Source organism: Gopherus evgoodei, chromosome 4, assembly GCF_007399415.2.
Source record: "Gopherus evgoodei ecotype Sinaloan lineage chromosome 4, rGopEvg1_v1.p, whole genome shotgun sequence".
Classification (NCBI taxonomy): domain Eukaryota; kingdom Metazoa; phylum Chordata; order Testudines; family Testudinidae; genus Gopherus; species Gopherus evgoodei.
Window position 1 is genome coordinate 130,733,117 of NC_044325.1, and position 71,398 is coordinate 130,804,514.

At 49.7% G+C, this 71,398-nt stretch overlaps 1 protein-coding gene across 1 annotated transcript; it reads right to left on the bottom strand.

Annotated features, from left to right (window-relative positions):
* Window positions 1–879: 879 nt before the first annotated feature.
* LMOD1 (leiomodin 1) lies at window positions 880–59,478 on the bottom strand. Its single transcript, XM_030561063.1, has 3 exons — window positions 59,061–59,478; window positions 3,570–5,051; window positions 880–2,513 (listed from the first exon to the last, which is right to left on the bottom strand). Exons 1-3 carry the CDS (start codon window positions 59,319–59,321, stop codon window positions 2,487–2,489), a joined length of 1,770 nt encoding a protein of 589 aa, XP_030416923.1. The 5' UTR covers window positions 59,322–59,478; the 3' UTR covers window positions 880–2,486.
* Between the last annotated feature and the right edge of the window lie 11,920 nt (window positions 59,479–71,398).

The window sequence follows — 71,398 nt, forward strand, 5'->3', positions numbered from 1 at the left end:
GGAGGAGCAGGGACAGGGTGTGCTTGGGAGTAGGGGCAGAACTGGGAGGGAAGAGACAGGGCGGGGGTAGGAGTGGAGTGGGGGCAGGGTCTGGGACAGATAAGGGGTTGAGCACCCCCCAGGGCAAGGAAGAAGCCAGTGCCTGTGGAGCCAGGTGCTATGTTGTGACATTGAGCAGTGGGGAAGTTCCCCTCATGCTGATGCGTTATCACTCCTCAGTTCATCTCACCCAGGCTCAAGAGGGCCACAGGTCAGCAGCACGTCAACAGCCCCCTGCTTTCTCATCGTTGGCCATCTGACGGGGCTCTGAGAACAGCCTGAGCCTGGGACAGTGATCCACTAGGGCCCTGCCCTGTGCTTTGGCAAGAACTGCTCAGCAGGGAATTGCCCTCCCCCCCCAAGAAAGCAGTTCTCAGGGCCCCCTCTCCCCGACAATGGTGGCTGAGGGTACCTGGTCTACTGTGAAAATGACACAGTATTTGGCCAATTGGGATGTAAAGGCATGCAAAGCGATGAGGCCAGAGAATGGGCATGGATAGGTGGGCATGGGGCACACAAGAGCAGACCCCAGGGTGTGATTCCCTAGACCCCCCTACTACACCGAGGCAGACCTCCCAGTTCCTCACGCGCAGCCCCCCCTGCTCCTCTGACACAGACCCTCCCCCCACTCCTCAGGGGCAGCCCCGTCCTGCTCCTCTGACACAGACCCTGCCCCCGCTCCTCAGGTGCTGCCCCCCCTCTGCTCCTCTGACACAGACCCTCCCCCTGCTCCTCAGGCACAGCCCCCCCCCCTCCTCTGACACAGACCACCCTCCTCCCGCTCCTTAGGCCCAGCCCCCCCTCTGCTCCTCTGGCACCACTGCCTTCCCCCCGAGCCACTGGGCCAGACCTCCCTGCTCTCTCTACTGGCGCAGACTCCCCTGCTTCTGCCCCACCAGCACAGGACCTACCCTTCTGCTCCCCCACCCAGCACATGCCCCACCCTTCTCTGTTCCACTGACAGACACCCCCCTCCACTGGCACACAGGCCCCTCATCCTCACACACTTATTCACTCCACACTGAGTGGTGCACAACAAGCAACTCTCATCATTAACTCTGAGCTATTTCTTCCAGAGCATTAGGGGCCATTGGAAAGCAGCACTGCATCTGCAGCTGTTCCTGTGCTAAGGCCGCGAAAATCTCCTGGGAGTTCAGAGCCTCCTTGGAAAGTTACAGTCTGTGAAACCAATAGCGAGACAAATCCAGTTGCCTGCACCCCCGAGAAAAGCAGAGCATGCGCCAGCCAGGCTGGGCTGCCCCTGAGGTACATGTGCTGGTGCCACCTCTGAACCTGCCCTCCATTGTGCTCTGCTGAAGGGCAGGTGTGTAGGGAGCACGCACAGCCCCATGGCCATTGACAAAGCTGAGCTAGAGCACACACATGTCACACGCAAAGTGAGGGCTCTGGGCATGCTGGGCTACAGCCTGCAGGCCAAGTACATCCTTCCCAGTGCCTCCCTCAAGGACAGCTGGCTCTGAAAACCAGGAGCAGTGTTCTCTCAGCAAAAACCCTGCTTTCTGCTCGCCAGTCCCAAAGCCCCGTCCCATGCGTGTCCAGCACTAAGGGCAGCAGCACAGTGACAGCAGGATCCGTCGTGTAAAGCATGGCACTAGACAGTGGCTGCACTGAGCCCTGAAGATACTGGGGGGAGGTGACATCTCTGGGCCAGCCCTCTGCACATTTCAGTTATTTCTTTGCATAAAATATCAGCATTAGGTGTATCTCCCCAGCCCCCCCAACACATTCAGCCAATACTAACTGTCGGTGGCAGTCAGCATCTCTCCCCTTGCACCGTACGCTCTCTTTTCCTTTTCAGGGCACTGGAGATCCTAAACCCGCAGAGAGGTGGCAATTCATTTCTGCCCCAAGCATTCTCCTGAGTTTGGCTCTGCATCACTCTAGACAATGTCCCGCTGCCAGTTTTGCCCAACAGCCTCCAAGCCAAGAGCAAAGCAAGGCTCTTTGGGGTGCAGGTTGCTGTCCGTGTGCTGTTCTGTATTGGCAGAGCTACGCAGTTCTGGAGATGTGGACCCAGACATTCAGGGACATCCATCCTGCATCTGCTGCACTTGGTAACTACTCACGCTCCAAACTCTGTCAGCAGGAACAGGAACAAACATGCTTCTCCCCTTCTTGCAACCCTGCCCCCATCTTGCATTGGCACGTCGCACGCTGGTGCTGGCTAAAAGAAAGAGCTTTAAGATTTTTTAAATTGCAAAAATGAATACCAGGTCTGCCGCACACCATCCAATGACCCCAGGGCCCTTCTCAGGGCTGCCCCCCTCAGTTGAACCCCACAGAGAACACTGCTCCTCCAGCTCTGGGGCAGGCAGGTGGCCACTGCAGAGTCCCCAAGGACTGGTCATGTAAACAGTCATAAGAAAGGCTAACATCCTATTTTCTGCCACAGGTCTCATCCATGCGGGAGATCCAGCTTCCATGTTCTATTGCAATAGTTTTGGGACCTCCACCTGCCAAGATAAAAGGGTTGGTTACCCTTCGGCACAGGACTGGAACCAGGGGGTTACTGAAATGGGTTGGGCTTGTTTATTTTTAAATGAATTGAGTGTGAGCCAGGTGTTGTATTAGTAGCCATGGGGAGTAACTCTCTCTTCAGTGGGCAGGCAGCAGCTAAGGGCTCTTTTCCCTGTCCCAGCTCGAGAGGGTCGAGGGGAGTTCAGTCTCCATGGTCCATTCAGTCTGTGCCTCTCACTGATGCCAGAAAACCAGTTGCAATATGGGCAACTCAGGTGGGGCCTGCAATTCCCCAAGCCACTGCTGAGAGACAGAGCACCCCATTACTATTCACCTGAGTCACCAGCCTTCACACTTGACACTACAGGAGATCTCTGTCCTCACATTGAGCCAGACAGAGCCTGTTGTGTATCACCTGGGTTTAGACACCGGCACTGAGCTGAGATGGCGAAAAAGACAGATGTTCACCCCACTAACACCTGGCTCAGCTGAGTCCCATGGCACATGCCCAGTTATCTGTGGCTGGGTTATTGAGGGAGAAGTTGTAGAAAATCCTCAACCTCAGAGTGTAGAAACGCCCCAGAGTCACCACTGTCGGCTGGTGACTCACAGGAAATTTCAGGCTATTAAACTCATCTGAAGCCAATTCTTGGTCCCCCAGCAACTAGCCATTGACTTAAATGGGTGAGACCAGAATTTGGCTGCTGAAAAGAATATAGAAAAACTGCTCAGGAGCCTTCAGCCAGTTGCTTTGGGGTTAGCAGGCTTTGCTGAGGCAAATGGCGAGAGGATCTAGGGAACTGACTAACGTGCCAGAATTCTATTCCAGAGGTTGTTTCTGGTTGGCTAGCACACAGAGGCTCTCCAAAGAAGGTTAGCCTCCCTTTATTCAGTATTCAGGTGACATGAACGTGGTGTCCAAAGGTGCTTGGACTCAAACGCTGGAGGGGGCGGGGGGGCTGTCGGAATCTAAAGCTAGACCTGAAATCTTGGGTCACCCAATGAACCAGGTAATGTTCTGTGGAGATCCCAGCTCCTTGTCCCTCACTTGCCTTCTTTAGCTGTTTGACATTGCTGGATCGAATGGCCGCCAACAGCTGGTCCCTTGAGTTCTTCTCCTGAGCGGGAAGTGCCTTCTCCACCATCTTCCTCTGGGTGGCTGGAGAGAGAGAATTCCTTATATTTTCATTGATCAGGGGTGGGGCTAGTGGAGGTGGGGGTGGGGGAGGTGCAGCCGGAGGCCCACCCTTCTTAGGAGAACTTTTAGGGGAAGACCACGGGGAAGATTTTGGGGATGACTGTGGCGAAGGCTTGGGGGACGCCTTTAGCAAGCCGCCTGCCTTTGGCACCTCTAGCAGGTCCTTCTTCTCACTACGTTCCTGAACCTGCTTCTGTTCCTGCAGGCGTTTCTGCCTTTGCTTGTCCATGTTCCTACTCAGCAGGTTTGTGACTGTCATGCGGGGACCTGCCAGTTCAAAATGATAGCCCAGCTTCAGGAGGGTGGTATTCTCCTTCAACAGCTTGGCTATCTCCATCTCTGTCTTTCCCCCGCAGATGTGTCTCTGGTTATGGAAACGCAGCTCTGTCAGGGTGTTGTTCTGCAGCAGGGCACGGAAGATGGCCAGGATCCCTTTACCTGTGATGTGGTTAGAGTCCAGATTGATGCTGGTTAGTGTCTTGTTTGACTTCAACATAATGGCGATGGCAAATGCGACATGGTCATCAGCACGGGTATTGGCCAGTGAAAACACTTTGACCACGGTATTAAATTCCAAGGCCTCTGTGAAGCGCACCAGGATTTCACTGGTGATGCAGTCAGAGTTATTGACATTGACTTCCGTCATCTCTGGATCATTATTCTTCACTCTTTCTAAGGGCTCATCAAAGATACTGGAAGCTGCTTCTTCCTCTTCCTTGGTCAGGCTTGGGGCGCTATCCACAGTTTTTGAGGAGCTGTTTTCTGGGATCTGTTTAGGCTCTGTCTCTGGTGCTGGAGGAGCCTTTTCCTCAGTGACACCTTTGGAGTCTGTAAGTGATTTCTCCTTACCATCAACCTTTGAGTATTTCTTTAAAGCTGAACACCTTTCTTCTTCTTTACTCTCCTTTTCTCTCTTTTCTTCTCCTTTTCTATTCCTTCCTAGCTCTTTCTTTGGTGCTGCATTCTTCTCTTCTTCCTTTCTGTCCTTTCCTAGCTCTTTCTTTGGTGCTGCATTCTTCTCTTCTTCCTTTCTGTCCTTTCCAAGCTCTTTCTTTGGTGCTGCGCTCTTCTCTTCTTCCTTTCTGTCCTTTCCTATGAGTTTTTTGTCAATGGCCTTGTCTTTGTTCTTGGGGGCCTTTTCTCCTTTGGGTTTTTCATTGCATTTACTCTCTAATTCTTCCTTCCCTTTGTAACTTGTTTTTTGAGCACATTCTCCTTTGTTACATTCTTTTCCCAGATCGAAGTCTCGTTTCCTGACAAGGTCTTGGGAACGAGCTTCCTTGCCCTTTCCTTCCAGGTTCCTGGGGTCTCTCTTCCTCTCTGCTGGCGTCCCTTCCTAATGAGAAAGAAAATCAGAGAAAGAAACAACAAACCATTAGATACAACTCTGTGATGTTATCTGATTAAAATATGACCAGATATTTCATTGTTGCAACCACTGTTATATATTTGCAGCAAATATAGTACAAAGATTGTCTAGTGAGGTGTCTATGAAAAGGTTATGATTTGCTGGTTATGATTATGTTATCTGTATGCATGTATCATTTTTGTATGTGAAGTTATAAGTATTGGCTCTATACTTGGATTTCAATGTTTGTTCCTGGGGGAACGCCCACAAAGTAATTAGCCTGCACATCTTGGAGGGACTATTCAAACTGAGTAACCCAACGAAAGAACATTTAACTGACAATGGACCATGGGAGATACTCAATGGAATGTCCTGCTGTGACTAGGCGAAATGCACGGACATGTGACTTTCCTGTGTAACCCCAAACTCCATCTTGTTGCTGTGATTTTCCACAGTAAAAACAATGAAATGCCCTCCACATGGCAAAAGCTATAAAAGGCCTGGAAACACCTCAATTTGGTCTTCAGTCCTGCTTCTTACCTCTGGAGGAGCTTTGCTACAAACTGAAGCTCTGAACAATGGACTGAATGACTCATCCAAGCTGTGGATATACTCCAGAAACTTGATTTGAACCTGCAGTTTATTCCATCACTGCTACAAGCCTGAGCCAAAAATGTTGCCATTACTGTATGTAATTGATTCCATTTAACCAATTTTAACTCTCACCTTCCTTCCTTTCTCTTTCTTTCTTTTTATAAATAAACCTTTAGATTTTAGTTAATAAGAATTGGCTGTAGCATATATTTGGGTAAGGTCTGAAACATTCATTAACCCGGGAGGTAATGTGTCTGATCCTTTGGGATTGGTAGAACATTTTCTTTTATATGATGAAATATGATTTACAGAAATTTTCATCATATTTGACATGGATACCTGTATGGAGGCCTGAGGCTGGATCACTTTAAGGGAACTGTGTTGTTAGGACTTCTGAGTAACCAGTGAGGTAATAAAGAAGTTGTTTTATGCTGGCTTGGTAAATCTAGGTATTGGAATATCCACCAGCTTTATGGGGATTGTCTGCCCCATTCTTTGCAGTTCACCCTAGTTGAGTGACCACAGCTGGCTCGCCACTAGGACCCCGGTCACAAACTCCCATAACTGTCTAGCAAATATAACAGAGTAACAGAGCATTCTGTTTCTGTTATTTACTATAATGTCAGTGCTGCTTAATGCAAAACAGTTACAAATTCTGTTGCTATTCAGGTTTTTCAAAGGTAGATTAATAACTCTCGGTATTAATCTGGGTCCCCACAGTATACAATACACATCCAAACACACTAATCAGGCATTGTATGATACATGCAGTACGTTGGGAGCTCATGAAAAGAACAGAAGACTTTGCAGACTAGATCAGACCCAGGATCCATCTAGCCCAGCACCCTGTTTTGGACAATGGTCAGCACTAGATGCTTCAGAAAAAGATGCAGGAAACCTCTAGTAGCAGATGTGGGATAATCCATCCCCCATGACAGTCTCATACTAATCCCTATTTCTTAGAAATTGACAAAATAAAGGAGTGGCTGAAATGGGACTCGATTAATAAATATTTAAAGGAGGGTAATATAATTAATTAATGGAAGCCACTGGCATGAAGACTGAAGTGCTCAACATCAAGACGAAAACCAAACTTGTTTTTTCTAACATAGATGGAATGTACGAATCAGGTCACAGCAGAGATGAGACACTACAGCTTACACACCCTGGGTGTCAGTGAGAGCAGATGGATGGGATCAGGAAGACTAACAATAGCCTCAGGAGAAACTTTGCTGTATTCTGCACGGGATGATGGACAACGCCATGAGGATGTTGCTATCCTTTTGAAGAAGGGAGTGGAGCAGTCCTTGCTTGAATGGAAGTTCATCAGCAGCAGATTTATGAGAGCCAGATTGAAAGGGAAACACAATAATATCACCCTGATCCAGTGCTATGCTCTGACAAATGATAGTGATGAAGCAGCAAAGGACAAATTCTACCTTACACTGCAGGCGGAGTTAGAGAAATACCACGCCACAACCTAACTATCGTCATGGGAGACCTGAATGCCAAGGTCGGTAAGGACAACACAAACAATGCCAGAGCAATGGGAAGACATGGAGGTAGCACCATGAATGAAAACAGAGAGAGACTTGTTGATCTCTGCAATATAATCAACCCAGTCATTGGCAAAATCCTATTTCAACATCGTGAAATTCACAAGCTGACATGGTGTTCTCCAAATGGCAGGGATAAGAACCAGATTGATCATATGATGATCAATGGCAAATGGTGACGCTCACTGGCAGATGTGAAATTTAGAAGGGGTGCCGATGTTGGCAGCAACCACCACCTTGTGACAGCCTTCATCAAGCTAAAACTGAGAATTGTGGGTCCACCAAACAAGGGACATAGACGTTATCATGTTAATAAGTTAAAGGTCCCTGAAATACAGAAAGCCTTCATTTTACAGTTAAAGAACACGCTTCAGGCACCTGCAGACGATGAAGAGGAGGGGAACCCAGATGAGGGAATCAACAGGAAGTGGGACAAAGTAATAACAATCTATAAACAGAGCAGTGAAGCTTGTCTAGGCTACAGGCAGAAGAGAAGGAAGGAGTGGATTACACCCAGTACATAGAACGCCACAGAAACCAGACGAGCTCTGAAAAAAAAAGTTTTAGACACAAAATCCCAGAAGCTAAAGGACAAATACCACAAGCAGTATAGCAGGGCACACCAGGAGGTCAAACACCTTGTGAGAGTGGACAAATGACAGTATATTGATAATCTGGCAACACAAGCAGAGGATGCAGCTACTAGTGGTGAACAAGGAACTGTTCACAAAATGATGCGACTTATCAGTGCAAATGTCAGACACCAACAAACACACTCATCAGCGACAAACAAGTCCACCCACTGACAACAGAAAAAGAACAAGAAATATGCTGGACAGAGAACTTCAAAGGATTGCAGAACAGGGAGCAAAGAGGAAACAAAAATCTGGAAGGCAGAAGAAGATCTTGATATCAGCACAGACACCCCAACTAAGAAACAGATCATCCATGCCATCAAATCCTTAAAAAATGGGAAAGCTCCTGGCAAGGACAACTTGAATGCAGAATTGTTCAAGGTAAATCCTGAGTTAGCAGCATCTATCCTGACCCCTCTGTTTACATCAGTCTAGGAAAGGGAAAAAGTGCCAGATGAGTGGACCAATGGAGTTATACTGAAGATACTACAGAAAGATGCTCTCAGTGATTGTAATAACAGGCATGGTATCACATTTTATCTGTGCCAAGCAAAGTATTGTGTAAGATCATAGTCCAATGTATATCAGAGACAGCTGATAGCATCCTCAGAAAGAGAAAGCTGGTTTTTGGAAAGGGTGGATGGACGGACCAGATCCTCACTCTACAAAACATAATAGAACAATGCTCAGAATGACAATGGCAACTCTACATAAACTTCAAAGACTTTGAGAAAACTTTTGATAGCATTCAGAGGACCAGCCTATGGCGTATTCTGCAGGCATATGGAATCCCTCTCCGTATAATCAACATCATCAAAAGCTTTTATTTCAACTTTACATGCAATGTTGATCACAGTGAGGTGTTTTGAAGTCAAAACAGGAGTATGTCGGGGTGTATCATGTCTGCAATCCTCTTTAGCATTGCCATCGACTGGGTAGTGCGGCGCACAACAGAAGACATGCCAAGAGGCATCAGATGACACCCTTCTTATCCCTTGAAGACCTGGTCTTCACAGATCATCTCACTCTCCTATCACATACCCAACACCATATACAAGAAAACACAACTTGACTCAATACATTCAGCTAGCAAATCGGACTGAAAATCAACCATAATAAGACAGATATCATGACCCTTAATATTGCCTCACCATCACCAGTATGGATAGAGGATTATATTCTCACCAATGTAGAAACATTCACATACTTGAGCAGCACCATCAGCCAGGATGGTGGAACAAGCCAGGACATCCAGAACAGAATCAGTAAAACCAGGAACACCTTCAGGAGCTTAAATACAGTCTGGAAATCATCAAAATACAACACCAAAACCAAACTCAAGATTTATCAGAGCTGCGTTTATACTTTATAGTGCAGAATGCTGGGGAATGAGAAGTATGACATGTCCAAACTGTCTTCATTCCACACAAGCTGCCTCAGAAAAATCCTCCCTATCTTTTGGCCCAGAACAATCTCAGACCAAGACCTATTCACACAATGCAGCCAAGAAAATATTAGCATTATCATTGCCAGGAGGCATTGGAGATGGATTGGCCATGTGCTTCGGATGGAAACTGATTCCATCACCAGCATAGCAATAAGCTGGACACCTGAAGGCAAGAAAAAACGAGGCCACCTGAAAACATCATGGCAAAGAGCTGTGGAAGCTGAGCTGAAAAACCTGGGGCACAGCTGGGGAACCATTGAAAGACTTGCCAGAAACAGACAGGAGTGGAGGAGCTTTGTCGCTGCCCCAAATGCCAGAGGATACTAACTAACTAATATAATTAATGCCAAAACAACATGGGTTTATAGAAATAAATCCCGCCAAACTATCTTTTTTTGAGGCGATGACGTTTGGTTGATAACAATAGTGTTGATGTAATTTAGTGTTGATGTAATTTACTTACACTTCTGTAAGGTTTTTGATTTGGAACTGCACCACATTTTGATTATAAAACTAGAATGATATCAAATTAACCTGGCACATGTTAAATGGACTAAAATCTAGTGAGTTCCACAGTCTAATTACGTGTAGTGTGAAAATATATTTCCTATTATGTTTTGAATTTCCCACCTTTCATTTTAATTGTGTCCCCTTGTTCTTCTGTTATGAGAAGGGACAAAAGAAGCTCCCAATCTCCCTTCTCTAGGCTAATCATTTTTTCCTATCCTCATTGCCTTTCTTATGAAGCAATCACAAACTTTTCAATCTTTCTTCATAGGAGAATTTTTCCAGGCCCTTGATCATTCTAGTTGCCCTTCTCTGAATGCCCTCTGGTTCTGCAATATCCTGTTGGAGATGGAGAGATCAGTGCTGCAAACAGTATCCAAATGAGGCAGCACTTTTGATTTCTATAATGACATTATGATACTTTATGTATTATTCTTCATCCCGTTGCTTATGTCTCCTAACATTGTGTTTGCTTCTTTGATGACAGATGGATGTTGAGCCAAAGTCTCATTAAGCTTCGGCAATGATATCCACGTCCTATTCCTGACATGATGCAGTTAGTATAGCAGACTGAAAGGTGCATGAGTACTTCACATTTTCCGCTACAGTGGGCATTACTTTGCATTTATTGGCACTGAAATTAATTTGCCATGGTGTTGCCCATTCCCCTAGCTTGTTGGGTCTCTGAAGTTCCTCACAGTTCTCTGTGATCCTGATTAACCTAAAGCAGTGGTTCCCCAACTTGATCTGCTGCTTGTGCTGGAAGTGGCAGCCAGTATGTCCCTTGGCCCATGCCGCTTCCAGCAGCTCCCATTGGCCTGGAGCAGGGAACCGCAGCCACTGGGAGCCACAATCGGCAGAACCTGCAGATGCGGCAGGTAAACAAACTGGCCCAGCCCACCAGGGGCTTTCCCTGCACAACTGGTGGAACAAGTTTGGGAAACACTGACCTAAAGAATTCTGTATCATCTTCAGATTTTGCTGCCTCACTGCTCATGCCCCTTTCCAGCTCATCAATAAATACAGTGAACAAGACAGGGCCTAGTACAGAACATCAAGCTCTCACTGTTCACTTTTTGTCAGAATGAAAATGGTGAGCTAGTTCTATTCTTTGTTTTGATCCATGACAATACTTTCCTTTCGTTGCATGACTAGCTAGCTTCTTTAGTTGCCTTTTGTGTAGGACCTTGTCAAAGGCCTTTGAAAGTTGAAATTGTCAACCAGTTCTCCTTTATCCACTACTTTACTGACAATTTCAAAGTTTTCTAATAGATTAGTGAGACATGATTTTCCTTAGCAGAAAGGATGCAGTACTGCTTAGATCTTATATGTAGCATGATCTTACAATTTTATTATTCTATGTTTGATCATAATTTCAACCAATTTACCAGATACAAATGTAAGGCTTATTGGTCTGTAATTCCTCAGATTGCCTTTAGAACCTTTTACAAATGTTTCTAAATCTTGGTACAACATGAGTTACCCTCCAAGCTTCCATGCTGGAGTGCATGCCTAGAGCAGGGCCTAACAGTGCCCAGCCCGACCAAGCTAAAGAAACATGGGATTAAGTGGGTGGCTCCCCCACAGCAGTCTGGCACATGTTCAGCTGGGTAGATCAACTAGAGTTGTAACATGAGGCTGCCATACCACTTTTGAATGTATCTATTTTTTCCCAGCCTGTCCTCTTCTGACTCCTCATTCTCTGATAGTACCTCATCTTTATTACCAGGAAAGAATGTGTTTGTAGTAGGAATCTCCCCAACTTTCTCCACAGGGAAGACTGATGCAAAGAAATTATGATGCTTCTCACCAATGTCCTTATCTTCCTTAGTTGCTTCTAGTCCTTTTAACCGCTGGTGATCCAGCAGAAACACTGTTTTTTTCGCAGGCTTCCTGCTTCTGACACACTTAAAGAATTTCTTGTAGTTTGTGTTTATTTTTTGCTCTTCAAAACCCATCTTAGCCTCCCTATTTCCTTGTACAAATATCCTGATGTTGTTTAGGCTTTTTCATTGGCTTAATGAGGGTTAGATTTCCACATCCTGGAGGATCTCCATTAGACTCAAATAACCTCTCCTGGTGTGTTTGTTTTCTTGTGGCTTAGGATTTGTCTTCTATTCTTTATGTGCCTCAAAGAGACACAACACAGCCAGTCTACTCAAAGCAAACACCCAGGGCAGCTGTTCTACAGCTCCCTGGAACCCCATGATCAGACTGCTCGGTGCTTGCACAGCACCCCAGCATCTGTCACTTGGAGGCCACATTTGGAGGGGTGGCTTGGGTTGTTTGTTTGTTGGGTGAATTAAAATCCTCCTGTCAATTCTGGGTCTGAGGCCTGTTAGTTTAACCTGCATTGTACTCTCCTGTGGTTCACAAAGTGCAGTGGGACTGCTCCTTGGGATCCACTGCAGTTAGTTTGGTTCTGTCTTTGTGCATCAGGTAGCTTATGAGGGGTGGGATCAGATCTGTGTGTCACTCATTGATCCTGGGAGAGTTTCTGCCTCCTCTAAGAGTTCAAAAGGGAACAGAGTGGGCTGAGCCTAGTGGCGAGGTGGGAAAGGTTTTCTGCCTGACAACAGGCAAAGAGGAACATTGCCTTGCATTATAGCTAACAGGGAGCCGCCCCCACCACACAGGTAGGTGCTCAGCTGGGCTCAGAGCTTTACCTACATGAATTAACCTGGATCCCCTTCCTGCTCTGGTCCGCAGGGCTTAGCGCTGCAGGGAGGGAGAAAAGCATGCCCCAGAGGACTTGGCAACACCACAGATTTGTTTCTGAACAGAGTGGTGTGGAGGAGTTGGCAGAGGCAGCACCATCACCGGGGGCCCTTTGAGGTGTAGGGGAAAGGAGAAGAAATGATGCTCTGTCCTGCTCTGATGTAGGAACCTGCTAATAGTGGTCTCAGCTGCAGGGAACTCCAGAGCTGCTGGCACTGAACTGCAGCCAAAGCCCAGAACCTGGAGATGGGCCAGCACAAAATCCCAGTCCAAAGACCATTGACCTCTGTGGAAGTTTGCAGTCAACACTGTTCCCCTTCTGTATAATGGGCCAGCCCCCAGCAGTGAACGCCCCTGCCTGCAGAGATCTTCGGCTCTGACTCAGGCCCATCTCCATCCCAACTGGCACCCTGCTGTGCAGTGTGCAGTTCGCAAACCCAGGGTTAAGTGAATTCCACAAAGACAGACGTTTTTCTGTGGAAAAATCTGGCCTGGCTCTAAGTGTGTGTGGAGCTGCCCTTGGAGACTGTTTGTACTTGGAGCACATACAGATGCCATTTGGGATGGGAGTTCTGTTTATTTCATTTAGAGACTTCTTGGCTGCTCATCTCAGATCTAAACAAGCAGCAGAAGCGCATACACCAGACTGAGCAAAAGCCCCACAGCAGCTCCTCCTGCCAATTCCATATGCTCCAGCCTGGAATGCAAACTAGCCCCTGCAGCCACCCACCTGGGAGAGGAGATGCTTAGCTGCTCGGGGAGGCAACCTTGGGGCTTCACCAACCCACAGCCCAGCTCTTCCTCCTTCTCATTCTGGATGCAGCTGCTGGGAGCAGGCAGCTTGAGCTCACCTTGGGTGGTGGCATTTCCCCTCAACCAAGGCGAGAGCCCCTTTCTGAGATCTAGGTGGTGATATCTCCATCTCTGGAACAAAAATGACTAATCCATGTTGGTTGCTGCCAGACACTTTCTTTGCTTCAAGCAGAAGCAAATGAGGCTCATCCTTGTCTCCAAATCAGGGATCTCAGCAGCAGGCCCAGGAGTTCTCCCGCAGCCATCGTACACCAATCCTGTCCCAGCTTCCCAGTGAGGGGCACTTGCATGGTAATATGATCCCTTTGCTCCCCTTGGTGCCAGCCCCATCCTCAGTAAATGCTTCTCTTTTGCCTCAGGAATCCTCTTCTCCTGCTCTATCCACAATGTCCCATCTCCAACACCAGCCTTTGCCAGAGAAACACCTTCCCTTCTCCACAGCAACTCCATTCACCCTCTCCAGCCTCCGGGTAATGAGCTACCCCTCCATGAACCACTGCTTCTCCAGCCCCTTCCTCTTGGCAGAGACCCTGCCTCCTTGGCTTTAGCTACTACCCCATGTCCCCATTATTGTGAGTATCCCCCAGACACTAGGACATCACCCAGCGCCCCAGCCTGCGTCTCGCTGCATAGCTCAGGAGGCGTTCCTGTGTCCTGTCACATGAGGTGAAATAAGCCTCAGGCTCAATAAGCCTCAGGCTCATCACACATGTAGATAGCAGGCGCACAACCGCAGGGACTTCCTCTCGCTGGGAGCATTAGCACAAGAACAGTGCAGTCTCAGAGACACTGTTATCCCAGGGAAGCCATAGTCAGGACAGCACCACATTCCTATTACAACAGTATTTGAGTGGGTGGGAACTCCCTCACTCATTGCACTTTGGTGTGGCACTCTCGCTGGTGTGGTTAACCCACCCCACTGAGCCCCTACACAGCCATACCACCTAGCTACATGGGGCATGATGCTGGGAGATACTTTTATGACCCAGTCTATATTATTACATGACCAAGGATACTCTGATCTCATGGGTCAGGTTGGACAGAGTTAGCCATTTGCACATTGGTTGTCTGTCTCTTTGTGTTCACCTGTTTTGTCTTGTGAGCGTCTTGGAGCAGGGAGTGTCCCAGTTTGTCTGTATTCTGCACAATGGGTCCTACTCCTCCTGAGGCCCTTGGCACTATTGAAATATGAATCAATAATAATAGTATTCATGGACATGGGTGGGGGTTGGAAGAACGTTTGTCCCCCACACTCTGATGTGACCCAAGCAGATGGGCACTGGTAATAGCTGGCATTCTGGGAGTTCCACTCGTCTTCCTGCCTCAAGTAGAAGGAATCCCATCTCCCCTGATCTTTTCAGCTCTTTATGCAAGTGCGAGCTGCTCTCTCCACATGCCAGCAGCTCTGAAATCTTTCTTTCTCACCTCAGCCAGTGCAGCTTGGCACATTGGAGACTCTTGAGCCTCTCCAAGTCCTTCAGGTTCAAATCAGCAACAGTCTCGGCACACCTGGGACCCAAGGCCGCCTGGTGCCATATGGCTGAGCAGCAAATAATGAGGACTCCCTGGAGTAAGGGAGGCTGTGAAGGAAGATGGTGAGAGAGAAGGAGCTGGAACACGTCCTGTACTGGGAGTGGCAGAAAGAAAGAGTAGGAGATAGGTATCCCCCAAATCTGAAGAGACTAGAGCAAAATAGAACACAGGGCAGGTCCAGGCTTAGCAAATCTGCAATAGAAGCAACAGTTCCTATCGCTTCCAGCACAGTAACACCTAATTGCCATTGTTCTCCATCACATTCCCATCTTTCCAGATACCAGCATGCATGTTTAACTCCTGGGCCCACTGCAGGGTCTGCTACAAGTTTCATCTTCACAAAGACTCCAATAAGTATCATCCTGAGTTTCTTTGCTCTGGCAATGGCAGAGCCTCAGGAATTCATCCTGGGGAAAGCAACAAAATTTCCAAGAGGCATAAACTGGCTGTGAAGTCTCCATCCTGGCAAAGCTGAGATCATTGGAATCATGGCTATGAAAATGATTTTCACATCACTTCTTCTGGAGCTCTCTGAAATCACAGTTCTTCCCTAATGTCCAAAGCCAAGCACAGCCACCCACGAGGGGAGGGTAATTAGATTTGCTTGAGGGGAGCTGGGGAACAGGGGAAGAAAGAGGCAACCCTAGAGATTTCAGAGGCCAATGTGGTAGGTGCCCAGTGCAAAAAAATTTCTCTCTGGAAACTGGTAATGGTAGTTTGTCAATCTGTGAACACTGAGGTCTTTAATGTGGCTAAAATATCAATCAGTCACTCTGGGAGGGAAACATAGCAGTCTAAATACACAACAGATCCTTGAATCTCTGGCCAGGCCTACACTGCAGACCTATAGTGGTATAACCACATCACTCTGGGGTTTGAAAAATCCATCCCCATGTGATGTAGTTACACTGACCTCAACCCCCATATAGACAGTGCTATGTTGGCAGGAGAGCATCTCCCATCATAGATTATCAGGGTTGGAAGGGACCTCAGAAGAGCATCTAGTCCAACCCCCTGTTCAGAGCAGAATCAATCCCCAAATAAAGCCCTAAATGACCCCCTCAAAGACTGAACTCACAACTCTGGGTTTAGCAGGCCAATGCTCAAACAATGCACTGAGCTATCCCTCCACACAGCTGCCTCCTCTCGGGGAGGTGGAGTAACTATGTCAATGGAGAAGTTCTTACATCAGCATAGGAGCTTCTTCACTTAAGCACTACAGCAGAACAGCTTGCCAATGCACTGTTTTGAATGTAGACCTGCCCCAGCACTTGAAGGCATGTTTTCTAACCCTTTAATGATTCTGATGGTCCCTCTCCAATTTATCAACATCCTTCTTGAATTGTGGGCACCAGAACAGGACACAGGATTCCAGCAGCAGTAGCCCCAGTGCCAAATACAGAGGGAAAATCACCCCTCTAATCTTACGTGAGATTCCTCATTACCCCTGTGGCCACAGCACCGTACTGGGAGCTCCTGGCCCCAGTGCAGTGAGGTGGCTAAGGAAGCAACTACAATCCAAGCAGAAGTAGGGGTAGTGTTATCACTACTGAATACTGCACTAGCAAGATCCTTACTAGATGCTGTGGCTAGTTCTTGTGCCCACACTTTTAAAAGAGCTGTTTAGCTACAAAAATTATTCCAATTCTGGAAAACAGACCTTACAGTGAGAGAATAAACAAACTCAATCTATTTAATTTAACAAGGTCAAGGGATGTCTTGCTCACAGACCATCCGGTACCTAGTGGAGAAAAGTTTTCTGACAGTCTAGGGATCTTCAGTCTAACAAGATAACGGTGTAACAAGGTAAGCTGAGGCTAGACAAATTCAAATTAGAAATAAGGTGCAAGTTTTTAACAGTGAGTGTAATTAACCATTGGAACAACTCCCAAAGGCTATGCTGGATTCTCTCTGTTTTATATCAGGGCTAGATGTCTTCTTCTAAACTCTATCCTCTAGCTCAGTGGTTTCAACCTGTGCTTTGCAGACCCCTTGGGGTCCACAGACTATGTCTGAGATTTCCAAAGGGGTCTGCATCTCCATTTAAAAAAATTTTAGGGGTCCACAAATGAAAAAAAGGTTGAAAAACACTGGACTAGGCCATCCAGAAGTGAGGGGCTTAATACAGTAGAGATAATTGGGGGTGGATTCTCAGGCCATTGGACTAGTTTATTATAATGGCCCCTCCTGCCTCTAAACTCTGTTCAGCTATGCACATCCAGGGACTGAACTCCCACCTGCTGCACCTAGGCCACTGCCTTAGCCACACTGCTGCTATACAAGGTGGTCAGTGCCAAGTCAAGGAGTCTGACACACTCTGCTTCATTCAGTCACTGAGTTCTCAACAGTCAGCCTAGAGGAACATGAGTGGCTGCACAGAATGCTAGAGCCTCTTAAAGTGTATACCCCTCCCCTTTGTTGCACCCTGCCAATTTGCTCCATCTCTGCTGCCTTGTTCACACCACATCTGTTTAGGCTTTTCCATAGTGCTCTGACACATTTACTTCTAATAGGTCTAAAAATGAATGACAGTGCAAATCTCCCATCTGAGTGTGTTTCCTTAGTCATCCTGGAGCACAATTATTAGGGTTAGGGTGACAAGATAGCAAGTGTAAAAAATCGGGTCGGGGTGGGGGGTAATAGGTGCCTATATAAGACAAAGCCCCCAAATTCGGGACTGTCCCTATACAATCGGGACATCTGGTCACCCTAATTAGGGTAGTGTTTTCATACCCAGTGTCAGACCTTTAAAAAGAAGTCTAACAAAAATAGCCGGGTGCTTGGCTGATTAATCACTGGTGTTTTGATGAACTGAAATGACTGCTAGTTTCCTCTAAATAGACTAAAATGAGTATTGCTATTGCTTGCTGGTGATTGCACTCCCAAACCCACTCAGATGCTTCCTTAAAAGGAAAAGGAGACTGAGAACTTGTCTGGAATCTGAGCATTAGAAGCTAGTGGTTCCTCCCCAGTACAGACTGCCAGTCTTCTACTGCAAAGTTTGTTTGTCAGTGACAGATGTTTGCAGGGGTTATTAAACAGACATCGTTTGACTCTGGAGATTCACCTGGTGGTCTGTGGCATTTAGCAGAAGATTGGCATGAAGGTGAAGTGCAGCACACTGCATCAATGTTTTTAAGAAAATAACTAAGGGCTAAAGACCCACATTGCTTCTTCCTGAATCCTGCGGTGGGCCAGCTAACAGAATACAGTGCTATCTTACCGTTCCCTGTCTCTGTGCAGTGACTGCTCTACACTTAGGCTCAGATTCTCAAAGCTATTTTGGTGCCTAACACTCACTAAAATTAATGGCAGTATATCTTTGAGGATCTGTGTCATAGGCTTGGTCTGCACTACACAGTTAGGTCATAGAATCTCAGGGTTGGAAGGGACCTCAGGAGGTCATCTAGTCCAAGCCCCTGCTCAAAGAAGGACCAATCCCAATTAAATCATCCCAGCCAGGACTTTGTCAAACCTGACCTTAAAAACCTCTAAGGAAGGAGATTCCACCACCCCCTAGATAACCCATTCCAGTGCTTCACCACCCTCCTAATGAAAAAGTTTTTCCTAATATCCAACCTAAACCTCCCCCACTGCAACTTGAGACCATTACTCCTTGTTCTATCATCCAGTACCACTGAGAACAGTCTAGATCCATCCTCTTTGGAACCCCCTTTCTGGTAGTTGAAAGCAGCTATCAAATCCCCCCTCATTCTTCTCTTCTGCAGACTAAACAATCCCAGTTCCCTCAGCCTCTCCTCATAAGTCATGTGCTCCAGCCCCCTAAGCATTTTTGTTGCCCTCTGCTGGACTCTCCAATTTTTCCACATTCTTCTTGTAGTGTGGGGTCCAAAACTGGACACAGTGTTCCAGGTGAGGCCTCACCAATGCCGAATAGAAGGGAATGATCACATCCCTCAATCTGCTGGCAATGCTCCTACTTATACAGCCCAAAATGCCATTAGCCTTTTTGGCAACAAAGGCATATTGTTGACTCATATCCAGTTTCTCATCCACTGTAACCCCTAGGTCCTTTTCTGCAGAACTGCTGCCTAGTCACTCGGTCCCTAGTCTGTAGCAGTGCATGGGATTCTTTCGTCCTCGGTGCAGGACTCTGCACTTGTCCTTGTTGAACCTCATCAGATTTCTTTTGGCCCAATCCTCTAATTTGTCTGGGTCCCTCTATATGCTATCCCTACCCTCCAGTGTATCTAGCACTCCTCCCAGTTTAGTGTCATCTGCAAACTTGCTGAGGATGCAATTCATCCCATCATCCAGATCATTAATAAAGATATTGAACAAAACTGGCCCCACGACCGACCCTTGGGGCACTCCGCTATATACAGGCTGCCAACAAGACATGGAGCTATTGATCATTACCCATTGAGCTCGACAATCTAGCCAGCTTTCTATCTACCTTATAGCTTATGTTGACCTACTTATGTCAGTGTACACACCACAGTCCAGTCTCATCAATGTAAATGCCTTACTACAGCGACATAATAACTCCACCTCCACGAGAGGCATAGGGCTTATGTCGGTGTTGTTAGAGTTACAAGTGTCTGTGTAGACACTGTGTTACTTACATAGGCTTATGGCCTTATTTTCAATTTCACGTCTCCATGCTAGAACCATGAAATTGACAAGAAAACCTGGCTGCTAGAGTCCGGCTGCCCCCGGCTCCCCACTCCCACCCTGACTGCTGCCTGGAGGCTCCCTGAATAGCCTAAGTGGCTGCCCCTCCACTCTCAGCTGGGAGCAGGGAGCTGAGAGCCCAGGGAGGGAGCTGGGCTCCCAGCGGGGTGCTGAGAGCCAGCAGCTGGTGGAAGCGCTTCTGGTGAGCACACGCACTGCCGACAGAAAGAGGGTAGCGCGAACATCAGCCACGCAGTAATTACTGCAGTGTCTGTAAGTTGACCTAACATAAGTTGACTTAGAACTGTAGCGTAGACAGGCCCTTTGTGTAGAAGTCAATTAAAATGCACATGTTGCATAGGAAGGTTGCGACCCAGAGGTGGACTGGTGGTTCATTACTGTGTGTCAGCAACTCTTGTCAGACACACTCACCACACCTAACAAACGGATGTCATGATCTGGTAACACACTGGTCCCAAAAATCATTGCTTGGTGCACAGATCAGGGGGAGGAAAGAGTTATAAATAGGGGCTAGAATTATGTTCTTAAAATGAGTTTGGCAAGCAATGCCTAAGCCAGGTCTGCTGCAGACACAGGATCGTGGTTCCACCTGCCTAAATGTGTACAGGGTGTGATCAAAGACAAAGAAGGCATCTTTACATGCAAGGTGAACAAAGCCATCAGGAAAGTGAGCGGGGAAAGAGGAATACTTAACAATCTCAATGGAGGATAGAGACTGCACCCGCAGGGTGCCTTCCTGCCTCTTGAAGCAGAGTCAATGAGCTTTGGGAAGACAGCATGGCATCCACACCCCAGCAGGAGAGGGAAGTTTGGTCTGGGCTGATGTTTCAAAGAATCCATTTCAAGGTTTACTGGACCATGAAGGCAAGAGATCTGAACCTCAAGTGATAAGCAAGTGAAACAGTTGATTGTACACAATATGATAAAAATGCACTGAGTGAGGTCTTTTCAGAAAGCCTGTGACACACTGGGGATTGGTATCATTGTGAAATGCCTGTTTTAAGACTATAGGAGGAATTATGGATACTCACAGATCCAAACACAAGGAGAAACAGACAGGAGGGAAGACAGCTATCGACCTGTCTCCAGTATCAATTAAGCATCATGGAACCAACACAACGTAAGCCTTATTTACATATGAATCAGCAGCGGGATGGGAAGCCCAAGGAAGAGAAGAACAGCAGGAGGTCCTCCTGCCTCTTGGAACAGGGTCAATGAGCTTTGGGAAAAGCCATTCAGGTATCCATCACTAGGAGGGTTCCAGGGGCTGGAGCTTCTGAAATCACAGAATATTGAGGAGCCTTCAGTCAAGGGGGTTGAAGGCCCTAGGAATTGAGTTTAGGTGAGAAACCTGCTTAGGCAAAGACTAAGTTGCTGACATTACATTTTAGTCTTCAAAGCATATTTTTACTTTTATTTGATTGTTGCCCTTTCTAACTTTATTCCTTACTCTTGGTATCATTTAATCCTTTTGTTAAATAAACTTGTTTTACTTTTACTATAAGCCAGTTCAGGCTATGATTGAAATCAGAGTGTTTGTCATAACCCAGTTCGCTTAATGTGCTGCAGTGTATTGTCTCTTTACTAGAGCAACAAACTGAATAACTCCTCAGAGTCCTATGGGCATGGGCTGGACATTGCAGAGAGATATCTCTGGGGAACTCAGGAGCTGGGGATCACTGTCTGTTACCTGCCAGGCAAAGCTTGGACTGGCAGAGCCCTCAAGAGTTTGCTGGCCAGGCAGATATGCTGGGGTGTCAGAGAGCTGTCTCACAGCTGAGCAGCAGCAACTCTCCTTTGCTGAGATTGAGAGGGGTAGTGCAGTCACTCACCATTCTGAGACCCCCAGCAGATTGTCAGCTGCAGATGTGACATTTGGGGAAATGCAGAACTGAAAGGGTGTTGGGGTCACTACAAGAAGTAACTGGGTGGTGAAAGCCAGGACGTGGCCTGCATGCGTGTCTGCCAGCTGGTGGTGTCAGGGCTATGAGCCACAGCAGCCCCTTACTGGTCTGGGCTGAATACCAAAAAGTGTCACAAAGGTGCTGTGACAGTTTCATAGCTTCCTAGGTTCCAAGGTGAGAAAGGGCCATTGTGACATCTAGTCTGAACTCGCGTGTAACAGCCCAGAGACCTGCCCCACAAGAATTCCTAGAGCAGAGCTCTGAAAAAAAGGAGTCATCTCGATTTACAGATTGCCAGGAATGGAGACTGGCTAGCTAAAGAACACCAGTAATGATGTGGATTATAACCTGGATGCTTACATCAGCAAACGGCACCCCACTTAGCTGTCTCAGCACAGGAATAAAAGAGTGACTGAATTGTGGAGACAGAAATTCCTCTATGTGCCTAGAAGTGGTCTCTTCGGGGCAGAGGCAGATATATTGCTGCAGGTGATGTGAAAAATAGTTACATGCTGCCACCTGTGATGTGCTGGGGGGGGAGGGGGGAACTCTCTTAAAATCCTGCAGTCAAACAGACGGGAAGGCAGGGGTGATTTCCCTGCCTCTCTGTTACATCATTCCTGGCAGAGAGCACGGATCCACAGGCTTCGTAAAAGTACATCTGAAGAGAATGTTTTGCCTTTAGATAGACCAGATTACACCAAAGAGCCAGTCTTTTCAAACTCTGTCCTGGGAACATGTCTGCAGAGCCCCTCCAATCTGCCCCCAGCTGGCATAAACTGAACACACTGTTCTGCTCCACTCTCCATGCACTCTGCTGAGCTTTCCTGGTTTTCAGGGACAAAATGTAAACATTGCCAGGAATTGGCAGCTAAACGTAAACTTGTTTGATAAGGGGAGCTGCTTCTCTTCTTGATTCAGAGAGGGGTTTGGTTTAAATGGATAAACAAATGAAAAGATTTCCTAGACTTTCCTTCCTTCTCTGTAAAGCACATGCACCATAGGACATGGGATTTATCAGTTAAGGGGAAATTGTTTGTAGGAGCCCCTTGTTCAGATATTGGCTGCACATCCCTCTAGACACTGTCCAGGGATGTCAAAGTCTGCACCTTTCACCAGTGCTAAACCCTCCTAAAATCTAGTTACTTACACACTGTAAGATGAATTGTCCTATCTTTAAAGATGGTGAAACCCAAAAGATCCTACACTAAACAATTTGGGGTCTTCCAAAAACATTCTAACCTGATTGCTAGATTGATTCAGATATGTGTCAGGTGAGTAAGATCTTCTCATCAGGCTGTAGCATGGCTGAGTGGCAGAATGAGAACTAGCTGTGAAATCAGAGCTGATCCAGAGGTTTAGAAGACAACTGTGTGTGACATTGCACCCCATAATGCTTTATGGAAATATGCTTATGAAATTAAATGACATAACTGGAATATGTTTTATGCTAGATATGCCATGTAATAGCTCTCTGCAAAGGTTATGATCTACTGGATATATTCATCTTATTTGTATGCATGTATCATGTTTGTATTCCAAGTTATGAGTATTGCCTACGTACTTGTTTAATTGTAAGTAGCCTCAGTGAAGCAGTTGGTCAGCTTCCTAGAAAAGACTATTCTCAGTAAATGCACGATCAAGAAACACTTAAGCTAACAATGAACTTGGAGATGCCAATCCACATCTGAGTTTTCTCAGGAATGTGGCCTGGCTGGTAAGGAACTCAGTCATTCACAGACATGTGACTTGCCCATGTGACTCCAAAACTCCATCTTGGAGCTGGATTCTGGATAGGAGAGAGGAGGGGGGTCTCCATCCACAAGAGAAAGTCTATTTAAGCCCCTGGGAGATCCCTCCATTTTGTCTTCAGTGGCTCAAGAGATAGCCTCTCCATCCCAAAAGGTTACCTGAAAGAAACTGGAACAAAGGACAGTAACCACGTGAATGATTGCTGGACCCAGATTAGAAGGAGGCCAGTCTATAAAAGAAGCTTACTGGAACATCTCAGAGTGAGATGTCATCTGTAATCACTTTCTTACTGTATTAGGTTTAGACTCGCAGGTTTTATTTTATTTTGTTTGGTAATTCATCTTGTTCCGTATGTTACTACTGGCACCACTTAAATCCTATTATTTGTATTTAATAAAATCATGTTTTACTTATTTATTAACCCAGAGTATGTATTAATATGGGGGGAACAGCTGTGCATACCTCTCTACCAGTGTTATAGAGGACAAACAATTTATGAGTTTATCCCGTACAAGCTTTATACAGGACAAAACGGATTTATTCGGGGTTTGGACCTCATTGGGAACTGGGCATCTGGGTGTTGGAGACAGGAACACTGTTTTCAGTTAAGCCTGCAGCCTTTTGGGGCACTTTGTTCAGACCTGGGTCTGTGTTTGTAGCAGGCTAGCGTGTCTGGCACAACCAGGCAGGGTTCTGAAGTCCCAAGCTGCCAAGGAAAATGGGCTCAGGGTTAGTCTCAGCACATCAGTTAGCAGTTCAAGGGGTTTTCTGTGATCCAACCCATCACACTGTGTTGTTTGCTTAGGGCTCTGTGTGATAGTACCTTCCAAACAGCATCATCTTTCCCCATCAGGGCACTGAGCATTGGAAATTATGGACTGGCAACTCCTGAGTGATCCAGGGCTCCAGAAACTCCTTGCTAATGTCTTCCAGTGATGGGAGCTTCACTAAACCCTAAAATAGACAGATCCAAATCTATTTGTCACTTGGTGAAATCTGCTCTCAAGGAAGGCAGTTGAGGACCATGTACCATTGAGTCCACAGAGAAACTGAGAGGCAATTTTCTGCACATCCAAGCCTTGTTCATGCACAGAAATTGCACTGATTTAACAACATTGATGTCTAAGTTGAGTTAATTAAATCAGCACAACCCCTTTGAGTGGATGCTCTTAAATTGGGTTAGGAATGGCTGACACCCATTAGCTTCTTCTCTTTGTTACTGAATTACCCTAAATTGATATTTGCCACTCCTAAGGTGGGTTAAGAGCATCCACATGAGACAGGTGCACAACTTTAACTAAATCAATGTAGAAACTGATTTAGTCAAATCAGTGTAGTTTGTGTGTGTAAACTGGACCTCAAATGAAAGATACTTCCTTTTCTTCAACCTCTCATCAACCAAGAAGCAGGAGTTAGGCCCAGATCCTAAAACATATTTAGGTCCCTAGCTCTCATTGATTTAACAGACAGCCCCTTCTCTGACTCACTCAGCTATTATTAAGGGCACTGTCTTCTGCATGGCCAGTGGCAGGCAGGAGTTTTATCTTCTCCTGGGCAGATAATCTCCAGAGAGAAGTTTGTGCCTTGCAAGCAAACCTGAATAGTACAGAGACTGTAGGGCAGCCTGGTAAAACCTGAGACAAACATTTGTCCCTCTTCTCCTCTGTCCACTGTATTGTTAAAAGCCTTCTACAGCTGACAGAATGTTCCCTGCTGCTCACTATCTCTGAGCTTTATGGAGGAAAAGTGGGGAACCCACACAGTGAATGGCAAAGCTTTGTCAGGTGCTGACGCCATCTTGAATTTGCAAGAGAGCAAGGCAGTGAATCAGGGGTCTTGCAAGAGCCTGGAGAGGGTCTGGGGATTTAAAAAGGCAGCTAGCAAGAAACGGAGTGAGACGGGACTCTCCCGAGCAGACCACTATGTGCGGGAAGTTGGTGTGTCACTCTAATGAAGGGATTTAATCATAATTACTGCCCTGCAACCAACCAGCCCAGCTGCTTGCCCAAGATGCTTCTGCACGTTCTACAGCTGCTACTCAGAAGGCCTGATGAGCACCAGAAGGTCTCAAGATCTACATAACAGCCTCATGTTAGACAGGACCTAGCATAAAGGAAGACAGAGTGGGATAAGAATGCTCAGTGAGAACCAAGAATGTGGAGCAGCCCCACCAGCCCTGGCTGAGTTGGAAATGGAGAGCAGTTGACAAAGGGGAGGAGCCAGGGGAAAGGGACAAAGATGAAGGGGAGGAGCAGCAGCCAGCTGTAGGGATATGGGTAGCCGTGACCAAGGGAAGATGTAGACCCAGGAAAGCTGATGGTGAGTGGGAGCACCTCTGCCAGAGCCTTCTCCTTCCCACAGAGACCCGAGGGAGGCTGCCAACAAGTAAAGGCAGGTTCTTTGAATTTTCATATACCTGTTATCACAACATCTGGGTAAATGGGAGAGATTAACTCAAACTGTCCACAACTGAGAGGAGACACAGCTCCATTCCTTGTGCTCCCCAGCCAAGCATAAATAACCCAGGCATGGCCTATAGTCAACAAATTCCTGGCAAAAAGATGTGTCCTTGGCTATATTCTGAAGGTTACCAAACTCCAACTCTCACTGGCCACCAGAGGGAGCAAGATCTAAAGTGGGGCTCAGCTTGCCCCTGAAAATGCACTTTTAGGGACAGCTACTGCAGCAGGTCCTGGAGACAGAGGGCTCTAAAGGCCAGACGAGGATGCCCTTGCTTATACGGAGCCAAGTAGCACCTTAGTCTGAAAACAGTCACATTACAATCAGTGTGTCTACTAACAGAATAAAGTATGACTAAGTGTGAGCAAAGGGTCCCAATCTGCTCATAAGGTAGCCAGGTCCTATGGGATTGATTTTCCCCACCCCCAAGGAAATCTGGCGTTTCTCTATCTGAGCTCCTCTGACCACATCCATTTTCCAGTGGGGATCTGCCCTCCCTTTGGTCAGCTAAGCCCATTTCCCACATATGCTGAAGACCCTCCCAATGCTTTGGTACACTGCCTTGCCAACCAGAGATCCTGTCTCTAAAGTTTCCCTAATAAGGCGATTCTCAGACTGCTGCTGACTTACATTTTGGCATATTTACATTTTTTGGCAAGACATAGTGTGACTCTGGCACTGGCAAATTGACATTGGCTTCCAGTGTCAAGCAGGGATGCCATCGCTGTTGTTACAGATCCTGCCTGGCCTCCTGCCAACCCTGCACATACCTAACCCATGAAAAGCTTATTTTCTGTTCTTTAGCCATTCCTTTCATTTATGTTAACAAGGGGCACAAACATATTCCAATTCCTCTCTGGTCAGCCCGAGAGAGTCCACCACCTTTCTCGGTTTCCCAGGCCAACAGTCCTGAAAAACATGCTCCTACAGAACTGGAACACTGTTCTCCAGAGATTGAACTTTTCTTGGCCCTAAGTCTAGGCTTAAATTGGCCTGGCTTGCTGAACTGAATGCAGTGAATGGACTTTAAGATTTAGTTCTTTTGTCAAAAATGACATTTTATGGAAATAGCTCCATTTCCTTGTGGGTATTGTGAAGTGAGTGCTCAGAGATCTGATTAGGCTGTGGGATGCGTTGCACATGGAGAGTTCAGCTTCTCTAATAAACTCCATTTTTAGAAGTCAGGGCAAAACTGGGAGGCAAGATCAAACCAGTATCTTAGATGCCTATATGCAAATGCCAGAAGTATGGGTAAGAAGCAGGAAGAACTGGAAGTGCTAATAAATAAATACAACTATGACATTGTTGGCATCACCGAAACTTGGTGGGATAATACACATGATTGGAATGTTAGTATGGATGGGTACAGCTTGCTCTGGAAGGATAGACGGGGGGAAAGAGAGGAGGTGTTGCCTTATACGTTAAAAAGGTGCACACTTGGACTGAGGTGGAGATGGACATAGGAGATGAAAGTGTTGAGAGTCTCTGGATTAGGCTAAAAGGGGTAAAAAACAAGGGTGATGTCATGCTAGGAGTCTACCACAGGCCACCTAACCAGGTGGAAGAGACTTTTTTTAAATCAATTAACAAAATCAACCAAAGCCCAAGATTTGGTGATGATGGGGGACTTCAACTATCCAGAAATATGTTGGGAAAATAACAGACTATCCAATAAGTTCTTGGACTGCATTGCAGACTTTTTATTTCAGAAGGCTGAAAAAGCTACTGGGGGGAAGCTGTTCTAGATTTGATTTTAACAAAGAGGAAGGCAGCTTGGGTGAAAGTGATCATGAAATCATGGAGTTCACAATTCTAAGGAAGGGTAGAAGGGAGTACAACAAAATAGAGACAATGGATTTCAGGAAGGCAGATTTTGGTAAGCTCAGAGAGCTGATAGGTAAAGTCCCATGGGAATCAAGACTGAGGGGAAAAACTGAGGAGAGTTGGCAGTTTTTCAAAGTGACACTATTAAGGGCCCAAAAGCAAGCTATTCCGCTGGGTAGGAAAGATAGAAAATGTGGCAAAAGACCACCTTGGCTTAACCATGAGACCTTGCATGATCTAAAAAAATAAAAAGGAGACATAAAAAATGGAAACTAGGACAAATTACAAAGGATGAACATAGGCAAACACAGGAATGCAGGGGCAAGATTAGAAAGGCAAAGGCATAAAATGAGCTCAAACTAGCTACAGGAATAAAGGGAAACAAGATGACTTTTTATCAATACATTAGAAGCCAAGGACAGGGTAGGCCCACTGCTCAGTGAGGAGGGAGAAATAGTAACAAGAAACTTGGAAATGGCAGAGATGCTCAATGACTTCTTTGTTTTGGTCTTCACTGAGAAGTCTGAAGGAATGCCTAACATAGTGAATGCTAATGGGAAGGGGGTAGGTTTAGAAGATAAAATAAAAAAAATGAACAAGTTAAAAATCTCTTAGAAAAGTTAGATGCCTGCAAGTCACCAGGGCCTGATGAAATGAATCCTAGAATACTCAAGAAGCTAACAGAGGTGGTATCTGAGCCTCTAGCCATTATCTTTGGAAAACCATGGGAGACAGGAGAGATTCCAGAAGACTGGAAAAAGGGCAAATATAGTGCCCATCTATAAAAAGGGAAATAAAAACAATGCAGGAAACTACAGACCAGTTAGTTTAACTTCTGTGCCAGGGAAGATAATGGAGCAAATAATTAAGGAAATCATCGGCAAACACTTGGAAGGTGGTAAGGTGATAGGGAATAGCCAGCATGGATTTGTAAAGAACAAATTGTGTCAAACCAATCTGATAGCTTTCTTTGATAGGATAATGAGTCTTGTGGATAAGGGAGAAGTGGTGGATGTGGTATATCTAGACTTTAGTAAGGCATTTGATATGGTCTCACATGATAGTCTTATCAATAAACTAGGCAAATACAACTTAGATGGGGCTACTAAAAGGTGGATGCATAAATGGCTAGATAACTGTACTCAGAGTAGATATTAATGGTTCCCAATCCTGCTGGAAAGGTATAACAAGTGGGGTTCCGCAGGGGTCTGTTTTGGGACCAGCTCTGTTCAATATCTTCATCAACAACTTAGATGCTGGCATAGAAAGTATGCTTATTAAGTTTGCAGATGATACCAAACTGGGAGAGATTGCAACTGCTTTGGAGGATAGAGTCATAATTCAAAATGATCTGGACAAATTGGAAAAATTGTTTGAGGTAAACCGGATGAAGTTTAATAAAGACAAATGCAAAGTGCTCCACTTTGGAAGGAACAATCAATTTCACACATACAGAATGGGAAGAGACTTTCTAGAAAGGAGTACGGCAGAAAGGGATCTAGGGGTTATTGAGGACCACAAGCTAAATATGAGTCAACAGTGTGATGCTGTTGCAAAAAAAGCAAACGTAATTCTGGGATGCATTAACAGGTGTGTTGTGAGCAAGACACGAGAAGTCATTCTTCTGCTCTACTCTGCGCTGGTTAGGCCTCAACTGGAGTATTGTGTCCAGTTCTGGGCACTGCATTTCAAGAAAGATGTGGAGAAATTGGAGAGGGTCCAGAGAAGAGCAACAAGAATAATTAAAGGTCTTGAGAACATGACCTACGAAGGAAGGCTGAAAGAATTGGGTTTGTTTAGTTTGGAAAAGAGAAGACTGAGAGGGGACATGATAGCAGTTTTCAGGTATCTAAAAGGGAGGGAGAAAACTTGTTCACCTTAGCCTGTAATGATAGAACAAGAAGCAATGGGCTTAAACTGCAACAAGAGAGATTTAGATTGGACATTAGGAAAAAGTTCCTAACTGTCAGGGTGGTTAAAACACTGGAATAAATTGCCCAGGGAGGTTGTGGAATCTCCATCTCTGGAGATATTTAAGAGTAGGTTAGATAAATGTCTATCTGGGATGGTCTAGACAGTATTTGGTCCTGCCATGAGGGCAGGGGACTGGACTCGGTGACCTCTCGAGGTCCCTTCCAGTCCTAGAGTCTATGAATCTATAAGTCTGCAGTCTCCCTTCTGCCTGTTTCCTTTTTGAGCCCCTCCTCCCAGCCAGCAGAATAAACACTGGCAAATGAAATGTAAATGTACAATTAGGAAGGCCAAAAAAGAATTTGAGGAACAGTTAGTCACAGACTCAAAAAGGAATTAAAAAAAAATTGCTAAGTACATCAGAAGCTAAACAACCAGTGGGGCCACTGGACAATCAAGATGCTAAAGCAGCACTCAAGGACGACATGGTTATTGGGAAGAAACTAAACGAATTCTTTGCATTGGTCTTCACGGCTGAGGATGTGAGGGAGATTCCCAAACCGAAGCCATTCTTTTTAGGTGACAGATCTGAGAAACTGTCCCAAATTGAGGTATCATTAAAGGAGGTTTTGGAACAAATTGATAAATTAAACAGCAATAAGTTACCAGGACGAGATGGTTTTCACCCAAGAGTTCTGAAGGAACTCAAATGTGAAATTGCAGAACTACTAACTGCAATCTGTAACCTATCATTTAAAATCAGTTTCTGTACCAGATGACTGGAGGATAGCTAATGAGACACCAATTTTTAAAAAGCTCCAGAGATGACCCCGGCAATTACAGGCCGGTAAACCTGACTTCAGTACCGGGCAAACTGATTGAAACTATAATAGAGAACAATATTGTCAGACATATAGATGAACATAATTTGTTGGTGAAGAGTCAATATGGTTTTAGAAAGGGGAAATCATGCCTCACCAATCTACTAGAATTCTTTGAGGGAGTCAACAAGCATGTGAACCAAGGGGTCCAGGGGATATAGTGTACTTAGATTTTCAGAAAGCCTCAAGGTCCCTCACCAAAGGCTCTTACACAGTTAGCTGCCAAGGGATAAGAGGGAAGGTGCTCTCATGGACTGGTAACTGGTTAAAAGATAGGAAACAAAGGGTAGGTATAAATGGTCAGTTTTCAGAACTCAGAGAGGTAAATAGTGGTGTCCCCAGGGGTCTGTTCTGGGACCAGTCCTATTCAACATATTCATAAATAGGGTGACCAGATGTGCCGACAGTCCTGATATTTGGGACTTTTTCCTATATAGGCTCCTATTACCCCCAACCCTTGTCCTGATTTTTCACACTTGCTATCTGGTCACCCTATTCATGAATGATCTGGAAAAAGGGGTAAACAGTGAGGTGGTAAAATTTGCAGATGATACAGAATTCTTAAAGATCATTAAGACCCAAGCAAACTGCGAAGAGCTACAAAAAGGATCTCTCAAAACTGGGTGACTGGGCAACAAAATGGCAGATGAAATTTAATGTTTATAAATGCGAAGAAAGCATAATCCCAACTATACATATAAAATTATGGGGTCTAGATTAGCTGTTACCACTCAAGAAAGAGATCTTGGAGTCATTGTGCATAGTTCTCTGAAAACATCCACTCAATGTGCAGCGGCAGTCAAAAAAGTGAACAGAATGTTGGGAGTCATTAAGAAAGGGATAGATAATAAGACTGAATATCATACTGCCTCTATATAAATCCATGGTACGCCCACGTCTTCAATACAGCATGAAGATGTGGTTGCCCTGTCTAAAAAAAAGATACATTGGAATTGGAAAAGATTCAGAAAAGGGCAACAAAAATGATTAGGGGTATGGAACAGCTTCTGTACAAGGAGAGATTAAAAAGACTGGGACTGTTCAGCTTGGAAGAGAGACAGCTAAGGGGTGGGGGAAGGGGGATATGATAAAGGTCTATAAAATCATGACTGGTGTGGAGAAAGTAAATAACGAAGTGTTATTTACCCCTTCGCATAACCCAAGAACCAGGGGTGACCTGATGAAATTAATAGGCAGCAGATTTAAAATAAACAAAAGGAAGTATTTATTTACACAACGCACAGATAAGTTCATGGAGGATAGGTCCATCAATGGCTATCAGCCAGGATGGGCAGGGATGGTGTCCCTGGCCTCTGTTTGCCAGAAGCTGGGAATGAGCGACAGGGGATGGATCACTTGATGATTCCCCGTTCTGTTCATTCCCATTGGGGCACCTGGCACTGGCCAATGTTGGAAGACAGGATACTGGGCTAGATGGACCTTTGGTCTGACCCAGTAAGGCCAGTCTTATGTTCTTATGTCCTATCTAATCTGTTGTGGATGTTCTCATTATCCATATTTAAAATTTCTGTTTCTTTTTGGAAACCTGCTAAACTCTTGGACATGTTGATATCTTGAGGCAATGAGTTCCACAGGTTAAATATGCATTCTTTAATTAAAACTTTTACATTTGTTACCTTTCAACTTGTATTAGGAGAGTGTAAATAGAAACATCAGATCAACCTTCTCAAATCATTCATTATTTTATACACGTTCATTGTGTTCCAGAGAATATCAGGGTTAGAAGGGACCTCAGGAGGTCATTTAGTCCAATGCCCTGCTCAAAGCAGGACCAATCCCCAACTAAATCCCCATATTTCCCCCTCAAAGATTGAACTCCCAACCCTGAGTTTAGCAGGCCAATGCTAAAACCACTGAGCTATCCCTCCCCCCTTGTCACACTAAGCCAAATAGTCTCAGTCTTTCCTCTCATGACAGTCTCTCCTGGCCACTGATCATTCACATTGCCCAAATCCTGAACCCCTTCTATTTCTGCTGTATCTTTTTTGGGATGTGGTGACCAGAACTGGCCCCAGTATTCCAACTGAGGGTATATCATTTATAGAATGACATCACATTTTCAACATTCTTTGCTCTTTATGCACCCTAATATCTTGCTTGCTTTTTTGACTGCAGAGGTCCTTATTGAGCTGTCTACAATGGTGCCCACCCCCTTTGCTGAGTGGTTATAATTAATATAGAGCCCAATAGGGGGTCTCAGTACTACAGATTATTTCTTCCAACATGCATTATCTTACACATGTCAACGCTGAATTTGATCTGCCATCATGGCTTCCATTCAGGGAGCTTTGTTCTGTCCCTGTGAGGTTCCACGGTCTTCCCTTGTAGTGACTAACTGAGTGACTTTTTGTGGCACCTGCAAATGTTACCACCTCACTTCACTTATTTCCCATTAAAAAATATTGTAAATACATCTCCTCAGCTAGTGCAGAATGCAATGGCTCTCCAGCAGGTTGTGCTGTTGCAAGTGTACAATACCTGCAGTCTGCACTACTTTCACATTCCGACTAAGTGGGTATTCACCCATGAAAGCTCATGCTCCAATATGTCTGTTAGTCTATAAGGTGCCACAGCACTCTTTGCTGCTTTTACAGATCCAGACTAACATGGCTACCCCTCTGATACTCAAGCTCTTGTTTATGATCCATGAAGCCTTAGCTGGTCTGGAGTCCAAGAATCCCTGAGTCTGCTTTTATCCTTGTTTGTTTGTCCCATTATGACTGTTATGATTACAGGACATGGCTGCTCCTGAGATGGGGAAAGGAAAGGAAGGGGCTAAAGAACTACTCTGGGCCCAGGTGTCTCCACCACACCACCCCCACACAGACTGGAAAAGGAGTATACTCGGGGGGCAGAGTGGCCCAGTGGCTGGCCAATGGGGAGCTGAGCTGACCTGCACCCCATGAGCCTTTGTTGCCTGAGGCCTGGCTGTAGCAACCTGTCTACAGAAGGGACCTGTACTTCTCTGAAGTCCAGAGACTCCAGTTGGTGTTTAGTTCTTGTCTTTACCTGGTGGGAGGAGAGGGGATTGGGAGGGTATGATCCAGGAGGTAGCTGCAGAGCACTCCAGGGTGCAGGACTTAGGTATCTGCCACTAGGACCTGGATCAGAGCCTGGTGGAGAGGGTGGGCATTTCCACTATCAACCCCTACAGAAGGACAGCTACAGAAGTCGATCTATCCTTGATGCAGGAATCCTAGTTGGAGGAAAACCCTGATAATACAAAGGTTTGGACCATAAAACCCTAGCCCAAGGGGGAAGCCCCAAGTCTCTTGGTTATCCCCAAGACTTCCCTGTTATTGGACTCTTATATACACCCCAAAAGGGGTGGATTTGAACACAAGATCTGGCTGGAGGGCAGAGTCACTAGACGGAAAGAGTGACAAAGGGTGGGCAGCAGCAAGAAAGGAGGATGCCTGGGAGGAAGACAACCTGCCCCACACCCACCTGACCACTAGGCAGTGCCGGCAATGAGTATGGCCCTTCCCAGAGCCTAGAAATTAATCATCTAGGTGTGGATCCTGTGCAGAGCTTTCCCCTGCAGAATCTGTTCTCTCTGACCACTGGAGCTCAGGTTTGCCAGCCTCTGAGGCACTATGTCACTGTCAGCTCCAATTCTTTAATAAGAATTTATCATTGCAGCATGCCTGGTGATGTATAATTACGAGTCAGTCATTTGGCCAACTCATATGTGTTGAATTTAAACTGACTGTGGGGTGTTTAGATGCTGTGGAAATGGAGCTGCATAAGTAATTAAATAAAAACAAAATTAAAATTAAAATGTCACTGCTGTGACCCCTGCTAGAGTCCTGTGTCCAGTTCTGGTGTCCACAATTCAAGAAGGATGTTAGAAAATTGCAGAGGGTTCAGAGAAGAGCCACAAGACTGATGAAAGGATTAGAAAACTTGCCTTGTAGCAACAGACTCAAGGAGCTCAATCTACTTAGCTTAACAAAGGGAAGGTTACGGGGTGACTTGATTAGAGTTTATAAGTACCTACATGGGGAACAAATAAACTAATGGGCTCTTCAGTCTAGTAGAGGAAGGTCTAACATGATCCAATGGCTGGAAGCTGAATCTAGACAAATTCAGACTGGAAATAAGGCATAATTTTTGTAATGGTAAGTTGTTGCAGTGGTTACTCTCACTAAGGGTTGTGGTGGATTCTCCATCAATGACAATTTTAAAATAAAGATTGGATGTTTGTGTAACAGATATGCTCTAGGAATTATTGTGGGGCAGTTCTCTGGTCTATGTTATAAAGGGGGTCAGACGAGATTATCACAATGGTCCCTTCTGGCCTTGAAATCTATGAATTAAGAAACACAAATGAAATTCAGGAGGCTATTTGGAGTTGGATTGTTTTTGCAAGGACAGTCATGAATAGGCACTGGCAGAGCCATCTGTGCCAGCCCCTTGGTCTGGTGCCAAGGGCAAATGAAAGACACATTGGCCCAGAAGGTGAGGCTTAGCAGGAATACTACCTTGGAATGCCTGGGAGATTCAGTAGAGATAGACAGTACTATTTTCAAAAGTGCCTTAGGACCAGATTTTTTAAGATATTGAGGTGTCTTAAAGATGAAGATATCCATATAGTGGGACTGTCAACACGGCATAGGCTCCTAGGGAGTCAGGCACTTTTGAAATCTCACTGGGCACCTATCTGCATCTTTGGGTGCCTAAATACCTTTGGAAACCTGGCCCATAAACACTTTTGCCTGAGACCCAGATGCACAGAATGACTTGAGAGCCCTAACCATGGTGCTCTGGGATATTTTATGTGGGGCTTGCCTGCCCCTGCCCCTGAAGACACTTTAGTTACAAAATTAATTGGGCAAGAGATAGAGTGAGAATAAATCAGTTGTGTCCTACCACCTGGAGTCAATCACACTGCGTCCTTGGCCCGGTTAATAGTCAACAAGAGACTGAGGGAGACCCACTTCAAACTACCGCATAGTCCAGTGCTTAGGGCACTCACTTATGAGGTGGGGGATCCCTACTCAAAGCCTCTCTCCTCGTCACACAGAGGAGGAAACTGAACTGAGGTCTCGCACATCCCAGGTGAGTGTGCTGTACACTGGGCTGATTGGCGATCCCTCGATTCGAGGGTGATCTCTACCATGGATTTACATATGGGTCCTGAGATAACTCAGGAGTCCGATTCTGGAACCACAAATCCGCCTGCATAGGTACGGACATTTCATGGCAGGCCAGCTGCCTGCTGGGAAAAAGTTATTTTCCTTCCTTCTCTCTCTCCAGCTTCGAGGGCAAGGTGCTTCTCCTGGAAGCGAGCCACTGCCTGATGAAGGATATGGCGCCACTGGGGTTGGTTGGTGGCTTCCTCCTCCCAGATTGTGATGTTCACATCAGTTTTAAGATACGCTTTCAGTGTGTCTTTGTAGCGTTTCCTCTGACTACTATGGGACTCTGACCACCATAGGTGAGCTGAGAGTAGAGGACCTGTTTTGGGAGGTGAGAGTCTGGCATCCGCACACAAGGTCTGGCTCAGCGAAGTTTGTGCAGGAGGATCATTGCTTCAATGCTGGTGACACTGGCTTCAGAGAGGATGAGGGCGTTAGTGCAGCGATCTTGCCACTTGACGAGAAGGAGCTTCTGGAGGCATCATTGCTGGTACCTCTCCAGACTCCTGAGGTGCTGTCGATAGGTCACCCAGGTTTCGCATTCACAGAGGAGTGTATAAACAACAATTGTCTTATAGACCTGAAACTTGGTATCCTGTCATAGGTCACAGTCTGTGAAAATGCGTCAGAGCAATTTCCTAAAGGAACCACTTTCACACGGGATCCTGTGCTGGATCTCATTGTCAATTTTTGCATTTTGAGAAAGTTGGCTACTGAGGTAGCAAAAGTGCTCAACTATCTCCTCAATGGTGATTTGTGGTGGGTCACGTGCAAGGCCTGAAGCAGGTTGCTTCTCACTAGTCAGTGAGAGTCCTAGGTTTTGGTAAACTTGTGCAAAATAATCCAGTGTAGACTGAAGGTCATTCTTCGTGTACACAAGGATAGCACAGTCATCAGCATACTCAAAAAGAACAGGAGTACTTGTGGCACCTCAGAGACTAACAAATTTATTTCAGCATGAGCTTTCGTGAGCTACAGCTCACTTCTTCGGATGCACAGAATGGAACACACAGACAGGAGATATTTATACATACAGAGAACATGAAAAGGTAGAAGTACGCATACCAACAGGAAGAGTCTAATCAATTGAGATGAGCTATCATCAGCAGGAGAAAAAAAAACTTTTGAAGTGGTAATTAAGATCAAGAATTAAGGCAAGAATTTTTCTTGCTGTAGATTATCAAGACATTGCCTTGCTAGTTTTTAGACTCTGACTTATCTCCTTTCTTAAAGATTATAACAATGTTAGCATTTCTCAAGTCTCCTGGAATCTTCTCATACCAGACATGAAGAAAATGTTCGTGGAGCTTTGTTACCAGTTCACCTCCAAACTTGTAGACTTCAGCTAGTATGCCATCTGGCCCTTCTGCCTTGTTCTTAGTTTGCATAATGGCTTGTATTACTTCAAGGGTGGTGGTTGTGGGGATGAGGGTGTCAGCAAGAGATTCTCTTTCATGTCATTGATGTCCTTGTGCACTGGGATAGAGGTTATAAGAAAAGCCTATTTTTCTCCTCCCTCAGTTATGCACCTAAATACCTTTGAGGCCCTGGATTTTGGGGTGTCATAACCTTAGTCCCACATCTGGACCTTAGCGTCCAAAATATGGGGGTTAGCATGAAAACCTCCAAGCTTAGTTACCAGCTTGGACCTGGTACTTGCTGCCACCACCCAAAAAATTAGAGTGTTTTGGGGCACTCTGGTCCCCCTGAAAAACCTTCCCTGGGGACCCCAAGACCCAAATCCCTTGAGTCTCACAACAAAGGGAAATAATCCTTTTTCCCTTCCCCCCTCCAGGTGCTCCTGGAGAGATACACAGACACAAGCTCTGTGAATCCAAACAGAGTGACTCCCCCTCTCCGTTCCCAGTCCTGGAAACAAAAAGGACTTTCCTATTCACCCAGAGGGAATGCAAAATCAGGCTAGCAAATCCAACGCACACAGATTTCCCCTGATTTCTTCCTCCCACCAATTCCCTGGTGAGTACAGACTCAGTTTCCCTGAAGTAAAGAAAAACTCCAACAGGTCTTAAAAGAAAGCTTTATATAAAAAGAAAGAAAAAATACATACAAATGGTCTCTCTGTATTAAGGTGACACAACACAGGGTCGATTGCTTAAAAGAATATTGAATAAACAGCCTTATTCAAAAAGAATACAAATCAAAGCACTCCAGCACTTATATTCATGCAAATACCAAAGAAAAGAAACCATATAACTTACTATCTGATCTCTTTGTCCTTACACTTAGAAACAGAAGATTAGAAAACAGAACTACTTCTCCAAAGCTCAAGAAAGCAGGCAGACAGCAAACAAAGACTTAGACACCAACTTCCCTCCACCCAAAGTTGAAAAAATCCGGTTTTCTGATTGGTCCTCTGGTCAGGTGCTTCAGGTGAAAGAGACATTAACCCTTAGCTATCTGTTTATGACATGGGGACTTCTGAAACTTTTACCCAGAACATGATACTTAAAGCAGGGTCATCCAAATGAAGGGGCACATGGTCTGTGGGCCAAGGGGTGAGACTTTTACATCAAATGGAACAAACTGCAGTTATCTTCATCTGGAGAGATGGCCTATGGAGAGTAAAGCTTCTAAATGTGCTCGACTCTGGCTTGTCCCAAGTGTCTTGGCACCTACCAATTCAGCCTGATCACGCTGGTTGATAACTGGTCTGTTTACATTTCCTCTTCGCTGGCCCACTGCTGCATCACCTAAACTCATCTAATTCCTCACACTTTACAGCACATTCAGAACAGATGGATACAAGTGAAATATTTGGTCCCAGTTCTGGTCGCTGCTCAATCTGGCCTGATGAGTCAAATGGAAACATGCCTCTTCCACAAGTATGAAAGTCCTAATCAGAAGTGACCTGATCTTGGTTCTCTCAGCAGGAGGTGGTATATTCATGGTTCCCTTTGTTGCCTTATTTTTGCAATTTAGCTATTTTCTAGGGATTCTATGGGTGTTATTTTATTTGCCACTAAGCTTTTGGTAAAGGTAGTGAGGGAACTGAGAAGGGATCATGCAGCTTCATCATGTGATATTTCACCATGATGATGTTTTTCCACCATCAATTCACAATTGGTTTGGAAACATTTGAAAAGAACCCTCTTTATTAGATGCTTCTATCCCCACACTGCACATGTTACCATGGGGAAAGATATAATTGCCCTGAAAATGTCATCTCCTATGAAATACAGCCTGAGAGGATGCATGCTCCAAAATGCCACAGTGCCCAATGAGACATGGGGAGGATTGAGTGACACAGCTGGTTCAGTGTGACTGGCCCATTGGGAGTTGAGTCAGAGAGGCCATTTTAATGTATAAAGGATATAATAATGCTGAGGGGGAAAGCGATACATAAAGCATCTGAATTCCCTTTCTGCTCTATAAGTCAACTTACCAGCTAACCATAAATAGAAAATTCCCCCATCAATGGGAGCTCAGTCCATATAAATTTAACAATACAGCGTCTCCATGTATTTCACTGCACTCCTGTATAGCTGTCCTATATGTAAATATGGAATAAAGATGCTTTTATAGTTTGGTTAGAAATTCAGAGCCATTTTCTCCCTCTATTTGTGCTCAGAGATGAAACTAAGATTTTTCAGCTAGGAAGTTCATTTCTGGAACATCCTAAGAACCTCTGGCCAAACTTTATACTGCAACTCACCCAGTTCCTTTGGAAAAACACAAACCCTTCAAATGTCTCTTTTCCAAATAGCATTAGAAACAAAATATTTTTATGACATTGTCTTACACAGAATGTACATGAAAATGCAGTTCATATCTGTGTGCATATCATCCTAATTGTTTCTGCTTTTCATTAAACTGCAAACTTTTCCTATTTCCATAGTTCACCCTTTTCCTTTTTAACCAGACCATTGTGCTGTTCCTTTGCTGTCTAAGAGATCATACCCCTCATTGCGATGCTTGTTATGTTTCTAAAACACAAAGAGCAAACCTTTACTTTGTCTACAATAATTTTCATTTTAAAACTTTAAAAAAATGGGAGGAAATAAAAAAAAGGAAAGAACACAAGTAAAGCTTTAACAAAGCTTTTGATATGGTCTCCCACAGTATTCTTGCCAGCAAGTTAAAAAAAGTATGGATTGGATGAATGGACTATAAGGTGGATAGAAAGCTGGCTAGATTGTCGGGCTCAACAGGTAGTGATCAATGGCTCGATGTCTAGTTGGCAGCTGGTATCAAGCGGAGAGCCCTAGGGGTCAGTCCTGGGACCAGTTTTGTTCAACATCTTCATTAATGATCTAGATGATGGAAAAGATTGCACCCTCAGCAAGTTTGCAAATGATACTAAGCTGGAGTGAGAGGTAGATACACTGGAAGGTAAGGATAGGATACAGAGGGACCTAGATAAATTGGAGGATTGGGCCAAAATAAATCTGATGGGGTTCAACAAGGACAAGTGCAGAGTCCTGCACTTAGGAGGGAAGAATCCCATGCACCGCTACAGGCTGGGGACCAACTGGCTAAGCAGCAGTTCTGCAGAAAAGGACCTGGGGATTACAGTGGATGAGAAGCTGGATACGAGTCAACAGTGTGCCCTTGTTGCCAAGAAGGCTAACGGCATATTGGGCTGCATTAGTAGGAGCATTGTCAGCAGGTCAAGGAAAGTGATTATTCCCCTCTATTCTGCACTGGTGAGGCCTATCTGGAGTACTGCATCCAGTTTTGGGCCCCCCACTACAGAAAGGATGTGGACAAATTGGAAAGAGTCCAGCAGAGGCCAATGGAAATTATTAGGGGGCTGAGGCACATGACTTATGAGGAGAGGCTGAAGATACTGGGCTTATTTAGTCTGCAAAAGAGAAGAGTGAGGGGGGATTTGATAGCAGCCTTCAACTACCTGGCAGGGGATTCCAAAGAGGATGGAGCTTGGCTGATCTCAGTGGTGGCAGATGACAGAATAAGGAGTAATGGTCTCAAGTTGTAGGGGGGAGGTCTTGGTTGGATATTAGGAAAAACTATTTCACTAGGAGGGTGGTGAAGCACTGGAATGGGTTACCTAGGAAGGTGGTGGAATCTCCATCCTCAGAGGTTTTTAAGGCCTGGCTTGACAAAGCCCTGGTTGGGATGATTTAGTTGGGGTTGTTTCTGCTTTGAGCAGGGGGTTGGACTAGATGACCTCCTGAAGTCTCTTCCAACCCTAATCTTCTATGATTCATGATAGAGTACGGGATGTGTCTGTTCTGCAACCAGATATAGAATGGCTGAAAACAGAGTCCATGTGTACCCTTCTCTGTAGTTACAGGGGGAGTGTAAAACTGATCATCTGCACATTTTTGCTGCTGGTAAACTCCATTTATGAGCAATTTAATATAATAAAACATTCTTCTCTGTTTGATAATCAAGAAGTTAGGTGAACAAAGATGAAATGAGCCCCCCTCTTCCAAAAAAAAACAACCAACTACTAATATAGCCATATAGTGCAAAGTATCTGTATTTTCTAAAGGATCTGAAGACACAAACAGGTACTGCAGAGAGCTAGATATCATGCCTGCAAAGTCTCAAGTGTCTTTCCCCTGTTTTTCAAGAACTGATTGTGGGTTATGATACCTTGCCTATTCCATATTCCAGAAGCTGGAATGGATTTAATTCCCTATAATTAAAGTTAATAGAGAAAGAAAGGGGATTAGTTGTTCTATTCCAGATTGTTAGAGAATGTTTATCCAGAGGCTTCATTTTGGTGTTTTGTAAACATTATTGTAAGAAAGACATATGGGCCCCTGGGACTGAGAGTGGTCATTGCCTGTTCCATCTCCAGCTGCTGTCTGATGGAATAGCCCCTGTCCAGAAGACACACATTAGTGTCCGGTCTGCATTCACTTTTCAGTGTACTCTCTCTGCGTGTTAGTGGGGGGGGAATGCATGTCCCACTGCCTCTCCCCCATTCCTGGACCCACAGCAGCATCTGTCTTCCTTCCCCAATTTCACAGAAAGTGGGTAATCCACATGCAGCTAGGGAGGGCAACCTTGCACACCCCCTGGTCATTGCTACAGCCTATTCATTGCTTTGCAGACTAGGCTAAATGAACCCCAGACAGTGAGGTTACACACAGGGCCGGTGCAAGGAAGTTTTGCGCCCTAGGCAAGACTTCTATCTTGCGCCTCCCCCCGCCCCCGCCCTGCAGCAGCTCCCCATCCCCACTCCACCCTGAGGAGTCCCCCCCCCATGGCAGCTCCCACCCCCCGGGGAGCCGTGGAGCACCTCCCCACCCCAGCTCACTTCTGCTCCACGTCCTCCCCAAGCACGCCGCCCTTGCTCTAAGTCTCCTCCCCTCCCAGGCTTGTGGTGCCAAACAGCTGATTGGCATTGCAAGCCTGGGAGGCAGGAGAAGTAGAGCAGTGACCCCGTGCTCGGGGAGGAACCACTGTAAAAAAAAATTGGAGGCACCACTTTTTGGCGCCCCCAAATCTTGGTGCCCTAGGCAACCGCCTAGTTTGCCTTAATGGTAGCACCGGCCCCGGTTACAGGAGACCATGACAATGCCCAGAGCAAGGTCTACAGGAGGAGAAGTGTGTGTTGGGGAGGAGGGAGTAGGGGAGAAAGAGAGAGATGGTCTCCAGAGTCAGTGAAGGAACATGCCTGGCAAGTCTACAAAAATGGCTAGTAAACAAAAGTAGCAAAGTTTAAATGCATCAGTGTTAGTCATAAAATCATTAACATGTTTAGAAAATGATACAACCATTTGTTTTCTTCTTTTACGATTTCACTCAAGCCTGTCTCAGTTACTCAAGTCTGGAGCACGATTTTCTAAACACTCTCAGAAAAAAAAAATAGCAAGCTCAGGAGTATGCCTATGCAATTTAAGAAACTCTTGGATCGCCACAGCTTCCACACAGAGTTAAAGTTTCATAGATTTAGCTTTTGGTGGCATCGTCTTCCAAAGATGACACAAGCATTAATACTGTATTGAGGATTGCACAGCATGAAGTACTGCACCAGCACAAGTAACAATTCAGAGAGAGTAGTAGGAACCTTTGGGAGACCTTTGTTGGGAACTCAAGTATACGTTTTTGGTGCTATAGACTGCTGCTCTCCAACTGAATATTGTTTTCATATATTGGTGCCTCTCTTAGAATTAGCAGCAAAGAGTCCTGTGGCACCTTATAGACTAGCACATGTATTGGAGCATGAGCTTTCGTGGGTGAATACCGACTTCATTGGATGCATGTCGGTCTCTTAGAATTGGTTCCTTGGGGCAATCCGGTTAAAATTAAAGGAGATTTTCAACCAATATTACATCAGTTAGGGATAACACCCAATGCTTCCATTGCTCTACATTCTCCAACTGTCCTCTGAAAGCTAGACTCCTCAAATGCAGTACATTTGGAGTATGTAAACTACTTCTGAGATCCCTTTTCAGTGCTTGTTAATACTGAAACACGGCACAGAAGAGTAAAGTTCTGCCCAGCAGCAATGTTATTCAACAACAGATAAACTGTATTGCTCCAAAGCATAGGGAAATCCTCAAGCATATTGGTTCAGACAAAACCTCCTGTAGGACATGGGACATGTGAGCAATAGGAGGCACTTTAAGGTTTAATTGCTCTGAAAAGAGTGTCCTCTGAATATTAGTGTATGTGAGGACCATTCCCAAAGATTGGGAATAACAGAGGTGTTGGAAAACTCAGCGAAGGTAGCTCAAATTCTCTTTTGGGGAGGGTTCATTTTGTAAGTTTTGTGAGGCTATCTAGTACTCAGAAATACAGAGACCCTTAGGGACAGTCAGCAACTGCTCTGCACATTTGCCAATTTACCAATACCCTGACTTGCAATACCTACTGCTGTTCCATTCCTGGTCCCCCAATGAGCTTCACTCTTGGGTTTCAGAAGCCCCTGCTATTCCAGGGCCAAATCCCAAAGTGCTTACTCAGGGAAAACTCCACTCTTTCTGGCTTATGTTTGGGGAAGCTTTTACAGGCTCCATGACTGGAAAGTGGGTTGCTGATCAGAAGTGTCTAACGGTGCAGTTTGGGAAACCCTAGAAGAGACCTCCCATAAAACAGTATTTATTTTTGGTACTAGGCTAGTGCCCCAATGTGCTAGCACTTTTCACACAGAGAAGAGAATGCAGTCTTTGCTCAGGCTGGTGTGAAAAGCATGGAGTTATTGTTGTGAATGAGGCTGTGGATGGATGGGGACTCTAAAGAAGAAACTAAAATTCCTACCAAGTGTAAAAGGGGCAAAGAGGCAAAACAATCTATTGACATGGAGGGTGGAGGAAGCACCAAGGCCCACGGGTTTCTGCTGTAAAGGCAAATAGCAAGAGAAGGGATAGATATACTCCTACAGAGAGATCTACAATGGGGCATACGAGCCTACCTGACAATTTAGGCCTAAGTCCAACATTTAGACACCACTGAGATTCACAAAATCCCTGCTCAGCTGCTACCTAGCCTTGAAGGTTTCGATTAGGGTTGCCAACTTTCTGATTGAAGAAAACCGAACATCCTTGTCCTGCCTCACCCCTTCTGAGTCCCTGCCACTCCATCCCCCTTCCCTCTGTTGCTCGCTCTCCCCCACCCTCACTCATTCATTTTCACTAGGTGGTCAGAGGGTTGGGATGCAGGAGGGGGTGAAGGCTCTGGGCTGGGGATGTGGGCTCCAGGGTGTGGCCAGAAGTGAGGGGTTCACGGTGCGGAAGGGGGCTCCAGGCTGGGGCAGGGGTGCAGGAGGGGGTGAAGGCTCCAGCTGGGGGTGTGGCCTCTGGGGAGAGTGCAGGGAGGAGGGGTTTGGGATGCAGGAGTGGGCTCTGGGCTGGGGCTGAGGCATTTAGAGTGTGGGAGGTGCTTTGGGCTTCAGGAGGGTGTGGGAAGTGGCTCAGGTGCTGGGGCAGGGGACTGGGGTGAGAGAGGGGTGAAGGCTCTGGGGTGGGATTTGGGATGAGGGGTTCGGGGTGCAGGAGGGGGCTCCAAGCTGGGGCAAAGTGTTTCAGAGTATGGGAGGGGGCTCAGAGTTGGGGCAGGGGGTTGGGGCACAGGAGGAGGTGAGAGGTGCAGGCTCCAGGCACTGCTCACTTCATGTGGCTCCTGGGAAGCAGTTGGCTCCTAGGCCTAGGGACAGGCAGGGGGCTCTGCGTGCTGCCCCTAATCTCAGGTGCTGCCCCTGCAGCTCCCATCGGCTCCCGTTCCTGGCCAATGGGAGCTGCAGAGCTGGTGCTCGGGGTGGGGCAGCGTGTGGAGCTGTGATTAGGAACTGGAGGAACATGCCGAGTGCTTCTGGGAGCCACGTGGAGCTGGCTGCTGTGGCCAACTGGACTTTTAATGGCTCAGTCAGCTGTGCTGTCTGGAGACGCCAGGGTCCCTTTTTGACTGGGTGTTCTGGTCAAAAACGGGACACCTGGAAACCCTAGTGCCGATGTTTCTGCCAGTGAGGTGCACAGCCACCTCAGTTTGGGTGCCTGGGCACCTACCTCCCTGCCCAAGCTCCAGTGAGATCTTCGAACTAGTTATCCCTCCTCTTCTTGCCTGGGGGCCCAATTCAGAAGGCATGCTCAGAGCATGCCTCAACCTCCCCAAACAGACTGGGGAAGAGGGAGAAGTAGCAATAGCCTTTAGCCTACTGGTTCACACACTTCCCAGGACAAGGGAGACATGCTCAATTCCCCACTCTGTGGAGCAGGGATTTGAACATTAGAGCCCTGACTAACGGACTATGGGAAGCTCTGGGGCGGTTCACCCCCCGCCCCTCCTGTTGAAGCTGTTCCACTATATATAAATAGTTAAATACACGGGGAGCCAGACAAAGAGAATCTATAGCCCAGGGATTAGAGAGCTCAGCTGAGGCACCCAAGTTTAAATCCCTGCTCCCCAGAAGACAGTGGGTGGAAGTGGATCTGCAAGTGTACTCTGCTCACTGGGCTAATGGTTGTATGGGAGGCTTCCTGTCCTGTTTCTTGCAAAAGGAGCTTGGGCATTGAACCTCAGGAGAGGTTTCACAGCAGAAAGCCCCAAGCACAAATAGGCCCATAGCTTCCTTTGAAGGGTGGGGCTTAGCTCACACCCTTCTTCTTGGCATTTTCATTGGTTAGTTTAGATGGCTCCCCACTCGGCAGGCAGGCTTTTGAAGATCCCATTCTTACACTTGTATCTCTCCCCATGCATTGTATGGGGAACCTAGGCAACTGACCTGGGGGTGTGGATTCCATTGGGAGCAGGGGCCCTAAAGGTGCTCAGCATTACAGTACCAAAGTCCCTTTGTTCTAAGCCCTAGAGTCTGAGCCTACAGGCACCCACCCTTTTCTGGAGCAATTCCATTTCTTGCCACCTATCACTGCCCCCAAGTCAGCAGCATGATTCCAAGGAGTTCCATAGCATCAGCATATAACCCTTCCTAAGCTGCTCATGACACTTGCCAGGAGCCCTTGGGGCACGCCACAGAGTACAGAGAGGTAGGGGTCATTGGTTCCCTGCTCCAGCAATGGGAATTCCAGGATCTCAGGAGAGAAGCCACATGAATCCAATGGCGAAGGCAGCATATACCAAACCAGGTGCTGTCCCCTGGGGATAACCTTGTTAACTCAAATATATCGGCACATGAGTGTCATGTGAGCACACTACTGAGTGGTTTAAAAACAACTTTAATAAACTGCACACAGCAGGAGGGCTAAGGGTACAGATCTGGATTTGAAAGTGTGTGTGTGTGTGTGTGTGTGTGTGTGTGTGTGTGTGTGTGTGTACGTACGTACCACCCTGTCACATACACCCCTTTCCTGCCTATAAAGTTCCCAGAGATAGTGTGTGTGCAGAACATAAACGAAGGGGAGAGGGTCTGGCAAATAGTTAGCAGAAATAACTCTAGACAGAACCCTGCAGGACAACCTTTTAGCCAGTTCCTCAAGCCCCAAAACTAGAGAGAGAGACAGACAGACAGAAAGGAAACCCAAAGCACAATTCCTGGTGCTCAGTAATACTCTCCCCACAAGAACAGCCTCCTCCCTCCCCCCATATATATATGCCAGTGAATTTCACTCAGTGATTCCAGATCAAGCCCATAGCTTGTGATTGAATTAGAGCTTCTTTTTTAGAAAGAGACATCTAATCCTGGTTAAAGACTTCCAGCAATGGAGAATCCATCATGTCTCCTTAGGTACACTATGCCAATGGTTAATTACCCTCACCATTAAAAGTGTGCCCCACATCTCTGGCCTGCTTCAGCTTCTAGCCATTGGATCTTGTGCTGCCTTTGTCTGTTAGATTACAGACAGGGACAGCTTTAGGCCTATTCCACTAATTCCCCCGAATCGGGCCCCGCGCCTAAGAGGGCCCCACACCCAGTGAGAATCCCTTCCCTGCCTAGAGGTGCCTTTTTAATTTTTACTCACTCGGTGGCTCTCCAGGTCTTTGGTGGCACTTTGGCAGCTGGTTCTTCACTCACTCCAGGTCTTCAGGAGTACTTCGGCGGCGGGTCCTTCAGTGCCGCCGAAGACCCAGAGTAAGTGAAGGACCCACCACCGAAGTGGCACCGAAGACTTGGAGCACCGCCCAGTGATTACAAGCCCCATGTGTTTTTTTAAGTGTTTTTTTTTTTAAGTCATCCTTGCTAGGACCCTGTCGAAACTTTTCAAATTGGGCCCCATGCTTCCTAAAGCCGGCCCTGATTACAGAGCCCTCTGCTATTGGAAATCTTCTTGTAGATCCCTGACCTAAATTTCACCTCAATGCTTACTTTCACATAAGCCCCCTGATACATGAATCTCTGTGCAGGTCTGAGGTTCTGTTAAGTGTTCCTAAAGCTAATGACTGAACTGGGAGATATTTTCACTCACTAGCAACAGGAAACAAAGATTTATTAATGCATAACCAAGATGTGGACTTGGCTCCCCAGTGCAGAGAAGCTCACTTCTATTTTTGGTTGTTTATAAACAGCTTCATGGTTACCCAAGTTTGCCCTTTTCATCTCACTCCTCCAAGATTCAGCAGGCATATGGGGTGTCTGGAGCTAGTCATCAGGAAAAAAAAAATCAGATACTTCAAGGGTTAGCAGGGCTGAGACCCTCTCTGTACAATACCATAGTTTGCTCCTGTATATTTTATCAGATCCAGGAAAACTGATCAGTTCTTCGCAAAGAAGAGCTACAGCAGAGCTAGAATGGTCTCCAAGTGCTTCAAAGAGTTCTCATAAATATTAATACTCTGCTACTAAGAAGAAGGGAGGGGAGGGGTGGCAGGAAAAGTATGATGTGTCTACAATCCACACCCACATTGGGAAGTATCATTTTAGCCTAGCAGTCTGGTCAAAATCTCTTTAAAAGGTTGGTATCTGAGATATTAGCAAAATTCTCGCCACTGCCTGGGTTAGCATGAACAGCCCTCCTCCTGTAATCCTTGTTAAAGGCACTGCTATGTTAAACAAAACCAGGCAAGCTGTGGGGAAGTTGTAAGGGTTCTGTATTGCCTGTCATTGGACTGTGAACACCCATGCTGCCTTGCAAAGTTAGCTGCTTAGCAATGTCGTCATGCAGCATGAGGTTCTAACATGCAGCTTGAAAGAAAATCCCTATAATATTTAATATTCATGTCCCTTTTCTACAGTGTTTCGAATTCAGGCACTTTCTATAGTTTAAGAAAGGGGGAAAAAATGGTCTCATTTCCACTTACTGGAAACTCAGAGCCAATAGATAGTAAAATCTTTAAGATGTTTCTAAAGTCATTACAGTCAAAAGAAACTTTATGCCCTTCCCTTGTTGGTCCTCACCCCGTCCCATCCTCACCCGTGCTTCCAATTCTATTTTCTGCTTGTAACATTTTTGCTTGATTTATTTAATCAGGAGCATGAGACCAAATACATGTGGGCTTGTAAAGCACAAAGCTGAAAGCTAAGTGACTTCACCCCCTCCACAAGATGCAATAGTAGCTCCAAATGTACAGCCAAAGATTATCATGATATAAAATCTATACAGAGGGAAAGTGGTTTGTGTAGTCACTGGGCATTATTGCCATGGCATTAACTGATGACACAGAGCAAATCAGAAAGCTCCAACTGTGTCCTGTATGCTAAAGCTGTCTAACAAAATAGTAATTCTGTACATGCCTCCTAAATTCTAGAGCAGGCCTGCACAACATGCGGCCCGGGGCCACATGCGGTCCGCGGGGCTCACGGTGTGGCCCGCGGAGGATGAGAAGGTGGGCTCACTGTGCAGCCCATGGGGGGTGAGTATGCAAGCAGCAGGTGAGGGAGGGGGGCTGAAGAGGCAGGTGGGCAGTGGCAGGGGGTGAGGAGGCAAGCCGGGGCGGGTTGGGGGGCTGAGGAGGTGAGCTGGTGGGCAGTGGCGGGGGGGGGCAGGTGAGCTGGCGGCTGGGGGAGGGAGGGTTGAGGAGGCAAGCAGGCGGGCAGTGGTGGAGGTTGAGTAGACGAGCCGGGGGAGTGAGGAGGCGAGCAAGGAGTCAGTGGCTGACTTGTCCTACTGATCTGGTCTGGCTCCCATCCCCTCTCCAAGGGTTGCAGCTGTCTGGAGGTGCCTGCCTTCCATGCCTTCCTCACTCGCACCTCATTCATTCAACAGGGCAATTGATTACAAAGTGGGGGGAAGATCTTATTCTACTAGCAAAAAGACATTTTTCTTTTACCTTAATTATACTACCTTAGGGGCCCGCTATAACATATTACCAAGATTCAATACCGTTGTTTTGGTGGGGCAGCGCTGGGGAAGGAGGGTTTGTTTCCATGGGGCGGGGAGTATTTCAGGGGGGCTTGGCGGCACTGGGGGGGGGGGCAAGGGGTTCAGCCCTCAGCTGTTTTCTTTGGAGTAATATGGCCCTCACCGCTTTACGAGTTGGGCAGGCCTGTTCTAGAATAACGAAAGTGGCCTGCTTTCGGTGATAGCCACTGTGGTTGTATGAGCTCTCTCCCGCTCTGTGTGGCCCACGACAGAGCAGAAGGCACTGAACTGCTAGTGCTGGGACTTGGTATTTTACAAGTGCTAATCTCCAGTTCCTAACAATGCCAAGACGGGGGAAGGGCTGGAGGGATATTTTTTGTTTTCCCTCCAGGGATGGAAATAGAAGAAGTAAGTTAGCTCCACAATATCCAATTACTGCAACGCAATCTAACTGGGCCAATTTTATCAAAGAGTTTGACCAAGAGCCAATATCCTTTGTATTCCACAGGATGAGGATCAACTAAGAGAGAAAGCAGCACTCTCAAGATGCCAGGACCACCGCCCCATCTTTCCAGGCACAGAGCAACTGACGTCGCTGTTCTCCTTCAAATCGCTTCTTACTGTGCACTTCTACTCTGAAAAGTGAGTCACTCCCACAGTTCTTCCCCTCACCCACTCTACCAGAAAGTCCTTCCCCTACAACACACATACCCACACCCCTGGGGGTGAATTTCCAACTTATTTAAAGTTTAACCTTAATGACAACATTCCTAGCTTTCTAGTTTTCAAAAAATCATGTTTTCCTTCCTCTTCCTTTATATTACAGATACTGTCTCATCTAACTCAGTTCATGGCTGGTGTTGCCTGTGAATAAAAACTATGTGCCATCACCATAGATGCCAAATGCAAGAAGTAGCAGAAGCCTTCTTACAATCTATTGAGGACCAGCGCATCTCATGCAGCCTGATTATTTAGGCTTTCCAAATGGACAGCTCTTGAATGCTCACTGTGGACTTGGGTTATCTGCATGCCATTGCAGAATGCTGACTGTCACAAGCCCTTCCTAATATCATTTGGTAGATTCATAGACCAGAAAGCCAGAAAACACCATTGTGATCATCTAGTCTGACCTTCTGCATAACACGGGCCAATGGACTGAATTAATTCCTATTTAAACTAGAACAAATCTTTTAGAAAAACATCAGGTCTTGATTTTTAAATTGTGAGTGATGGAGAACCCACCACAGCCCTATGTAAGTTGTTCCAATGATTAATTACTCTCACTGTTAAAAATTTGCACCTTATTTCCAGGCTGAATGTCTAGCTTCACCTTCCAGCCGGTGGTTCTTGTTAGACCTTTGTCTGCTAGACTGAAGAGCCCTCTGTCATGAAATTGCTGTTCCCCATGTAGGCACCTAGGGTTCCAAAAAGGGACTTAGGTACTGTAATGTGGAACTCCAAGGTGCCCGGCCACCCCACAGAATTCTCAGCCCTGTGTTAGGTGTCCAGGCTCCCTATACAATGCGTTGAGAGAGTTAGGTCTGGTCTACACTACGCTTTTCAACTGAATTAACCCTGCACCTGTCCACACAACGAAGCCCTTTATATCGATATAAAGGGCTCTTAAAACCGATTTCTGTACTCCTCGACTAGAGGAGTAGCGCTGAAATTGGTATTGCCATGTCGGATTAGGGTTAGTGTGGCCACAATTTGACGGTATTGGCCTCCGGGCGGTATCCCACAGTGCACCATTGTGACTGCTCTAGACAGCAATCTGAACTCGGATGCACTGGCCAGGTAGATAGGAAAAGCCCTGCGAACTTTTGAATTTCATTTCCTGTTTGCCCAGTGTGGAGCTCTGATCAGCACAGGTGGCCATGCAGTCCCAAATCCAAAAAGAGCTCCAGCATGGACCGTATGGGAGGTACTGGATCTGATCGCTGTATGGGGAGACAAATCTGTTCTATCAGAGCTCCATTACAGAAGACGAAATGCCAAAGCATTTGAAAAAATCCCCAGGCTATGATACAGAGTCCACAGCAAGGACTCAGCACAGTGCTGCGTGACAAGCGTAACGGAAAGCCAAAGAATCAAATGGACGCTCATGGAGGGAGGGAGGGGGGACTGAGGACTCCAGCTATCCCACAGTCCCTGCAGTCTCTGAAAAGCATTTGCATTCTTGGCTGAGCTCCCAATGCCTGAAGGGTCAAAAACATTGTCCCGAGTGGTTCAGAGTATATCTTGTCAGTTTACCCCTCTCCTTCCCGTGAAAGAAAAGGGGAAAAAAATCATTTCTCGCCTTTTTTCAATGTCATCGTATGTCTACTGCATGCTGCTGGTAGACGTGGTGCTGCGGTGCTGAACAGGAGCATCCCCTTCCCTTCCTTTCCTGATGGCAGACAGTGCAAAATGGTGGAAAACCGTCCTCATCATCCCGTGAGTGCTCCTGGCTGGCCTTGGTGAGGTCGGCCAGGGTCGCCTGGGCAACAATGGGAATGACTCCTGGTCATTCCTGGCTGGCAGTGCAAAAAGATTGAAAACCATCCTCATCATAACAACTGGGGGCTGAGCTCCATCAGCCCCCACCTTTCATGTCAAATGAAGATTCTGTACTGCCTGGACTATCATAGCAGCGGGAGGCTGCCTCCCCCTCATTTTATCTCACTAAAAAGTCAATGTTTCTTATTCCTGCATTCTTTATTACTTCATCACACAAAGGGGGGGAGGACACTGCCATGGTAGCTCAGGAGGGTTGGGGAAGGAGGGAAGCAATGGGTGGGGTTGTTGCAGGGGTACCCCCTAGATTGGCATCATCATTTCTGTGGGATCTCTGGGGCTCTGACCCGGAGCGGCTGTGCTCTCTGGTTCTCTAGTACACTTGCCCCATATTCTAGGCAGGACTGACTCTATTTTTAGACAAAACATAAAAAAGGGAATGACCTGGGGAGTCATTCCCATTTTTGTCCATGTGCCCCCAGCCGACATCAGCGAGGCCAGCCAGGAGCACCCATGACAGCAGCAGACGGTACAAAATGACTGATAAACGTCATCACCAATTTCCAATTGCAAATGGTGCTACAGCTGGTAATGGTCTCTTTAACCTTGCAAAGGCAAATGAATGCTGCTGTGTAGAACTGCAGTACCGTGTCTGTCAGCAGCATCCAGTACACATACGGTTGACAGTGACAAAAGGCTAAATGGGCTGCATGGTTGTCATGCTATGGCATCTGCCAGGGCAATCCAGGGAAAAAGGGCGCGAAATGATTGTCTGCCGTTGCTTTCACGGAGGAAGGATTGAGTGATGACATTTACCCAGAATCACCTGTGTGACGAACTGGGAATGTTCTTAATGTTTGCTCTGAATACTGTGTTGGTGCCTCAGTGTCCCCATGGCAGTTCTTAAGTATCTAGCAGAGCAAAGGGCCAGTGCACCTAAATGCCTGGCACTCTGTCTCCTAGCAACTGATGGCCTGGGCCCCTCCTCTGCAAAGGTGCCAGCTGAAGGTGTTGGAGACAAAGGGATCAGGTGACCTCCTGGCCCGGGAAAGGGGCTGGGAGGGGTTGTTAGTCTGGAGCTGGCTGGGGTCAAGGGTGGAGGGCAGACCTGGGGGTCTGGCTCACTGACCCCCAGAATGGACCCAGCCGAGGGGTCCGGTTTGCTGTATCTACAAGCTCTGTTTTAGACCCTGTTCCTGTCATCGAATAAACCTCTGTTTTACTGGCTGGCTGAGAGTCACGTCTGACTGCAAAGTGGGGATGCAGAACCCGGTGGCGTCCCCAGGACCCCGTTGGGGTGGACTCGCTGTGGGAAGCGCACGGAGGGGCAGAGGATGCTGAATGCTCCAAGGAGAGACCCAGGAGGTGAAGCTGTGTGAGCTTCTTGCCTTGAACAAGTCTGCTCCAAGGGAGAGGAGGCTCCCCAAAGTCCTGACTGGCTTGGTGGGGAGCAGTTCCAGAGCATCGCCCGGTGACTCTGTGACAACTGGTGGCAGCGGCGGGACGTCCTGCACCCCGTGAATGGCGCTGCTTGCAGTAAGTGACTGGGGAGCAGTAAAACAAAGGAGGGATAAGGAGGACCAGGCGTGCTGAAGGCTCAGAGAGGGACGGTTTCAGGGGGCAGTTAACCTCTGGGAGTGTGTGACCAGCGAGAAGGACTGTTGGAGTAATAGGGTCCTCCTGAGGACTGCAGCGAGCAGTCTCAGGGGCGGAGGAGCTTGCCGCTCGACCCTGGGAGAGAGAAGGATTTTTGCAGTAGCAGGGTTCCCCTGGGGATTGCAGGAGCAGTCCCAGGGGCGGAGGAGTCTGCAGCTCAACCCTGGCAAAGAGGTGGTGATCATGAGAAGGGCTGGCACACCCGGGGTTCTTCCTGGAAACCATGGGGGAGCCAAGAGCACACAGGCCTGTGAGTCCAGAGCCACTTGGGAACGATGAAGTGATGGCCTATCACCATCTCCTTGAGAAGGACATTGTGATCCTGTGCACAAAGAGAGGGTTACACATGGGGACATTCACCAAGACACAGTTAATCGTGCAGTTGGAGGAGAAGCACCGCTCTGAGGAGCAGATTCCTGGCCCAGATGGGGCTACAAGAGGATCTGAGAGCAGCTGGAGCATCAGCCAGGCATCCCCGGGAGTCTGGTCCCCAATCAGACGAAGGTCTTCACGATTGGGTTCCCCATCAGGAGATTGGAGACGGATGGGATGGGAGCAGAGCCCGAGAGAGCGAGAGGACCGTGAGAGAGAGCAAGAGCCCGAGGAAAAGCTGCAGGAGAAGCAGCAGCAGCGTGGACTGGTGATGGTGGAGCAGAGAGACATAGGGGGCTGCCCAGGGGTCAGTGGGGAAACAAGCCTGCGGGGGCAAGACCCTGGGACAGAGAGAACTGTGGTGATGCAGCCCCAGATGCTGAGGGGCTGTGGGACCTGGGTGAAGTTCCCTGGAGTGAAACCCCTTGCCCTGCCTATGGCCCAGATCCCTGTGCAGACCCAGGAGGGGTCGGGCCGGCTGGTAGTTGGGGTTCTCCAGGATATCGGCTGGGAGGCTCTGTTGGGGGGTGACTGTCTCCCCATGGGACAGGATCCAGGCCCCGCTCCTGTAACGGCCGAGGGTTTGAATTCAAATCCAGGGAACCAATTGGCTAGGATGGAAATGGTCAGTGAAAATGCAAATGACCTGGCTGGCAGGGGGGAGGGGCTGCAGGGCTCAGGATACCTGCCTACCTGTAACCAGCCCCCTGGGGCTGAGTGGGAGGGAGAGATGCTCCCTGCCCCCCTGCACATCGGAGAGGGGGCTCACGCTGGCTCTGATGCTGTGACCAGAGCAGAGAGCTCGCTGCCTGTCCCCACTGGGACAGGAAGGGCAGCGCTGAGCACGGGGGGAGCTGAGACCCCAGCTGAGTGGGGGGACACCCAGGCAGGGCAGGTCAGCTGCCAAACAGGTTTGCCTGGTCCAGACGTGCTGCTGGGAAGTGATTACACAGCAGGGAGGAAGCTACCAGGGACAGGGCTCAGGGGGGCTGTGACCCCAGGCCCAGCCAGTGAAAGGGAGCAGGTCCCACTCCCTGCCCCAGCCGCTGAATCCCAGACTGAGCTGCAGAAGGATCCCTCCTTGGAGAAGCTGAGGGAACTTGCTGGCCACAGCACTGCAAACCCCCTTAGGGAAGGCTGCAGGGACAGAGTCCTGCAGGAGGAGGGATTCCTGTACCGGGAATGGGCTCCCAAAGGGGAAGTAGAACTGGGGGGAATCGGGAGACAGCTGTGGTGCCCCAGGAATCCACAGGGTTCTTCCCTTTCGAGCTGCTGGATGGGAGGAGAGTGAGGGGACCCCTGAACCTGAAGAGGGAGGATTGGATGAAGAAGGGGGAAGACCCCCGGGGGGATCTCTTCCCTGAGGTGGGAGACAATCTCCCCATCAGGTGTTCCCCGTTCAAAGTCACTGGGAAAGCAGCCCAGAACATGGAGAGAGAGGTCAGGGACATGCTGGCTTTAGATGGGATCCAGCCATTTTACAGCCCATGGGCCTCACCCATGGGGCTGATGCCCAAGCGAGACAGGATTATCTGGTTTTATGGGGGCTATCAGAAGCTTAAAGCCATCACAGTGTCCGATGCCGACCCCATGCCTAGGCCTGGGGAGATTCTAGACAAGCTGAGAGGGATGGAGAACTTGGCCCTGGCAGACACTGATAACATGTGCATCTTTAGCCAGACCTGGGAGGAACAGGTGTCCCAGGTGAAGAGGGGGCTGGGCTGCCTCAAGAAGGTGGGACTGACGTTAAAAGCTGGAAAGTGCAAGGGGGGACGGCAGAGGTGTTGTGTCTGGGCCACAAAGTGGGAAGTGGCTGCCCAAGCCCAGAGCTGGCAAAGGCCAAGATGGGGGCTCTTAACCAAAAGAACCCGAATCACAGACCGGAGGGCTGGGGAAAGACCCAATCCCAGCTTGAACCCCAGGGGTATTGGGGTGGCAAAGGGTGTGGGCTGCATAAACCTTCCCACCTGCGGCCTGCAAGTGCCATCAAGCACACCCGACCTAAGGGAGGGCGTGAGACTGGACTGTCCTGGTGTAACTCACACCAAGGAATGGGAGAGATGCTGGGGCATCCATGGGAACCTTGGTGGGTTCGAACTTCCTCAGGTCACTGGCTGGAGTGACCTCGCTCAGTTCGGTCTCGAAGGGGGGAGAGATGTGACGAACTGGGAATGTTCTTAATGTTTGCTCTGAATACTGTGTTGGTGCCTCAGTGTCCCCATGGCAGTTCTTAAGTATCTAGCAGAGCAAAGGGCCAGTGCACCTAAATGCCTGGCACTCTGTCTCCTAGCAACTGATGGCCTGGGCCCCTCCTCTGCAAAGGTGCCAGCTGAAGGTGTTGGAGACAAAGGGATCAGGTGACCTCCTGGCCCGGGAAAGGGGCTGAGGAGAGAGGAGGGGCTGGGAGGGGTGGTTAGTCTGGAGCTGGCTGAGGGCAGACGTGGGGGTCTGGCTCACTGACCCCCAGAATGGACCCAGCTGAGGGGTCTGGTTCGCTGTATCTACAAGCTCTGTTTTAAACCCTGTTCCTGTCATCGAATAAACCTCTGTTTTACTGGCTGGCTGAGAGTCACGTCTGACTGCAAAGTGGGGGTGCAGAACCCGGTGGCGTCCCCAGGACCCCGTTGGGGTGGACTCGCTATGGGAAGCGCACGGAGGGGCAGAGGATGCTGAATGCTCCAAGGAGAGACCCAGGAGGTGAAGCTGTGTGAGCTTCTTGCCCTGAACAAGTCTGCTCCAAGGGAGAGGAGGCTCCCCAAAGTCCTGACTGGCTTGGTGGGGAGCAGTTCCAGAGCATCGCCCAGTGACTCCGTGACAACCTGAGACACTGTTTTTGCACCATCATGCATTGGGATCTCAACCCAGAATTCCAATGGGCGGGGGAGACTGCGGGAACTATGGGATAACTACAGGATAGCTACCCACAGTATAACGCTCCAGAAATCGACGCTAGCCTTGGTACATGGACGCACACTGCCGAAATAATGGGCTTAGTGTGGCCGCGTGCACTCGACCTTATACATTCTGTTTTAAAAAAAAGCTTTATGTAAAATTGGAATAATCCCGTAGTGTAGACATACCCTTAGACATCCAAGAAAGGGATCTCAGAAGCCAACAAGCTGCCTAAGCTGTCCAGGAGTGAAATGTATCCAAAAACACCACACCAAAAAGCCATCCTATTAGAGACCTGGGTTCAAGTCCCTTCTCCAACTCAGGCAGAACAGGAATGTGAACATGGGTCTCCCCCAGCCCAGCTGAGTGTCCTGACCCCTAGCATGAGGTGTGCACACAATATCAGCAATGCTTAAGTTGGACTTAGGCACCCGAGGACCTTTGTTGATCTAGACCTTATAGGACTGATCAACAAACTCTTTTCTTTTGTTATTGAGATTGAATTCCTACAGTAAGGCAGGGTTTCTATCCCTTTAATCAGTCTCACGAATTTTCTCCAGTTTATCAACATCCTTCTTGAATTGTGGGCACCAGAACTGGACACCAGATTCCAGTAGTAGTTGCTCCAAATATATGACCCAAACACAGGGGTAATATAACCTCCCTACTCCTACTCAAGATTCAATTCTTTATACAACCATTTGTTTTATGGTAACAGGAATTCTTCATTTGGCCTGGATTACATGCCAAAGAGCACACCTCCCATTGCATGCCAGTCAGCAAGTGACAGGATAGATTTGGACCTGTGGTACTAAGGTGAACTGTACTTTACAGCCACAGTATCTAGACAGTGAGTTGTTAAGTACAGGCTCTGGGAGTGGGCACAAGTCCATCAACCTACACAGAATGTCCCATATAGATCATTGTGGAAGTCAGTGAGTGCCCTGCTAGAGAAAAACGGCCAGGCCACATCAGAGTGAGACCAAATCTCCCAGGTATTCAAACCATGAGGGGTTGGGAGAAGAGAGAGAAATATTTAACTCTTTAGATATCAAATATCTCGTTTGCTCCTTCTAAATCTGCAATTTTCTTCCCCTTAATATTCTGGCAGCACCCAGAAGCCCTAACCAGAATTGAGGCTCTATTACAACAAATACCATACAAATACATAAGATGACACAATCCAGGGCTCAAAGGATTTACAGTCTAGTCTAGGGCTTGATTACTCAGCTGTGAGCTAGCAGATTCAAGGTGTTCCTGGATAAACTGGAACAAGTAAGAAATTAGAGTCAATACAGACTGTTAAAATGAGTATTTCACATAAGCCTTTACTATGCTTACACTGTTTATATTCCTCAGTCCTGGCCTCTTACAGCACACACAGTCAGGCCTGGGACATGGAAGCTTGAAGACAAGTAGAGGGACCTATCATTCAGCCTTTTGGGTGCGGCTCCAGTTTGCCATAACAAAAAAACCCTTGCAGAAAATGGCAAATATGAGCCAACATTTCCCCATCCTCCCAAGGCTGAAGCAAATGCTGTGTATTCCTACTCCAGAGAGTAATAAACGTTGCAGAGAAATGGAATTGGCTTCCATCAAAGCTACATACAAGAAGCCACAAGCCAAACTACTCATCAGATTCAAGGCTGAGAGCAAGCCATTGAAAGAGAGAAATTCACAGTATCTGAGAAACTGATGAGACTTTCCAGGTAGAGAGAAAGAGAAAGAGAAAAGAAGGATAAATAACCCAACTCTAACAAGAGTGAACTTCAGTTGAATTATGTTTACAGTAAAAATCACAAACCAAATGGCTTAGTGCAGGGGGTCTCAAACTGGGGGTTGGGAGGTTATTACATGCAGGGTTGCAAGCTGTCAGCATCCACCCCAAACTCTGCTTTGCCTCCAGCATTTATAATGGTGTTAAATACATTTTTTTAAAAAGTGTTATTAATTTCTAATGGGGCTCACACTCAGAGGCTTGCTATGTGAAAGGGGTCACCAGTACAAAAGTTTGAGAACCACTGGCTTAGTGCATTGCAATACCTACTTCTGACACTGATTTTCATAGAACAGCAAACCCACCTACCGCCTTTTCTGCTATTCCAAGAAATCTTTCAAATATTTGTATATGATGAACTGAAAAGACTGGGGTAGTGGAACTCTCTAAAACCAAAGAGAACAAATATGGAGAAACACACAACTGTGGATTGTTTTAATGCACTGAAATCTTGCGGTGTGTTCTGGTGGGAAAAGCTGTTTCCCATAAAAGCCTTGCCAAAGGATGTTAACCTTACATTAATTAGATTACCAAAGTCAAACAGAAATAACTTTCCAGGCAGTAGCAAGGGCTTCTGTACTTCTGAATAATGTTGGGATTTCAAGAATTTCCCTGACCCCTTCCCAATGCATCTGCCCATCCCCTGAATAGAAAGGGATGCCGTTTAGATTTCTCAGAACCCAGCCATGGAGCATGACTGCTCACTTTCCTACATATCAATTATTCTTAAATGTTAGTTTCTATTCTGTCCCCTAAGCTAGCCTGGTGGAGTTCTCTCCAAATGTCCCTGTTTACAACTCAAATACTGGCAGATGTGACTTACATCCACTGACAGTTCCCTCTGAATAAGTTTCTTCGTCTCCTTTTCACAGTAGTTGAGCATTGCTTCTCGGTTGTACAAGCCAGTTGAGTGCTTGTCAGTTTGGTTTCTCTGTCTGAGCCCCACAGGGATATTTTCATCTGGATCAGCCACATCCAACTCCTTTTCTAGCTCTTCCATCTCCTCTGGAGACAACGTAGACAATAAGCTATCAATATCTGGATCTTCACTGACTTGCCTTCTGTATTTTGCTACCCTGGACATCTTGGCAGTTTAGGTGAAGCACAGCTGTGCTGATATGCAAAGCCAAAGAGTGTAGGAAAATTAGTTAAATAATAGAAGACCAGAAGTTACTTCCCCCCTCCCCACCGTTCAGGTGCTGAAGTGTTAAATCTAAGCAGCTTTAACTTACTGCAACCCCGGATAAATTGGTTATAAAGGAAGGACCTGGGCTGGTACAACAGCTGGCCAATTACATTTAACAGCTGTACAGCCTGGTTCAGAAAAACCAATCAGGAAAAGCAGGAGGCGGGATTTCTCTCAATCAGAGGAGTTTGAAACCTGAGGACATTCCAGGGAATCTGGAAGAGCTGCATGACCAAATTTAGTACTGAACATTTAGCCTTTTAAAGGCAATGGGACAACACAGTGAGAAAATATGCAAAAACACACAAGCTGCTAGGCTGGAGCTTTGAACTTAGAGAGGAAAGAACCAGACCTGCAGGTCTTTAGAATGCATCCATATGCAGCTTCAAGATCTGATAGCAAAGGCATTAAAGCTACTTGGAACACACAGTTTGCTTCCTCATCACAGGGGTGAAATGTGTAGCTGGAACTCACATTCTGTCAATTCCCAGCTTTCTGCTGAATTTGATAATAGTATGTGGGAGACTGTTATATGCCTGCACAGCATTTAAGAAAGTTTTCATTTTTACAAAATGTTCCCTGTACATATTTACAGTTTCCTGAAATCACTTACAGTCTCCTGTCCTTTTAAAGCAAATCTACATTCTTTCATTTGGCAACACATACAATTCTTGCCTTCCAAAAAAAATCCATGAGTATATTGGATATTTCTGGCTACATTTTTTTTAAAATTGCAGACAACTATTGCCTGATTGGTATGTGTATTGGGTGAGTGTATCAATTGGGTTTCCGGGGAGTGAGCGGGCTTGGCTCTCCCCTCCCCAGCCTAAGGGGAGGACCCACAGGACCACAGAACCCCACTGATTTTGGGGGACAACTAATAAAAGAAAAGGGACAGGAGTGCGGTCAAAAGGTCATAAGAAGGGAACCTGACGGGGACACAGAGCAGAGAACCCCGGACAGCGCCCACTGCTCCTCGAAGGCGACAAGGGAGCCAGCGGAGGCCGCCCAGAGGAACTCCGCCCGGATTCGTGAACGGACCATGGAGCGGAAACAAGCCCCACAGTCACCGGGGTCTCCATCGGCCAACCTCCTCTCCCTGGTCATGTAGATGGCCTTTTTGGCCAGGGTGAGGAGGAGGTTGACCAGGCGGTCCCGGGACTTCGTGGGGCCACGGATAGGGAGTGAGTAGAGAAGGAGGTGAGGGGAAAAGTGCAGCCAGAAACGTAATAGGATGTTAATGAGGAGCCGGTGTAGGGGCTGCAAATGGGCACACTCTAAGTAAACGTGCGCCAGAGTCTCCCTCACGCCGCAGAGGGGCAGGTGTCTGGGACAGGGGTGAACCGCGCCAAGTACACACCCGTGCTCACGGTACCATGAAGGAGCCGCCAACTGATATCCCCGGCGGGCCTCGGGACCAGGGCGGAGTAGAGGCTGGCCCACCAGGGCTCCTTACTCTCCAGAGGTGGCAGGAGGTCCCTCCACTTTGTATTGGGGCGGGACACAAGGGTGAGGAAGTGAAGGGTGTGGAGCACGAGCGTGTAGAGTTGTTTCCTTGGCGCGGTTTGAAAACGGACCAGCGGCAGGTCGTGCAGCCGGCTTGCGGAGAAGGGGCGGGGGGGCCGGTCGGGTCTACGGGGCAGGGGCCCGATGAAAAGATCCGGAGGGCCTCGGGTGGGGAGTGGGCAGGGTGTGCCCTCCCGCAGGACCCGGTCAAGGTAGGGCCGAGCAGCGGGCGGCAAAGCGGCCTCCACCTCCTGGAGTATGCGCTGGGGAGTACAAGGTCTGGAGAGCCCCATGCGTTGAGCGAGCATCAGGGGATCCAGCCAGCCTCCCCGGTCGTAGCCCAGGAGGTCTCCGACCCTGGTAGCTTCCACCAGGACCAACCTCTGCTGCACCGCGGGGGACTCTGCCACCTGCACACGGAGCTGGGGATTGTGTAGCAGGGGCTCCGCGAGGAGATCGGCCCCCTCGGTGGCCGCCACGGACCTGGTCGCAGAGAACAGCTTCCAGGTCCGGAGGAGGTCCTGGTAGAAGACCGCAGCCCGGAGAGGTCTCGCGGAAGACCCCTCGGTTCGAGATAAAGGAGCTGCCGGTCATATCGGAGTCCTCGGAAGCGGCGCAGGAAGGTGTGCGCCAGTGCTCTCCACGCTGGACTACCCGCATCATAAAGAAGCCTCTGCAGTGCCTGGAGGCAGAAGACGTGGACCTGAGTGCGCAGGCACTTCAGGCCCTGCCCTCCCTCCTCCAAGGGCAGGTGGAGTACCCATGCAGGGACCCAGTGCAGTCCTGGCAAAAGAACTCCAGCACTACCCTGCGGAGGTCGGCCAGGAAGCCCGGGGCCGGGACCAGGGTGTTGAGCCAGTACCAGAGCATGGACCGGACCAGTTGATTGAGCACCAGTACCCTCCCTCGAAGAGAAAGGCACCGGAAGAGTCCTGTCCACTTCCAGAGCCGCTCCACCACCCTGCCCTGCAAATCATGCCAGTTCTCCGGCAGAGACGGATGCGTGGCGGAAATGTAAATGCCGAGATAGAGCAGCGGACCCGCGCTCCACCGGATGGCCTGAAGAGCCGGGGGTGGGGAAGGGAGCTCACCCGCCACCCGTCCCCGACCACCAGACCAGAGCTCTTGACCCAATTGACCCGGGTGGAGGAGGCTGCCGAATATACCGCCTGTCAAGCCTCCACCCGCGCCAAGTCGCCCGGGTCCTGGACCACGAGGAGCACATCGTCGGCGTACGCTGACAGGACCAGCCGCAGCTCCGGCTCCCAAAGCACCAACCCCGTCAACCCTTTGTGGAGGAGAAAGAGGAAGGGCTCGATTGCCAGAGCGTACAGCTGGCCCGAGAGGGGGCACCCCTGCCGCATTCCCCGCTCAAAGCTGACCGGCTTGGTCAGGGTCCAGTTGAGCCTGACCAGACATTCTGCTGAAGCGTACAGCACCTGGAGAAAACTCACAAACTGGGACCCGAAGCCGAACCCTTGCAGAGTGCCCAGGAGATACCCATGGTCCACCCTGTCGAACGCCTTTTCCTGATCCATGGACAGGAGGGCGAACTACAGACCATCCCTGCACCCAAGCTCCAAGAGATCCCGGACCAGATAGAGGTTATCGAAGATGCTACGGCCCGGGACGGTGTAGGTCTGGTCTGGGTGGATCACGTGCTCCAGCACGGACCCCAGCCGCAGCGAGATGGCCTTGGCTACGATTTTGTAGTCCGTGCTGAGGAGCGAGACGGGACGCCAATTCCGTAAATCGTGGAGGTCCCCCTTCTTCGGCAATAAGGCGAGCACAGCTCGCCTGCATGAGAAAGGGAGGACCCCGCCCTGCAAGGACTTGGCCCAGATGCTGGCCAGGTCTGGGCCGAGGATGTTCCAGAACACGCGGTAGAACTCCTCGGTCAGCCCGTCCATACCCGGAGACTTGTTGGTGGACATGCGACGGAGGGCGTCCGAGAACTCGGCCAGAGAAAGAGGCAGCTTTAGCCGGTCCCAGTCGCCCGCACTGACCGTCGGGAGCCCGTCCCAAAGCACTCTGCGAGCGGCAGGATCGGTCGGATCTGGGGAGAAAAGGTACGCATAGAAGGTCCAGGCCCTCTCGCACATCTCCGCCGGATCCGTGAGGGGCATGCCATCCTCTGCCAGAAGGCAGGTGACGTGCTTCTTGGAGGGTGGGACGTGGAAGAGAACAAAGGCGCCCCGAGCCCGGTGGTCCTTGAGGACCCGGAGCTCCTCCTGCCTCTCCCGGCTCCGCAAAGGGATGGATCCTCGGGGCTGGCGGCCAGACTCCTCTCCAGCTCTAAGACCTCCCGTTCCAACTGCCCTATCGCCGCATCCCTCCGTCGGCTGACGCCCCGGGTGTAGTCACGGCAGAAGAGCCGGGTGCGCACCTTCGCCACATCCCACCACTACCGCTCCAAGGGAAAGGCGCGCCGCTGTCCTCGCCAGGCCAGCCAGAACTCCCGGAAGGACACCACGAAGGCCGCATCCTCCAGCAAGCTGTTGTTAAAGTGCCAATAGGCCGCCCCCGGCCTCTCCGCACCGAGAGAGGCCGTCACAGTAACAAGGTGGTGGTCAGAAAAAGGGGCCAGCTGGACGCTGGAGGACTGGGCCCGTGAAAGGTGGAAGCGCGACTTGTAGATGCAGTCCAACCGGGAGTGGCACGACTGCTGGGCTCCCACCCAGACATAGGTGAATGTGGAGACATCGTCCGGGTGGTGGTCGTGCCAGACATCCACCAGGGAGTGATGGTTGACGATCTCCTGGAGGACGTCCGTGGCGTCCGGGCTGTGCTCGGTCCCTGAGTGGTCCTGCTCCTCTAGAATGATGTTGAAGTCCCCGCCCAGGACCAGGCACTCACGAGGATCCAAGGAGCCGAGGAAGGCGGATGCCCGCCGATAGAACGGTAGCTGCTCTGGGGCCGATGTCGGGGCATAGACAGTCACGAGGTTGACCCCTCCATGCGGCAGGCGATCCGGCACAGCCTCGGCGACCCCCAGCACCTCCGGCCATAGGTCAGGAGAGAACAGGGTAGCCACTCCAGCACTACGGGTCGTGAGATGGCTGAAGTAGACCCCGTCCCCCCACTCCAGCCGCCAGCTGGCTTCGGCGGCCGGATCCGTGTGGGTCTCCTGCAGGAAAACCACAGAGTACCCCCCCTCCCGAAGGAAGGAGAGCACCTGGCTCCTGCGGAAACCCACCCTACAGCTCTGGGTGTTCAACGTGGCAAAGGTGACGAGTGCCATGATGAGGGCTGGGGGGGGATCCTTGCCGGCAGGGATGCCCATGGCCCCCGTTGGGCCACGCAGCAAGCCGTGACCCATCCCGAAGGTGAGCAAGGCCTCACGGAATTTGCGGACCCAGTAGTAAGATGCGGCGCCCTGCTTCCTGGTCCTACTGCCCTCCCCCATGAGGGCCCTCGCAGCCCGGAGGATTTGGTGGAAATCCCCCCATCGCTGGAGAGCAAGCCGTACCTTGTTGCGGGAGCCCCTGACATCGTCCAGGAACTCCCGCAGCTCCTCTCGTAGAGCATGGGGGGTGGGGTCACTGGCCCCCGGTGACCCATCAGTGGAGCCTCTGGCACGGCCCCGGGGCCTACGGAGATGGGAAGGCAGGGGGCAGACCCCCCGACGTGGAGTCCGATGGGCCGGCGCCACACGGTCCGCCTCAGACCCCGGCTCGATGGGGGGCGGCAGAGGGAAGAGTGCAGCCCCTCGGGGGTTGGGACTGTGAAATGTAAAGGCCGCCCCCTGTGGGTCATCCTCCGGGAAAGGGAAGGGGACAGCCCCAGCGGTGGCCATAACGTTGTGGGAGGCGGAGGGAACAGGGACGGTGTCAAGGACAAGGGCGGGGTTGAGGTCAGGGATAGGGACAGAGACGAGATCCTGGGCCGCAGGAGCTGAACCGGCAGGATGTGGCTCCTCACAGCCAGGCGCGGATGTTGGAGGGGCAGGGTGGGGGTCCACAGTGATGCTGGGTGCAGGCTTGACGGGAGGTGCGCTAGCCACAGCATCTGGAGATGTAACACCGTCGGTGGGGCCCCTGCCCAGGAAGGAACTCGGGTGCCCCGCACCAGCGAGGGATACCCCTGTGAGCCCATCTCCCGGCCGTGAGGCACCGGTCGTCGCCTCAACGGGCTCGGCGGCCGTCAGCGGGGTGCCATCCATGGCCAGGCAGGGCAGTGAGTCCAGGGGACCCTTGGAGGCGGGAGCGGAAGCAGCAGTCAGGAGGAGGGAGCACGGGGAAAGGGGAGCTGGGGTGAGGATGGCTAGGTCGAGGCCCGCTGGCGGAGGGTCATCCTCCCCCTGGGTAACCGGGGTCAGACCCAGGGTCTCGATCTCCTCAAATATGGAGGGAGGCTCGCCTCCCACCACCCCGGGGTCCTCCCCACTAGCGCCCGAGGCAACGATCGCCTCGAGTGTTGCAGGGGGCGCAGGTGGCAAGGGAGCAGGGGGGACCACATCCGAGGCCCCCACAGAAGGGGACTGCAGAGGAGGGACGGTGGTACCCTCTGGTGCTGCCACGGCTTCCCCGGCTGGCACTGGCGGACAGACTGACCCCGAGGGCACGGCGGAAGGCTCGGCATCTGCGGCCCCCTTCCTAGTCTTACAGGGGCCCCCCGCATCAGGTGGTAGGAGCGGAGCTCGAGCCTTCCGCTTGCCCTGCCTACCCTGGACTTGGGTCAAGTCATCCATGGCGTCGCTTGCGGGCTGGTTGACAGGGGTCGGGTCGGAGGGCAGGGATGGTGGGTCGTGGACATGGGGGGGCACTAGTGGGACAGCCGGAGGAAGGGAAGATACCCCCTGGGGAGGGCCCCCTCCCACGCCTGGTGGTACCCCTGCCGCACCCTCCTCCACAGGCCCCGCCAGAGTGCAGGCAGCGGAGGCGGGGCTCTCTCGCTCGTCCGGGCATGCCGAGGGAGGTACCCCTGCAGCCCGAGCGGGAACAGTGATGGATGGAGGAGGAGGAGGGGTGGCCCTGGGCTCCGGGCAGCCAGGGGCGCCGGCAATGACGAGGCCGGCACCCTGCTGGGGCTCGGGGGTCCCGGGCGCTCCTCCGAGCTGGGCCAAGGGGCAGTCCCTCCGGATGTGCCCTGTCGCCAGGCAGAGGTAGCAGCAGGCCTCCCCCACAGAATAGTGCACCCGGTAATGGGCCCCCTGATAGGGGACCAGGAAGGGTCCCTTGAACGCCTCCCCGTCACGCGCCGCCGGTGGCATTTGAAGCTGCACCTGCCGGCGGAATGAGAGGACGTGATGGAGGGTGGGGTCCTTGCAGCCCAAGGGGAGAGGGCTCACTGCGGAAACAGGCTTCCCCAGGGTAGAGAGGGCGGGCAACAGGGCGGCGTTAGGGAGGAAGGAGGGGACAGAAGTCAGAACGACATGGACCCCAGGACCTTCAGCGGCTCCAGGGGGACGAACACACACCCCCACCGCCAGGCCCTTCTCCACCGCCTCCTCAGCGGCGGCCTCCAAGGCAAGGAAAAAGATCACCTTGCCGTACATTTTGGAGGCCGCCACAATGGCCGTGGGCCCCACCACCCTTGCCAACGCCCGCACATAGGTCTCCACATGGGGCGAGGCAGGCACCAGGCGGCAACGGACGCCGTGCTTCCTGGTCAAGGTGGGGAAGGGGCCCCGGCCGCTATAGATGGTAGCGGAGGCGGTGGCCTGGGGAGATGATGTAGCGGCAGGCGGGGGGGCCGCCGCCACTTGGGCGTATGCCCTGGGGGATGGGGGAAGGGCACCCGCAGAGCTGGTGGAGGGAACAGCGGGGAGGGGCGCTGCGGCCGGTGGCGGGGCCGCAGCAGAGGTTGCAGGCTCCGCCATGGAGGGCTTAGTTTTCCTGGCGGAGCCCTTTCCCTTCTTCTTGCCCTGGCCCTTCCCGCCAGCTGGGAGGGGCTCCCCCTAAAGCAGAGGGGGCGAGGGACGTGGCGGCAGCAGAGGACTCCCCGGCACCCGCCACTGCCAGCGCCTCAGCGAGAGCGGTGGTAAGTTGTCCAGCAGCGACGGTAGTGGTGGAGACTAGGGGGGTTGTCGAGGGAGCAGGCAGAGCAGTGGGGAACGGGGGCCGTCCCAGGGGTCCCACCAGCTGCGTCCCCCACCATGATGAGTAGGGAAGGAGGGGGAACACCAGTGAAAGGGAGGGGAGGGGAAGCAAGGGCAACCACTCCCCCCTGCTAGGCTGTGGGCAGGGGAGGAGGGTGCCGAAATGGGGAGTGGGGGGTGGATAGGGGGACTATGAAGGCTTGGGGGAGGGTCAGTCACCGACACGGGAGGGAAAGCTGGCTCCTCTAGCTGCACTAGGGGAGGGGAGGGATACAAAAGCAATTGGGGGGGTGCAGTGCAAGAGGGGAAACTCAAACGGGGGGAGCACAAGCGCATGAAAGGGGTCCCTTGACGCCTTCGAGGACACGAGAGTGAGGAAGTGAAGGGTGTGGAGCACGAGGGTGTAGAGTTGTTTCCTTGGCGTGGTTTGAAAACGGACCAGCTGCAGATTGTGCAGCCAGCTTGCAGAGAAGGGGCGGGGGGGCCGGTCGGGTCTACGGGGCAGGGGCCCGATGAAAAGGTCCGGAGGGCTTGGGGTGGGGGGTGGGCGGGGCATGCCCTCCCGCAGGACCCTGTCAAGGTACGCCCGAGCAGCGGGCGGCAAAGCCGCCTCCACCTCCTGGAGTACGCGCCGGGGAGTACAAGGTCTGGAGAGCCCCATGCGTTGAGCGAGCATCAGGGGAGTGCGCCAGGTTGCAGCCCCTATACCGGCTCCTCATTAACATCCTCTTACATTTCTGGCTGCACTTTTCCCCTCACCTCCTTCTCTACTCACTCCCTATCCGTGGCCCCACAATTCCTGGGACCTCCTGGTCAACCTCCTCCTCGTCCTGGCTAAAAAGGCCATTTACACGACCAGGGAGAGGAGGTTGGCCAATGGAGACCCCAGTGACTGTGGGGCTTGTTTCCGATCCCTGGTCCGTTCACATATCCGGGCGGAGTTCTTCTGGGCGGCATCCACTGGCTCCCTTGACGCCTTCGAGGAGCAGTGGGCGCTGTCCGGGGTTCTCTGCTCAGTGTCCCCATCAGGTTCCCTTCTTATGACCCTTTGACCACACTCCTGTTCTTATTCTTTTATTAGTTGTCCCCCGTAATCAGTGGGTTCTATGGTCCTGTGGGTCCTCTCCTTAGGCTGAGGGGGGATCCTTTAGCAGCCCGCCCACTTCCCAGATACCCAATAGTAGCGGGAGCGCTCTGTCTGCTTGGGCTGCCCTGCTGGCTGGAGCGCTTCCCCCTTCTCTGGCTGCCCTGCTGGCTGGAGCTCCTTCTCCCTTCCCGGACTGCTGCTGCTGCTGCTGACTGGAGTGCTCCCCTCCTGGACTGCTGCTGCTGAGCGAGGGGTGGGGGGGCCTTGCTGGCCAGTCCCCACTCCTCCACCTCCGGAGGGAGAAGCCAGGACCCCCACCGCCACCACCGTTGCTACCATCTGTGAGGGGACCTTCCTGCCTGGCCACCAGGGTTGCTGGAGGAGGAGCTGCTGCTGCTGGTGCTGTGTTTTCCTGGGGAGCTGCTGGAGCCTGGAGGAAAGTGAGGACTGAGAGGACCACCGGCTGCTGGGGGAGCATCCAAGACCCTGAAGACCGCCGTGAGGGGGGCCTTTCGGGACTGAGTAACTCTGACTGTGCTCTAGTGGTGGGGGCGTAGACTGTGTTTGTGGGGGCACAGGGGGTGTGGCATGGAGCCTGCCCCCTGGTCCATCTGTGTCCCCCCCCAACCCCCACCACCACTGCTGTCCCCTCCACCTCCCCCATAGACCGCTTACCATCTGGCTCGGTCCCCACCTCTGGGACTCAGCTGCTTCCCTGGCTTGCCACACCCTTTTGCCACCGTTTGGACCTCCAGCAGCAGCCAGCCACCCATATTGACGTTGCACAAGTGCTCGTGGGTGCGCGCCCTGCTCCCACCTGACTTCTTCCCCTCCATGACAGGCCCCCTAGCCTTTCCCCTTGTAGCCTTTTGCCCACCCATCCCCAGCTTTAGTTTGTTTGCTTTCCTGCCCCGCCCATCTCCCTTTGCAGCCTTGTTTGCAAGGAGTCATGGAAGCTGCGGACCTGGTGGTAAGTCGTGGCACCCTGCTTCCCGGTCCTCCTGCCCTCCCCCATGAGGGCCCTCGCGGCCCGGAGGATCTGGTGGAAATCCCCCCAGCGCTGGAGAGCAAGCGCTACCTTGTTGCAGGAGTCCCTGACGTCTTCCAGGAACTCCCGCAGCTCCTCTCGTAGCGTATGGGGGGTGGGGTCACTGGCCTCCAGCGATCCACCGGCGGGGCCTCTGGGACAGCCCCATGGCCTACTGAGACGGGCAGGCAAGGGGCGGACCTGCGACGTGGCGCCCGATGGGCCAGCGCCACATGCTCCGCCTCAGATCCCGGCCCGCTGGGGGGCGGCGGAGGGAAGAGTGCAGCCCCGAGGGGGTCGGGACTGTGAAACGTAAAGGCCGCTCCCTGGGGGTCTCCCTCCGGGAAAGGGAAGGAGACAGCCCCGGGGCGGCAATAACAGCGTGGGAGGTGGAGGGGACAGGGACGGGGTCAGGAGTAAGGGCAGGGCTGGGGTCAGGAGCAGGGTCGGGAGGAGGGACAGACATGGGACTCTGGGCCACAGGAGCTGAAACGTCAGGAGGCGGCTCCTCGCGGCCAGGCACAGGGGTTTGAGGGGCAGGGAGGGGGTCCCCGGGGACACCGGGTTCAGGCTCAACTGCTGGCAGGGCAGCCTCAGCGGTGAGGGATGCAGAACCCTCAGTGAGGCTCCCGCCCAGAAAGGAAACCGGTTGCCCCGCGCCACCGAGGGATACCCCTGGTGGCTCGCCTCCCAGCCGTGAGGCACCGGCCCTCGCCTCAACAGGCTCGGCGGCCGTCAGCGGGGTGCCCTCCGCGGCCGGGCAGGCAGAAGAGTCCAGGGGGCCCCCGGAGGCGGGAGTGGACGCAGCAGTCGGGGCGATGGGACACAGGGAGGGGGAATCCGGGGTGAGGTTGGCTAGGTCGGGGCCCGCTGACAGAGGGTCTTTCTCCCCCAGAGTAACTGGGGTCAGACCCAGGGCCTCGATCTCCTCAAAGAGGGAGGGGAGCTCACCGCCCACCACCCCGGGGTCGTCCCCACTCGCACCCAAGGTGACGCTCACCACGGGTGTTGTAGGGGGCACAGGTGGCGCGGGGATAGGAGGGGACTCATCAGGGGCCTCCGCCGGGAGGGACTCCGGAGGAGGGACGGTGGTACTCTCCAGTGCTGCCACGTCTTCCCCAGCTGGGACTGGCATATGGTCCGATCCCGCGGGCATGGCGGAAAACTCAGGGTCTGCGGCCCCCTTCCTGGTCTTACGGGGGGCTTCCGCATCAGATGGCGCGAGTGGAGCCCGAGCCTTCTGCTTGCCCCGCCTACCCTGTACTAGGGTCCAGCCCTCCATGGCGTCACCTGCGGGCTGGTCGACAGGGGTTGGGTCGGAGGGCAGGGATGTTGGTTCGTGGACTTGGAGGGGCACTGGTGGGACAGCCGGAGGAAGGGAAGATGCCCCCTGGGGAGGGCCCTCTCCCACGCCCGGCAGTACCCCTGCCGCACCCTTCTCCACAGGCCCCGCCAGGGCGCAGGCGGGGCTCTCCCGCTCGTCTGGGCATGCCGAGGGAGGTACCCCTGCAGCCTGAGTGGGAGCAGTGATGGATTGAGGAGGAGGAGGGGCGGCCCTGGGCACCGGGCGGCCATGCGCGCTGGCGATGACGGGGCCGGCACTCTGCCGGGGCTCAGGGGTCCCGGGTGCTCCTCCAAGCTGGGCCAAGGGGCAGTCCCTCCGGACGTGCCCCGTCGCCCGGCAGAGGTAACACCGGGCCCCCCCGTAGAATAGTGCACCCGGTAATGGGCCCCCTGATAGGGGACCAGGAAGGACACCTCGAGCGCCTCTCCGCCACGCGGCGCCGGCTGCAGTTGAAGCTGCACCTGCCGGCGGAATGAGAGGACGTGACGGAGGGCGGGGTCCTTGCAGCCCAAGGGGAGAGGGCTCACTATAGAGATGGGCTTCCCCAGAGTCGAGAGGGCGGGTAGCAGGGCGGCATTGGGAAGGAAGGGAGGGACGGACGTCAGAACAACACGGACACCCAGGTCCTCCAGCGGCTCTAGGGGGACGAACACGCCCCCCACCGCCAGGCCCTTCTCCACCGCCTCCTGAGCGGCAGCTTCCGAGGCAAGGAAGAAGACCACCTTGCCATACATCTTGGAGGCCGCCACGATGGCCGTTGGCCCCACCACCCTTGCCAACGCCTGCACGTAGGTCTCCACATGGGGCGAGGCGGGCACCAGGAGGCAACGGACGCCGTGCTTCCTGGTCAAGATGGGGAAAGGGCCCCGGCCGCCGTAGGTGGTACTGGAGGCGGCGGTCGGGGGAGATGATGTAGCGATGGGCTGGGGGGCCGCCGCCACCTGGGCGTATGCCCTGGGGGCCGGGGGAG

Bases quoted from the DNA above. Each gene is read 5' to 3' on its own strand.
- LMOD1 (XM_030561063.1), bottom strand. From the start codon at position 59,321: ATGTCCAGGGTAGCAAAATACAGAAGGCAAGTCAGTGAAGATCCAGAT. The intron at 5,052-59,060 runs GTAAGTCACATC...CTTTCTCATTAG, and splicing joins AGAGGGAACTGTCAGTGGAT to GAAGGGACGCCAGCAGAGAG. The intron at 2,514-3,569 runs GCAAGTGAGGGA...TTATCTTGGCAG, and splicing joins ATGTCAAACAGCTAAAGAAG to GTGGAGGTCCCAAAACTATT.